The following is a 61,573-nucleotide window of genomic DNA, read 5'->3' on the forward strand; positions in this document are numbered from 1 at the left end:
TGTCATCCTGTGCTGCAGTCATTCCACCCAAATGAGGTCATCTGGGGACATGGGTCATCAGGGGCCAGTCCTCAGGAGTTTCACAGCTGGGCTGGGGTTCATGGAGACCGGAGTCTGGTAGGTTTCCACTACCTACCTACCTACCTACCTGACTGACCCGTTTTCCCCTGACTATTCCCTGTGTCTGGGAGGACAAAGGCTATGACCCATTTCTTGCTACTTACATGCTCAGAGCCTAGCACACAGTAGGCCCCTAGCAGGCGAGGATGACCGCGGCTATAGCCTCTACAGAGAAAAGTGGCAGGATTTGAAGCTCTAAAAATGGAGCCCAAATTTCTGAGCTTGGGAGATGAGGCTGAACCAAAGCAAACCAGGATCAAAGGGGAGAGTGGGCCTAAGTGTTTGCCTTAACTGCCAATCAGATTTTTAAAAAAAGTAACCTGCTCAAAACCACACAGCTGGTAAGTTGTGAAGCCTCAGAGACGGTGCTTGTGTGTGTGTGTGTGTGTGTGTGTGTGTGTGTTTTAATTGTAGTAAAATACACTTAACATTTAACATTTTGACCACTTTTTTTTTTTTTTTTTTTTTTTATTGAGACAGAGTTTCACTCTTGTCACCCAGGCAATGGTATGATCTTGGCTCACTGCAACCTCCACCTCCTGGGTTCAATTGATTCTCCTGCCTCAGCCGCCTGAGTAGCTGGGATTACAGGCGAGCACCACCATGACCAGCAAATTTTTGTATTTTTAGTAGAGACAGGGTTTCGCCATGTTGGCCAGGCTGGTCTTGAACTCCTGACCTCAGGTGATCCATGTGCCTCAGCCTCCCAAAGTGCTGGGATTACAGGAGTAAGCTATCACCCCCGGCCCATTTTGACCACTTCTAAGTGTACAGTTCAGTGGCATTAAGTACATTCCCATTGTTGTACAACCATCACCACCATCCATCTCCAGAACTTTTCCATCATCCCAGACTAAACCTCTGTACCTATTAAACAATATGCCAACTAGATTTTATAGCTTAATTTATGGATCAGTATTGGGGGGCTGGCCAGGTGAGATGGCTCCTATTAAAGGTGGTGAGTGCCCTGTCACTGGAGGTATGCAAGCGTGGGATACGGGTTGGCTGAAACAGCACCATCAGTCTGACTCTAAGTGAGTCTTTATGAGGTTTTTGTTGGAGGGGGAGACGAAAAGCCTTACATATTCTTAACTAAGCTGGGAGGTTTTCCTGTGTATTTATTTATGTGTTTGGTATGTGTGTGTCCCAGAGGTCATGATTTGACCTGCAGTTACCTGTATTAAAAACAAGCTGTCCAGGCCGGGCGCGGTGGCTCAAGCCTGTAATCCCAGCACTTTGGGAGGCCGAGGCGGGCGGATCATGAGGTCAGGAGATCGAGACCATCCTGGCTAACATGGTGAAACCCCGTCTCTACTAAAAATACGAAAAAAACTAGCCGGGCGTGGTGGCGGGCGCCTGTAGTCCCAGCTACTCGGAGGCTGAGGCAGGAGAATGGCCTGAACCTGGGAGGCGGAGCTTGCAGTGAGCCGAGATCGCGCCACTGCACTCCAGCCTGGGTGACACAGCGCGAGACTCCGTCTCAAAAAAAAAAAAAAAAAAAAACAAAAAAAAAAAAACAAGCTGTCCAATAGTGAGGCTTCATCATGTATCACCCAACCTCCCATCTTGTCAGGCCAGTCTGGGACCAGTGCCCAGGCATGGCGACTTCCTTCTCACTCTTGCTCCTGCCATCACCTTCCAGAAACGTCTAATAGCCCCCTTCCTCCTCTGCAAGTGATGGTGGGTTGGGAAGTGCAGCGTATGGCAATGTGGTGGACACTGTCGACTGTCTACACAACAGTCATCTCCTTTTCCCCTCGGGAACAGAACCCCAATTTGTTTGGGATCCAGATGGAATCACAGATTTAGGGAGGGTGTGCCCAGTGCCAGAGGTGAGTCATGGTTACTCTGAGGCAGAGATTCTAAGCCATCTTGTGGTCATCCCATTCCTCTTTGCCAGCGTAATTGTTCAGGTGAATTCCATGATGGATGAATGACCAGCCAGGAAGTTAGAGTAGCTTGTCTGAGGAAGTGACGTTGTAGCTGAGCCCTGAAGGATGAATGAATTAAGTAAGGTCGGGGGGTCTGTTTTAGAGGAAATAGCACTTACAAAGGCCCTGTGGTCAGGGCATGAAACTTTTTTTTTTTTTTGAGATGGAGTCTCACTCTGTCACCCAGCCTGGAATACAGTGGCGTGATCTTGGCTCACTGCAACCTCCACCTCCCAGGTTCAAGTGATTCTCCTGCCTCAGCCTCCCGAGTAACTGGGATTACAGGCATGCACCATCATGCCCTACTAATTTTTGTATTTTTAGTAGAGACAGGATTTCACCATGTTGGCCAGGCTGCTCTCCATCTCCTGACCTCATGATCACCTGCCTCGGCCTCCCAAAATGCTGGAATTACAGGCGTGAGCCACCACACCGGCCCAGCATGAAACTTTTGAGGTGGGAAAGACAGCCTGTCTGGAATGCAGAGAACCTGAAGAATGTGGCAGGGGATAGACTCCAGGGGCCCTGGAGGCCAGGCCAAGAGGTGGATCTTTAGCCTGAGAGTAAGTGAAAGGCTTTAGGTGTGTGTCTTGGGTTTGGGACTGAGGGTATTGTAAAACACGGTTGGATTTGCCCTTTGAAATATATTTTCGGCTGGGTGCAGTGGCTCATGCCTGTAATTCCAGCACTTTGGAAGGCTGAGGTGGGAGGACCACCTGAACCTAGGAGTTGGAGACCAGCCTGGACAACATAGTGAGACCCTACCTCTAAAAAAATATATTAAAAAAAAAAATGATGGCTGGGTGTGGTGGATCACGCCTGTAATCCCAACACTTTGGGAGGCCGAGGCAAGTGGATCACCTGAAGTCAGGAGTTCGAGACTAGCCTGACCCCAATACGGTGAAACCCTGTCTCTACTAAAAATACAAAAATTAGCTGAGTGTGGTGGCGTGCGCCTGTAGTCCCAGCTACTTGGGAGGCTGAGACAGGAGAATTGCTTGAACCCAGGAAGTGGAGGTTGCAGTGAGCCGTGATTGTGCCACTGCACTCCAGCCTGGGTGACAGAGCAAGACTCCCTCTAAAAAAAAAAATAAATAAATAAAAATAAAAATTAGCTGGGCATGATGGTATGCACCTGTAGTCCTAGCTACTCAGGAGGCTGGGTGGGAGGATTGCCTGAGCAAGGGGTGGGGGAAAGAGGGGACAGGGGAAGTCGAGGTTGCAGTGAGCACAATCATATGCCACTGCATTCCAATCTGGGCAACAGAGCAAGATCCCATTTCTTTTTTTTTTTTTTTTGAGACGGAGTCTCGCTCTGTCACCCAGGCTGGAGTGCAGTGGCCGGATCTCAGCTCACTGCAAGCTCCCCCTCCCGGGTTCCCGCCATTCTCCTGCCTCAGCCTCNGGCCTGGCAGTTTCTGCTTCCTGCCCCTTAGAATGCTTGTTCTTAGGATGATCCCCCAGGAGCCTAACAGTCATTCTGTGAGAAGCCAAGTGCAATGAATTTTTATTTATTTATTTATTTTTATTTTTTATTTTTTATTTATTTATTTTTTTGAGATGGAGTCTTACTCTGTCACCCAGGCTGGAGTGCAGTGACACCATCTTGGCTCACTGCAACCTCCGCCCCCCAGGTTCAAGTGATTCTCCTGCCTTAGCCTCCCGGAGTAGCTGGAATTACACACTACACCCAGCTAACTTTTTGTATTTTTTAGTAGAGATGGGGTTTCACCATGTTAGTCAGGCTGGTCTTGAACTCCTGACCTCGTGATCCACCCGCCTCGGCCTCCTAAAGTGCTGGGATTACAGGTGTGAACCACCGCGCCCAGCCAGAAGGTTTTTTTTGTTTTGTTTTTTAATCAGTTATCACTGGAGGATACCAGACAACCAATTTTTTAAAAAACTGTTAAATAAAGGCAAGAGAAATAATCAAGCATTTATCTTGCTTTTCCTGTATAAACTATAGCTTTGAGTAATTGAATAGAAAATGAGGGGAAGTATCTCTTTTCAGAAATACTCAAGCTAATGAACAAAAAATGGGCCGGGCGCGGTGGCTCAAGCCTGTAATCCCAGCACTTTGGGAGGCCGAGACGGGAGGATCACGAGGTCAGGAGATCGAGACCATCCTGGCTAACACAATGAAACCCCGTCTCTACTAAAAAATACAAAAAACTAGCCGGGCGAGGTGGCGGGCGCCTATAGTCCCAGCTACTCAGGAGGCTGAGGCAGGAGAATGGCGTAAACCTGGGAGGTGGAGCTTGCAGTGAGCTGAGATCCGGCCACTGCACTCCAGCCTGGGCGACAGAGCGAGACTCCGTCTCAAAAAAAACCAAAACAAAACAAAAAATGAAATGTATTTGGGCAGCATGTGAAGAAGTCACTGAGGGAAGGGCAGAGTCCTCCCCTAACTTCATGTCCAGTAAAAGCCCAAAGTCCTCCTGAAGATTCCAGCGATCCCTGGTACTTGTGTTTTCACCACTTCCCTCGCCCCGCTGTCCCAGCTTCTTCCTATTTCTGCTCTGAACTGTGCTGACTCAGAAATGAAACTTGCCCCTTCCCCTGTTCCCCAAAACCCTTTTTTTTTTTGAGACGGAGTCTCGTTCTGTTGCCCAGGCGGGAGTGTAATGGTGCCATCTCTGCTCACTGCAACTCCATCTCCTGGGTTTGGACAACTCTCTTGCCTCAGCCTTCCAAATAGCTGGGATTACAGGTGCCCGCCTCCACGTCTGGCTAATTTTTTGTATTTTTAGTAGAGACGAGGTTTCATATGTTGGCCAGGCTGGTCTTGAACTCTTGACCTCAGGTGATCCATCTGCTTCGGCCGCCCAAAGTGCTGGGATTACAGGGGTGAGTCACGGCACCAGGCCCAAAATCCTGCTCTTGACAAATACTTGTGAGCAGAGCATTTACTAAAGATCTCAGGGCCACAGAGAGGGGTGACATTAGACAGAACCTAGAGAACAATTTAACACAGCATCTGTTCTTCTGAATCTTTTTTGGCTACTCCTCTCCCTGCCCTCCCTCCACCCCAGCAGTTCACCTCTGATCCTCCCCCAACTCTTTGCCTGGGGCCCGGTGGCTCACCCTCTCCTGCCTTCTCTCTCTTCCCCTTCCTGGTTCTTGTCTGTGTGCTCTCAGGCCCTCTTCCAGATGGCCCGGTATGATTCACCTCCCTCTTACGAGGAGAGCAGTCCAGCTCTCTCCAGCTCCCTCCCCAAGCCTGCAGATCCAAAGTCACGGTGCACAAACCCGGACATGACAGAGCTTCCTTTTCTCCAACCATTGTCTTCAACCATGGCCAGCCTCCACCAGAGTCCTTTGTGACATCTTGGGTGGTTTTGCTAACTTTCTTCTCACTTTTAAGTATGAAGAAGTCCAGTCTTGGACGGGCGCAGCGGCTCACGCATGTAATCCCAGCAGTTTGGGAGGCTGAGGTGCGTGGATCACTTGAGCTCAGGAGTTTGAGACCAGCCTGGCCGACATGGTGAAACCCTATCTCTGCTACAAACACAAAAATTAGCCAGGCATAGTGGTGCACACCTGTAATCCCAGCTACTTGGGTGGCTGAGGCAGGAGAATCACTTGAACCCAGGAGGCAGAGGCTGCAGTGAGCCGAGATACTGCCACTACACTGCAACCTGGGCGACAGAATGAGATCCCGTCTCAGAAAAAAAAAAAAAAAAATGTCCGGTCTTGAAGTTTAATCTCACATCGAATTTAATATCGCCTTCTTCCTCCCCTTAGCACTACAGAAGGGTATGGCCAGCTCCTTTGCTCCCCTTTCCTTGCCTCTGTCTCCTGGGTCCCTGTGTTGCAGAGTCGCGGTGAGGGGATGGAAGGGCAGGGCTGTGTTTACGTGGGGACGGCGCAGAACCCAGGGTAGCCATTGATGGAGGTGCCCGATGCGTGTGAAGGCCAAGGCTGGCAGGAGCCATGGTGGAGCCCCTGGCTGGAAGTGAGCACAGCCATCTTCAGCTCCTGCCCTTTTGGGTTGGGGTTCTGCTCCAAACAGTGGGTGGGCCTAGAGGGGCTGGGTAAACAGAGGCTGTGCTGTTAGTTCCCTGGGATGAGGCTGCCCAGGCAATTGGAGCACTTTTGGATGGAACGAGATACCGCGTTGGTGTATTCAAAGTCTGATTACCGCCGGGTGCAGTGCCTCACGCCTGTAATCCCAGCACTTTGGGAGGTCGAGGTGGGTGGATCACTTGAGGTCAGGAGCTCGAGACCAGCCTAGCCAATGTGGTGAGACCCCGTCTTTACTAAAAATACAAAAATTAGCTGGGCGTGGTGGCATGTGTCTGTAATCCCAGCTACTTGGGAGGCTGAGGCAGGAGAATCACTTGAACCAGGGAGATGGAGGTTGCAGTAAGCTGAGATCACACCACTACACTCCAGCCTGGGGGACACAGCGGGACTCCGTCTCAAAAAAAAAAAAAAAAAAAAAAAGTCTGATTACTGATGCCCAAAAGGGAAAAATATTAACAACTTAATGCATTCCGGAATGTTTTGTGGCCAAAAATGAAAACAAACAAAACTCTTCTAAATCCAGAGTCTTGAGGAGACCATGATAGAAGAATTCCTTGGGGAGAGAAGGTTTTGGAACCCACTGACTTCGTTGGTCTCTGAGGCTGACTGTTCTGTGGGAGCCCAGAGCAGGGTGCAGGGTGCTGGGGAGGGGCTTCTGAAGACAGATTTCCCAGCATCCTCCATTCACCTCCCTCCTGCGGGGCAGGTGCTGCAGAGGACCGGGTTTCTAGTCTCAGTTCTGATACAAATTTGCTGTGTGGCCTTGGGCAAGTCTCTGCACCAGTCTGGGCCTGAGAAGGGATCCTGAGGGAGGGCCCCACCTCAGCAGCCAGCCCTCTCCCTGCAGGGGTCCAGCGGCCTCTGCAGCCTAAGTGGCCTGCAGGGCTCAGGGCCACTCACACAGATCATGTACACAGTGACTTTTCCAGCCCAAGGCAGCCCTAGGCGCAGCTCCAGGCCCAGAATAAAATGAACTTTACCCTGATCCCCCAGGGACCTTTTCTCCCCAGAAAAGAGGACTCAGTGTTTCCACTTGCCAGCTGTGTGGCCTTGGATTAGTCAGTTGACTTTTCTGATCTCACCCCTCCTTTGTAAAATGAAGATTCATTTTTTTTTTTTTTTTTTTTTGGTGGTGGTTGTTGTTTTAATTTATGTATTTCTTGAGATGGAGTCTCGCTCTTGTTGCCCAGGCTGGAGTACAGTGGGGTGATTTTGGCTCACTGCAGCCCCTGCCTCCCAGGTTCAAGCTATTCTCCTGCCTCAGCCTCCCCGGTGGCTGGGATTTACAGGTGCCCCCAACCACGCCTGGCTAATTTTTGTATTTTTTTTTTTTTTGAGACGGAGTCTCGCTCTGTCGCCCAGGCTGGAGTGCAGTGGCCGGATCTCAGCTCACTGCAAGCTCCGCCTCCCGGGTTTACGCCATTCTCCTGCCTCAGCCTCCTGAGTAGCTGGGACTACAGGCGCCCGCCACCTCGCCTGGCTAGTTTTTTGTATTTTGTAGTAGAGACGGGGTTTCACCGTGCTAGCCAGGATGGTCTCGATCTCCTGACCTCGTGATCCGCCCGTCTCGGCCTCCCAAAGTGCTGGGATTACAGGCTTGAGCCACCGCGCCCGGCCTAATTTTTGTATTTTTAGTAGAGACGGGATTTTGCCATGTTAGCCAGGTTGGTCTCAAACTCCTGACCTCAGGTGATCCACCCACCTCTGCCTCCTAAAGTGCTGTGATTACAGGCGTGAGCCACCACGCCCGGCTGAAGATTCAGTTTTGACAGGGCTTCCAAGGGCTCCAGTGAGGGCAGGGTCCTGTGGGGAGCATGGGCAGCACCCCCACTCCTCAGTTCAGCCACTTCCCATTTCCCAGGGGTACCCTAGGGCAGGTGCAAGGATGTCCCTGGCTTGGGTTTCGGTTCCCTCCTGCCCCTAGGCAGCCAGCTCCCATTCAGGCATTCAGCAGCGGGTGGCCACCTCCTGTGCTGTCCCATTGGTCCCATTGAACCTTGGTAGGGCAGGTGTTCTCCTACCCCTGTTGGTCCTGGAAGGGGAGATGAACCCAGGGGCCTTACTTCCCCCTCTTGTAGATATTTGAGTTTCTGCCCTCGTATTTCTTTCCTTTTTGGAAGAAGGATTATGGAATTTAGGGGTTGTTAGGGCAGAAAAGCAGAGTGCAAAGGGGCATTAGGCTCTCTTAATTCAAGCCTATTAACAGATAGGGAAACTGAGGCCCAGAGAGAGGAAAAGGCTTGTTCCAAATCAAACAGGAAGTCAGTGGCTATGCACGGCTGGAAGCCGGGTTGGCTGACTCCTGGGCAGTGCTTGGGCCTGACACAGGGGACCCAGGAGTCCCCACCCTCTGTCCTGCACTGACTTCCCTGTGCTCGTGGGTGGGTGTGGGCTGCTCCCTCCCCGGGCAGGCTGGGCTGGCACACGGAGCCTCCTGGGCCCCTGCATCAGGTAGGGAGGCAGCACGATGGCCAGGGCATGTCCCTCCCCTCCCTGGCCTCCGTTTCCCTGTCTGTATATTTCTCACTGGCCTCAAGAGGTCCAAGTGCCCTGCCAAGCTGACTCTGACCCACTGGGGATTTGGGGCCCTGGTCAGCTTGGGTTCCTTCCCTCTGCTGGCCAGCCTGGTCCACGGTGCACAGAGGGTGCAGGGCCAGCCTACAGCAGGGGAAGGAAGACATCAGAGGAGTCCTGAGTCAGAGGCAAGGGGTGAGGATGCGGCCTGGCGACACTGCTTCCTCCGGTCTCGCCCTGTACCAGGGTGGGTGGAAGTGAAACCTGCCAGCTCACCCACTTGGGTCTGCTCTGAAACAACAAGCAGCCGTGGGGACCAGGGGAGCAGCCCCTAGCCCGGCTCCCAGCGTCTGTATCTCCCTCCACTCTGCCAACACCCCTGCTCGCGCCTGGTCCCATGGCTAATCCTTGGATCTAAGGCTAGGCTGCCCTAGGATGAATCTAGCCACTCTCAAACTCCCACTAGGGCAGGGGGCAGGGAGTGGAGGCAGGTGTTTCATGTGACAGCCCCTCTGAAGACACTGTGGCCACCTGCCAGAGAACAGTGTGCCTGGGAGAATGGACCCAGGGCCTAGAGGGCAGCAGAGGGCAATACAGGGCTCCTTTGTCCCTTTGAATTCGTATGTTGAATCTCTGACCCCTAGTATATCAGAATGCAATTGTATTTGGTTGTATTTGGAGGTAGGGGCTTTAAAGAGGTGATTAAGGTGCCGGGCGCGGTGGCTCATGCCTGTAATCCCAACACTTGGGGAGGCTGAGGAGGGTGGATCACCTGAGGTCGGGAGTTTGAGACCAGCCTGACCAACATGGAGAAAACCTGTCTGTACTAAAAATACAAAATTAGCTGGGTGTGGTGGCGCATGCCTGTAATCTCAGCTATTCGGGAGGCTGAGGCAGGAGAATCGCTGCCTCAGCCAGAAACTGGGAGGCAGAGGTTGCAGTGAGCTGAGATCGCGCCATTGCACTCCAGCCTGGGCAACAAGAGCGAAACTCCGTCTCAAAAAAACCAAAATAAACAAACAAACAAAGAGGTGATTAAGGTACAATAGATCATTAGGTGGACTCTAATCCTTGATGAATAGTGTCCTTACAAAAATGGGACTTTTGAACATAGAGAGATGCAGAAAGGAGATGACGTGAGGCCCCAGGGAGAAGATGGCCATCTACAGCCAAGGAGGGGCCCGAAGGAACCAACTGAGCAGATGGACTCCGTGTCCTTGATGTTGAACTTTAGCCTCTAGAACTGTGAGAAAGAAGGTTTCTGTGTCTAGGGGCTTGTCTGTGGGACAGGGTGGTGGTGGTCCACCCGGAGAGGGTGGGAGGCACTGGGCAGGACCGGGCAGTGGTGGCAACAGAGATAGGCTACTGCGGGGATGGAGGGAGAGAAGGAATGAAGGACGGCGGGAAGCAGGTTTCTCACTGCTGGAGGGGAAGGGCGGAAAAGAAGGAATCTGTGGTGGAGCTGGAGTTACTAGGCGAGCTCATGATTTGTCTACACGTGCAGACAGAAACGGCAATGCACACGGATGTGTGTCGGCGAGAAGGCGCGGGAGCAGGGGCCCCAGGGACCGCACACCCGGGGCTCTGTTAAGAGAGGAACGGACCAGGCTGGCTTTTGCCCACCCAAAGCTCCCGTGGCTGAGCTCCCAGCTTGTCTCACCAAATCCTCCCCACAACCCTGTGAGTCGGGAGCTCTAAGAAGATCTGAGACTTCCAGAGATGTGTCCGTACCCAGGAGGGGCTGACTTGGCCGCGGCGGACTCCGCCCTAGCGCCCCGGCAAGCCCTGTACATGCAGCGCTGCTGCCATCTCGTGGTCGCCCTGGAACACTGACCCTGAGCCGGGGCGATAGCACGTGCTCAGGGCTCAGAACTGGGCCTACCTCCAGCCACCTTGGAGAGGTCAGAGGCTTCCTAAAGCGCCTACTGAGAGTCAGCAGAGCCCAATCCAGGACCTCCAGAAGGACCCTGCCGCGTTGCCCAGATCAAGTCAGCCCTGACCCTCTTAGGGGTGGCAGCCCAGAACCAGGAGGAAAGACAGACACCGTCCTTTGGTTCTCCCCCAGCGGGGAGTAGGGACAGAGGTTTTTCTGGAGCTGGGAAGGCAATACCAGAGGCAGAGCAGGGGTCCCTAGAATTACTGAGGAGTCTGAGGGGCAGGGCTCTGAGCCAGGTGTCTGGAGCAGAGGCCATTCTGGAAGGGGGGGACCATCCGTGACAATAACAACATGTACAGAGCATTTTCTACATGGCAGGTGCTGGGTTACTTGTTGGCTCAGTCAACCCTAAGAACCGTATGAGGGGGCGACTGTTATTTGCCCATTTTACCAGTGAGAAAACGGAAGCACAGAAAGGTTAAGTAATTTGCCTAAGGTCACACAGCCCAGAAGTGGCCGGTCAGGGGGTGGGTACTGACACTGGGGCAGGAGGTGGAGGGGTCAGTGTCCAGGCCCAGAGTGGGATGGTGGTGGCCCAGGGGAGCCAGGAGGGAGAGGGCTCAGTGGAGGCTCTGCCAAAGGCTTCTTCAAAGGCAGGCCCGGGGTGCCCTCTCCCCTGCCCACCAGCCCCTCCCAGCTCCACTCAACCCCTCCCCCCATGCCCCGGGCCCAGTGCCTTCTGATGCAGCTGGGCCCGGCAGGAGCTGCCGCACCTCATTCATCCCGCCCTGCGGTGCCAGGTGGAGGCCCCGCCGCTGCCCAAGGCCCCCACCAGGCAGCTGGCCCTCATTTTCTTGGGGCCAAGACTTCCTGCAGCTGTAAAGTGATCCGTCCCAGGCCTGCGGCCTCAGACAGCCTGCTGCCAGGAAACCCAGCCTGACTGCGCTGATGAATTTCCGCCAGCGCCCCCCAGCCCCCACGCAGCCCCAGCAGCCTTCTCTCTGAAGGAGGCCCTCAGGCAGCCCAGGACTGTTCCAGCCAGACAAGCTGAGACCTCTGCAGGGGCCGCCTCCTGCCTGGCATTCAAGGCCCTCCATGGCTCGGCTTGCCCCATCTTACCTCTGCAGCCTTGGGCCGTCCTCACAGAGAGCCTCCTGGCCCTGGGCATCCCGTCTCATCTTCTGCATTTCACAGTGCAAAACAATGATTGAGTTTACGCCTGTCTTTCTTGTCCCTTTCCCTCCCACGTGAGCCCACAGGGCTGGCACCTGGCCGCCTCACTTCTGTCTGGCAGGCACCTAGCGCTATGCTGTGCGCAGCTGGCTCCCAGGGGATGCACCCACAGGGATGAATGAACGACCTGGCAGTTTTCACCCTTAGCAGGGCCCTGAGACCCCCGCCCCCAGCCCTGGGAGCCATCTGTGGAAGTTTCCTTGTGTTTCCCAGCTAACACAGGGAGACGAGGCCTCGGCTTTGATCCTTGTAAAATCACAACTCCCCTCTAAGAGGTCCCCAGTTAAGTAGGGAGAGAATGAGGGAAGCAGGCAGTGGGGTGTGGGTGGGGCAGGCGAGGCAGCAGTGAGGAAGGTTGGGGGTCCCGGTCTTCCATTACTTAGTGTATAACCCGGCAACTCCCTTCTTCCCCCAGCCTCAGTTTCCCCAGCTGTAACTGGTGGCCAACATCATTGACCCCATAGGGCTGTTGTGAGGTATGGAAAGGGCTGGGCCAGGGTAGGGCACCTGGCAGGGGCTCACAGATGCCCTGGATGTGGCAGAGAGCGCCTGGCCTGGACCATGAGCATCCTGATGGCGGCAGGGCTTCCCGTTCCCCTGCCTGGTGCCACTGTGCCTGCCCTCAGCTGCTTTCCTTGCCCCAACTCCATCTTGATGGCTGGGCTGGGCCTGGTCTCCTGTATGCCCAGCTCCAGACCATACCTCAGATGGCAGGTGCTGCCTGCCCACTGCCCATGGGAACCAATGGCTGCTCACACAGACCCGGGCCCTCTCCCAGGAGCCCAGGACCCTGTGGACTCAATTGCTTCGGCCCCACACCAGCCCCCTCCATTCCGCAACCGTGTCCTGGGCCAGGAGGCTCCAACATGCCTCGGCAGTGATTCCCGGGGAGTTTGGCCTAGAGATCCCACACCTGAAAAGGTGGCACCCCAAGACCTGGGGCTCTTGAGCTGCCATGGAGGTAAGAGCTGACCCCCAGCACCTGACCTGGGGCCCAGCGTCTGGAAATGTGTGCCATGTCTTCCCAACTTAGCCTCGGTGCCTGGAAAATGGGCAGGATGCGCTTCTGCACGAGGAAGTGCTGGCACATGACAAACAACTGCAAGAGCTTCCTCCTGTGAGCTGGGCGGTTTGAGTGGCTCATGGAGTCGTCGACTTCACGTGTATACATCGAGGATGCTCACTTTGCTTCTCCCAGGCTGTTGTGATGATACGAGCCAGTGTGTAGCCCCAGGCAGCGCCTGGCACCTGGCCTCGGAAGGCCAGCTTCCTCCTGTGGCCTGTGTACCCCACATGCCCACGCAGTCCACACAGGCCCCAGCCCTTGTGATTTGTGTGCTCTGTGCAGGGCAGAAGCTGGCCTCACGGGACAGCAGCGTGAAGTGCCTCGAGGAGGGAGGGATGTCAGCTGGGGAGGGCATGCATCCTCCGGGCAGGGGCGGTGGCTGGAGCCTGCCATGTGAGGTGGGAGGTGCGGCACCTGTGTAGTGTAGCTGGGTGCTTGCTCCTGTCCTTCCACCTGCACCATCTACAGATGCTCACCTCTCGGGTGGCCCCCAGCCCAGCCCAAAGTAGTCGCTGCCTCTGTGAGGCCAAGAAGTCATTTCTCACCGGGAGACTCGACAGTGCTGCTAGCAGGGTGGTTTTCTACCTTTAATTGGGGACACAAAAGGCACCCCTCCCAGTACAAGAGGATCAACCAAGAGGTGAGCCCCAGTGCTGTGGTGCCCGGCCAGAAGGAACAGAGGAAGGATGGAGGACAAGGCAGTGGAGGGGCAGTGGGGCCCCAGCGGCCCCTGAAGCCTCACCTGCAGCCTGGGGCTGGTGAGATCTTGCCCACTGCGTGCAGAGTTGCAGCTTCGTACCTGGGCCACCGCAGCTCCTCAGAGGGTCTCCACACCTCCACACCCTGCCCTTGATGGCCAGCCAAAGCCATGGGGCCCCACGCAGCAGAGCGGGGAATGGACAGCAGGCTCGGCATAATTTCCACTGTGGCCAGCTTCCAGCCAGGCCTCGACTGTGGGCTCTGAAGGGCTCCATGGGGCATGGGCCTGGAGCAGGGTATCACTCAGTGAAGGAGAGTCACACTGGGTCAGCCAGCCAGCCAGCCTGTCCTGGGGCCTCCACTTCTCAGCAAAGTCTCATGGTCAGCTGGGGTGGGATAGGAAGCGGAGCAGCCAGATCCCACGGCAGTGCAGACCTGTCCCCAGTTCATCCCACTGCCTCCACACCCCCAGCCGCAGCTGAGGCAGCTCCATCTTCAAAGAGGAGAAAAAGGGGGTAACGAGCCACCCCCAAAGCAGCCTTGACACCAGAGGAGGGAGAGAGGTCCCAGCCTAAGGGTGTGAGAGCAGTGGGGACCTGGGCTGCAGGGTGCCAGACCCCACACTCATAAGGCAAACAGCATGTCATCATCTTTCTCCTGGGTCTTCTTCCGGGGTGCTGGGCCAGGTGGGGGACCCGGGGGCCCCTCAGCTGAGGGGCTGGAGAGGTTGGGCAATCGATCCGCGGCTTTGGCCCGTTCTTCCAGGAATTTGTCAAATTCTAGAGGAAGGGGTGAGGGTGAGGGTGAGGGTGGGCTCTGAGGCCAGAGCCCTGGGGAAAGGAACGGGCGGGCAGGGGCGGGGACTACTACCTTCGCTGGTGACCCCCTTAGGCTCTTCCGCATCATTCCCCTGGGAAGGCAGAAGAAAGGAGGCAGAGGTTAGCGGGGCCCCCAGCACAGTCAGCCTGGGGCAGTGGGGCCACAGCTCCGGCCCTGCTGAACCTGAGCATTGGGTCCCAGCAGTCTCTGCACGCCCCCGCCACCCAGGTCCCAGGACCTGGACCTGGGCTCCTCCCTGAGCCGTGGGCCCTCCTTGGGTGGCACCTGACTTCCTGAGACTTGTTTTTCCTTCTGTAAAATGGGGGCGGGGTGGGGGCTGAAGCTAACTTGGAGGGTTGCTGGGAAGCTGAAATGATATAATATGCCACACGCCAAGCCCAGCACCTGGTGCCCAGCGGGTCCTTGATGAGTGCTGATTCCTTTCCTTGAGAGGGTCACAAGGGGTGGATGGTCCTCACCCCCGGGGGCAAAGGCTAACACCCAGAGGCTGAGGGCCATTCATGCTAACACTGCAAACGAGGGAGGGGTGAGGCTTCTGCCACCAGACAGAAAGCCTTAGTCCGTGCCCTGTGGCTTAGTCCTGGGCAGAAACGGTCTGTTCACCTGCAGAAGGCGGCTTCTGGGCCTGAAGTGCCCAGGCGCCCATGTGGGCCTTGGTGCCCAGAGAGGGGATGGCAGATGCTGGGGTAGGAGCCCTGGATGGAGAAGCTGGGTCTGGCCCTAACTCTTCTGCACCCTGAGAGGGTGGCAGGGCTTGGGGTCCCCATGACTGGCACCCGCCCTCCTCCTCCCGGGTACTTCCCTTTAGAGGACAGCTGCTTATCAGTCTTCTGATCTGTAAACAGGGTGGGGATGGGTTCTCTCTGCAAGTGGCTGGAGTCTCCTGAGCTACTGCAGGTAAGAGCCTGGCGCCGTTAAGCTTCCTCAGTTAGCCTCTCTAGCCTGCCCCGACATCCCTAAGGTGGGCTGACACCCACTGGCACCTCACCTTGGGAGCAGGCTCTGGGAAGCAGCTGAGAGGCTACTGTGCCCAGGCCTTCTCTGGGGGAGGGGGCGTGCCAAACACAAGGTGGGCAGGTGGCAGGAGATGGGGACTTTAAGTGTGCCCCTCTGCTCTCAGGGTGCTATATGCTATACAAGAATACCCTGGCCCCGTGGGTCATTTCTTGGTGAGAACAACGGGTCCTCCTGCTGTGTGGGTGAGGAGTGGGCCTGAGCCTTTGCGTCCAGCTGACTGGGCCCCAACGTACCACGTCAGTGGACAGCCACTGCTCGATGTCCTCCATGAGGCAGGCCTGGGTGACTGGGATCTGGAAGGAAGGTCAGAGGGTGAGGCAGGGAGGGCAGTGCCCTGGGTGACAAGGTGGAAGATGTGCTAGCTCAGTGCCCGGCAGCTGGGTGGCCCTGGGCAGCCTCCCAGCCCAGCCTCAGCTGCCTAGCTGCCCGGACCCACCACTGGGCCCGTTGTGCCAGGCTGTGGGCAAGGGAGGTGCAGAGCCAGGAGACTAAGCAGGGGACAGGGCTCCCAGCAGCTGGAGCAGGGCCAGGGGTCAGAGGGAGCTCCCTCCCCTTGAGGAGAGGAACCCCAGTTCCGACACACCCTGCGGGTAAGCGTTCTAGGCTGGAGGAGGGGCTTTGGGCAACGGCCTGGGGCAGGGGCTATGCCGAAGGTTCTCAGGAGCATCTGACAAAAGACACACCAAGCCCAGGGACGGACCCCAGGCGTTTTCTCCAGCCATGAAGGCTGGGGTGGGGACATGGTTAGTGGGCCAGGGGTCCCCAGGTTCCATTCCCTGCTGCCTCTGCAGACGCAGACTTCACGATAGAAGGGGGTATAGCAGGGCCTGAGAGCAGAGGTGCCACGCTGACCAGGCAAGGCCAGGTGGGTAGACCCAGAGAGGCGGCATTACAGATGGGGACATTTCACTTTGGGCCACAAAGACATGGGCTGTGCCACGATGGCTCCCACACAGGGGCAGGAGTTGGAGGCTTTCTCCTCTAACGGCTTCTGCGGTGGCAGACTCCAGTTGGAGGTCATGGGCACAGGCTTCAGAGTCAGAAAAAACTGGATCTGGCTCACCCCTTAACACAGTGTGACTCTGGGCGGGTTACTTAACTCTCTGCGCCTGATTTCCCTCGTCCTTAGGGTGAGGCTAGCAGCAGTACTTACCGTCCAGGTGGCTGTGAGGATGAAATGGGATGTCAAAAGCTTAGCACAGGGCCTAGCATGGAGGAGATGCTCAAGAAACCAATAGGCCAGTTCCTATTTACAATTAATCAGTGATGGCACTAATAGCACTAGTTACTAGTTAGCTACTTTAGAAAAGACAGTCTTTCCTCAACCAGGCCAGTTTGGTTTCCAAGCTCCGTCACCCAGCACCTGAGGACCCCCTAGGCAGGAGCAGAGCCCAGAGAGAAGGCAGGAGACGACTTCCCAGCAGCAGCGGCAGCAGCCAGCGCCCAGCTGCCCACACCGGCTCCCTCTCCCGCTCCGCTATCCCCATCGCCTCTTAGCTGCCAGAGGGGCTACCTTGCCCTTGCCCGAGACTCAAGAGTGGGAACTGGGCACAGAGGAGCTGCGGAAGCTGGGCTGGCCGGGCCAACCCGGGAACAGCCTGAGCCCTGGGGCGCCGCAGGGCCCTCAGCTGCCCCTCTTCGCTCCTCTGGGTCTTCTCCTGGGTCCCACTCCCTTGGACAGCAGCACAGTGCCCCACGCCCACGCCTCGCAGGAGCCCTGCGAGCAACCCCAGCTTTCCGGGCGGCCAGGCCTGGCCCCTGCTCACCATGCCTTGTCTCACCATCCAGTCACTGAGGCTCTTCTCACAGCCGCCTCCCATCTGGGTGAGAGAGAGTCACGCTGATGGTGGAGGGCCGGCAACGCCAGGGCCACTGGAGGGCGCAGCTTCTTTTTTTTTTTTTTTTTTTTTTTTGAGGCGGAGTCTCGCTCTGTCGCCCAGGCTGGAGTGCAGTGGCCGGATCTCAGCTCACTGCAAGCTCCGCCTCCTGGGTTTACGCCATTCTCCTGCCTCAGCCTCCCGAGTAGCTGGGACTACAGGCGCCCGCCACCTCGCCCGGCTAGTTTTTTGTATTTTTAGTAGAGACGGGGTTTCACCGTGTTAGCCAGGATGGTCTTGATCTCCTGACCTCGTGATCCGCCCGTCTCGGCCTCCCAAAGTGCTGGGATTACAGGCTTGAGCCACCGCGCCCGGCCCGAGGGCGCAGCTTCTAACAGGGGTGCGCCTTTCTGGTCAGGAGGCCTGCTGCCACTTTGGGAGACGTGTGTAGGGGTGTGTGTTTAGGTGTGTCGGTGTATGTGTGTAGGTGTGTGTAGGGGGGTGTGTAGGTGTGTCAGTGTATCAGTGTGTAGGTGTGTGTGTAGGGGGTGTGTAGGTGTGTCAGTGTATGACTGTGTAGGTATGTCTATGTGTAGGTGTGCGTAGGGGTGTGTATGTAGGTGTATGAGTGTAGGTGTGGTGTGTGTAGGTGTATGAGTGTAGGTGTGTATGTGTAGGTGGAGGTTGTGTAGGTGTAGATGTGTGTGGTGTGTGTAGCTGTATGTATAGGTGTGTATGTGTTTATGTGTAGGTGTAAGTGTAGATGTGTGTGGTGTGTGTGCAGGTGTGTGTGGTCGGTATAGATGTGTGTGTAGGGGTGTAGGTGTATGAGTGTGTAGGTGTGTGTAGGGGTGTGTATGTAGGTGTATGTAGGTGCGTATGTGTAGGTGTGTGTGGTGGGTGTAGATGTGTGTGGTGTAGGTGTATGTGTAGGTGTGTATGTTTATGTGTAGGTGTTGGTGTGTGTGCAGGTGTGTGTGGTGGGTATAGATGTGTGTGGTGTGTGTGGTGGGTATAGATGTGTGTATGGTGGGTATAGATGTGTGTGTAGGGGTGTAGCTGTATGAGTATGTAGGTGTGGTGTGTAGGGGTGTGTATGTAGGTGTATGAATGTAGGTGTGTATGTGTAGGTGTGTGTAGGTGTAGATGTGTGTGGTGTGTGTAGGTGTGTATGTGTTTATGTGTAGGTGTAGGGGTATGTGTGTAGGTGATGTGTGTGGTGTGTAGGTGTAGATGTGTGTGGTGTGTGTGTAGGTGTGTGGTGGGTATAGATGTGTGTGGTGTGTGTGTAGGTGTGGTGTGTGTAGGGGTGTGTGTGTAGGTGTATGAGTGGAGGTGTGGTGTGTGTAGGTGTGTGGTGGGTATAGATGTGTGTGTGATTGTGTGTGTGGTGGGTATAGATGTGTGTGGTGTTAGGGGTGTGTGGTGGGTATAGATGTGTGTGGTGTGTGTGTAGGCGTGTGTAGGTGTATGAGTGTGTAGGGGTGTGTGTGTGGAGGTGTGGTGTGTGGAGGTCTGTGTGGTGGATGTGGCGGCCGGTGCAGAGGGATAAGGCAGGCATTGCGGTACCCACCGGGGGGGGTGAACCACAACAGCTCTGGGATGCCAGCACCCTGGGTAGGCTGGGGCAGAGCTGACGGCAAACTAAACAAAGCTTCTCAACTCTCTCCACAAAGATCCCAGAGGCTGGGCCTCAGCGACCCCAGGACAGCAGGGCAGGCGGCTGTCAGATGGTCTGGAGGCTCCCAGTGGGGTCTGATGGGCACTCAGGTTTTATAAACATCAGTTTATCCAATCTTCTCACATTCATCCATGGCACACAAGCAGTTTCCTAGGGCCCCAGAGTGGAGGGAGACGAGAGTCCTGCTCCCAGCCCATCGCCCTGTGCCTGGCTGGCCCAACCTACTCAGACCAGCATGGGGCCTGGCACATGGCACACGGCACACAGCGGGCACGTCAGGGAGTGAGGAACTAAAACCTGGCACACAGCATGCACCACCACCTCGTCACACGACTTGAGTCCTGCTCGGAATCCCAGGGCGCGAACATGGGCTGCCCACAATTGGCACTTGATTCTGTTTCTTTTTTTTGAAATAGAGTCTCACTATGTTGCCCAGGCTGGAGTGCAGTGGTACAATCACAGCTCATGATAACTTCGAACTCCTGGCTTAAGTGATCCTCCCGCTTCAGCCTCCCGAGTAGCTGGGACTACAGGTACAGGCCACCACGCCTGGTTTTGATGCCGTTTTGTACTTTGCTGTTGGGAATCATGTTCTCACGGTTTAGTGGGTGAAGGCCTTACCACCAGCCAGACTCTAGCACCCCAGGAGCAGACATTTGCTCAGTTTTAAGAAATCATACCCTGATTTGGCAGAAATGGCTTAAATCTCCCAGGTTATCAGAGAGAAGTGAGTGCTAACCGGTTTCTTAGCTTCTCTTTGCTGCCAGTGGAGTTACGTGGTGTGTCTTCTCTCTGTGGGCGGGTTGCAAGGTGGTGTGGGAGCCAGGACACCTGGGCGCTAGTTCTAGTCATGCCTGAATTGCTGTGCACCCCTGGGGAAGTGAACCCTGTCTCTGGGCTACAGCGGGGGCGGACTGGCTGGGATTGCTGCCCACTGGGCGGTGAAGTCAACCTCTGACCACAAGAGGCCAGGTGGCCTGAGAGGAGAGCTCCTACGGCAGGCTCCCAGCATGTCAGTTCTGATGAATCCTGACACACTGGAAGCCTGAGGCTGAGGAGGGAGACACACACGTCCACTCACTCTCCTTTGCACTTAGGGCTTTTCACAGCTCTAAGGTTACCAGTGTGGCTTAGAAGCCAGGCAGAACAACACCTGTACTCTGGGCAGGGTATCTCCCAGTCCTCAGCCTCAGTTTTCTCATCTGTAAAGGGACCAGGACATGGCGGTACTGTAAAGCTTAAGTGCCATAATACTATACTGTGTGCCAGGCACCATGCTGAGGACATCACACTTGTGGTTTCACTTAACCTCTCCCTGGAACTCAGTTTTCTCATCTGTAAAATGGGATAATAACATACCCTAAGGGTTTGACTCGCTAAGACAGGGGATGCAAAGTGCTTAGTGCAGGCCTGGCCCGGAGCACAGGCTCAGCAAATGATGGCTCACATCCAAAAAAGGACGAGGCTCTGACTGGTGTGTGCAGTGGATGTGACACGGGTGTGCAACGTGCTCTGCTTGGTGGCAGGTCACACACCACACATAGAAGGTACCGGATTCTCTTGCTGCCCACTGGGTGGTAGAGTCAACCTCTGTACGAGAGGCCCAGGTGGCCAACCCGTGTCCCCTACCTTGCCCTGTTCTGACTTGGGAATGGTTCCTGAGATGCTGGGAGACCCAGGAGTGGAGACAGAGTGCCCTTGGGAGTCACGAGGACTTTACCCACAGTGGACTGGCCTGGATGGTTACCACAACTCCTCCCTCCCTGCTTTCCTTCTTTTCCTTTTTTTTTTTTTTTTTTTTTTTGAGACGGAGTCTCGCTGTGTTGCCCAGGCTGGAGTGCAGTGGCAGGATCTCAGCTCATTGCAAGCTCCGCCTCCCGGGTTTTTACGCCATTCTCCTGCCTCAGCCTCCCGAGCAGCTGGGACTACAGGCGCCCACCACCTCGCCCAGCTAGTTTTTTGTATTTTTTAGTAGAGACGGGGTTTCACCGTGTTAGCCAGGATGGTCTCGAACTCCTGACCTCGTAATCCGCCCGTCTCGGCCTCCCAAAGTGCTGGGATTACAGGCTTGAGCCACCGCGCCCGGCCTCCTTCTTTTCTTGATACAGGGTCTCACTCCATTGCCCAGGCTGGAGTGCAGTAGTGCAGTCTCAGCTCACCGTAACCTCCACCTCCTGGGCTCAAGAGATCCTGCCACCTCAGCCTCCTGAGTAGCTGGGACTAAAGGTGTGCGCCACCATGCCTGGCTAATTTTTAAATATTTTGTAAAGATGGGGTTTCACTATGTTGCTCAGGCTGGTCTTGAACTCCTGACCTCAAGTGATCTGCCCACCTCGGCCTCCCAAAGTGCTGGGATTCCAGGTGTGAGCCACTGCGCTCGGCTCTCCCTGCTTTCCGAGCTTCCATCCTGATCTTTTAGATTGCAAGTCAAGTCCCTCCTGTGCTCAAGACTTCCCTGTGGCCTGCACCTCACTTAGGATGCTATCCACAGGACTCCTAGCTGCCCTGAGGTCCCCTGGTCCCTGATATACCCCTAGAGCTTCATTTCCTACCCACAACCCCACACTGGCCTCAGAAGTCCCCATGCTGCCTTGAGCCTCCTCAGCCCCAGGTCTGCCACCCTCATTCCCCGGGACACCCAGGTCCTGCTGTTTCTAACTGTTTCCCATAGGACCTGCTCTGTCTGCTCACTTGCTGGAGCAGAAATTCTCACACGGCCTGAAAGGCATCCAGATACACGTTGAAATGCATAAGAGAATGGTTCTTGGAGGTCTTGCTAAAGGGTGTGGGGGTCACCCACAAAGTGTGTTTGGTGCTGGACAAGTGGCTGTCACTCAACACACAGTCAAGGAACTAAACGGAATTCAAACAGCACCCTTGCATTTCTCCCCGCCGCTTTAGGGTCTGCTCTTCTATTCCTCTCTGCCCACACTCCTGCAAATCAAGTCTCCTGAGAGGCAGAGAGGAGTACTATGGAATGGGCTCTAACTCCACATAAAGCTCCCTACATGCATCCTCTCACACTTCTATTATAAACATGTAGAGGTGCTAGGATAAGCCCCAATGTACAGATTAAGAGACTGAGGGTCAGAAAGGCCAATCATTTGCTTAAGGACACATAGCTGGTAAGTGGCAGAGCTGGAACGTGGAGCCCGGGCCACTGGTCTCCAGTTTCAAGTCAGGCTTAGGTCTGAATCCTTGCTTGCGAGCTGGGGCAAATGGCCTGGCCTCTCTAGCGGTTTCCTCTGCTGTAAACTGGGAATAACCACATTAGCCAAAAAGAACTGACTTGAGGGCCAAACGAGGAAAGGCCTGCGGATGTGCTGGGCCAGTGCTTGGCCAACAACAGCACCCAGTGGGTGAGCATTCCCTCACCTCCTTCAGGAGGGCCCCTCTGCTTACCGCGCCAGTGCTCTGCTGCCGGGCGTCCAGGGCTCCAGCCAGGCCGTCTGTTGCTTGGGGGGCTTCATATTTTACCCTGAAACAGAGACCACCCAGCCATCGGATACTGCCCTTACTGATGGCTGATGCAAGAACGGAGCAGGTTGGGGCACAGGTTGAGGGCTCCCAGCCTCCAGGCCTCCCCGCAAATGGTAGAAAGGGTCTCATTTCCTGCCTCTGGAAATTAGGATCTGATAAGTGACGAGGATCGGGATTGGCCAAACTCAGGAGACTGGGAAATAGCTCCAGTGCCGCTCGGCTCATGGAGAATCCCTGCAGACCCTTTCTTGAGCAGTCTTGTTTCCTATTTGATAGACTGTGGTTCTGTATGAGGTTGTATTTGAACAGGGGATTCCATTCTGCTGCTGAAACACATCTGTAGAATGCTGGGTGCAGTGCCATCTTATCTGGCACTGGCTCACCAGCACAAAGACGACCACCCATACTCTGCCCCCACCCGTCTCAGTAGCATGGGAGGTGGCTTCGTTACAGCTCTTCTAAATGTCCCCTGGGGGACGCCAGCCAGCCAGCCAGGCAGGGTGGGGAGGCAGGAACTGGGACGGCACGCAAGGCTGATGGGCTGGGAGCGGCAGAGGCTGACCCTGCAGCTGCTGGGCAGATGAGGAGAGGCAAGGAGGGGCATGTTGTGTGTGAGGTTACGTCTTCTGGGGAGCAAGAGAAGAGCCCAAGTGAGAGGAGAAGCTGGCTGAGGAGGAGAGGCGGCTGTGGTGTCTTTCCCAGCTGCTGCAGTGGGGGTGTCCAGGGCAGGTGTTGGGGACCCAGCCCTGTTGCAGGGAAAGAGCCCCGTTATTCTCGCCTTGAACTGCCGGCAGAGAGGACTTCAGCACCGGCTCAGTCCAGCTTTGAGGCGAAGAAGCCACAGAATTCTGGTCACAAAGGGGAAGGCCTGCGATTCCTGTTATGGACAAGGCCACCTGACACGCTAGTGAAGCTAGTGAAGCCTAGTGAAGCGGGGGCTGGTCTCACCGAAGGCTTCAGGAACTGGGACTGCATCACATTTAACTCTTGCAGTACCAACTTGCTTTCCAGGAATGGAGTAGGCTGCCACTGAAAGGGGCTTACTGAATATGACCCCCAGTTCCTACGCAGTCATTTTGAAGAGTGCTGCTGTCTGTTCCGTCCCACCAGGGGCAGAGTTTGCTGGTGGAGTGTGACCACTAGCTGGGGCTTCCATCCATGGCAAGTGAGCCAGTGACTACGGCAGGGCCCTGCTGGAGCCAACCTTAAAGCCAGTGGTGGGCGAGGTGGGGCGTCAGGTCGCTCAGTTCTGACCCAGAGAAGACCTGCTAACTGAGGGTCTGGCGGTGGCATGTTGCGGTCTCTAAGACATGCTTGGCACATTGTGGGTAAGGCTGAAGAAGGCACGCCCAGCCCCAGGAACACGCAGAAACCGATGCTTTCCCTTCACTCAAAAAAACTATCAGCCCTTCCTAAGTGCTCCTTGCCAGCTCTTTCTTTCTTTCCTGCCCACACATGGCCCTGAAGCCTGGCTGTCCCTGAGGGCCACACCTGTGGCAGTGGAGGGCCAAGCACTCCCCTGGAGGAAGCCTGCGCTTCCTGCACTGGGTGGTGGCCCCTGGGCCTGGGCCTGCTGCCCCCCGCCCAGGTCACTCCTTAGGTGGTCCCAGTGAGGCTGTGGGCAGGGGCTGGACCTGGGCCACTGGGGTGACACTTGTCTAAGTGCTCCTTGTAGAGAAGGCCTCCGTGTACAGCAGCACTGGCGAAGAGGGTGGAAGGACACCCCTGCCTCTGTGAAGGCCTGGCCAAGGCATCCCTGCTGTGGCTCGCCTGGAAGCCCTACTGCTCCTTGGCACTGAGTGGACGGGACTGGCTGCAGGAAAGGCTGACGGTGCCAGCTGTGGTCAAGGCTGGAGCAGAAACAGCGGCTGATAAGGAGCCGGTTTCCCTGCAAGCCAAGGCAGAGCCGATTGCAGGCTGGTGTGACGTGGGGAGCCAGGCAGGTACAGGGAGGGGCAGGCTGGACACCAGGCAGGCAGAAAAGGCCAGTCAGGTGACCAGAGCTGGAAGATCCACCAGAAACATAAAGGGGTCAGCCAGGCAGGAGAACAAAGGGAAGAGGAAATGGATGCTCAGGTCCATGCCTGAGCCTGCGGGATGTTTTCTGCCAGGGTGGAAACCAAGCCCTGGGGAGCGCCTGCAGGAGAACCAATGGCCTGAGAAGGTGCGTGATGTCATTTCAGCTGTGCCTAACTGAAGGCAGTTTCAAAGATGAAAATCTGATAAGAAAAAAATCCCTCTTGTGCTCCCTCCTGCTCATGTTCCCTCCTGCTCATGTTACAATAAAATCAATTGCTTCTTTGTAGCCCAGTGGGCCCCATCAGCATCCTGCCCCCTTCCCTGTGTGAAGGGCGTCTTTCCCAGCTGCTGTGCGGAAGCCAGGGCACCTCTCTCCCACCCTGCCTCTGAGCCTTTGCACATGCTGTTCCTAGTGCCTGAAATGGCCTTCCTATCACCCAGCACCTGGTCCAGCCCTGAGTGCCCTCTGCAGAGTTGCATGCCCCCTTCTCTGTGTCCACAGAGCCTGGCGCCCCCTCCAGGACAGCCCTTTGCCTTCGCAGCGGTGGTCCCGGTGCACGTCACACTCCCGTGAGACTGTATGCTCTAGAGGACAAGCTCCTGGTGTGCTTTTCCCTGTCCCCCAGGGCCTGCTCCCCAGAGGAATGATGGTGCAACAGCAAACCTCAGCCAGGCTGGTGACCAGGGCAGGCGCCAGGACTCTCCAGTGTGGCCAGCAGTGTCGCCTGCTGGGGCCTCTGTGGACGGGCCACCTGCCTGGCTGCAAGTCGCACCACATTCATTAGCTTGCCTCTGCAGGGTAGCCTTGGCAGCAACCCTAACACCATGGCAACCGTGAGCTGCTGGTCCCAGGGTACCTGGGCTTAAAAGTATGGACTCTGCCCAGACTAAAGACGACATAGCTAACAGCTGGGGCAGCCCTAATGACCCAGCAGGCTGCAGCCTGTCAGATTTGACCTGGATTTGTGGGTTTGGAGAGGTTATCCCTGGGCTCTCTGGAGGCCCATTGACAAAGTTCCAAAAGACACCAGAATGATCTCTAAGGAGCTGAGTGGGGTCAGTGGGAGGATCCCATAATCTAGACCTTTCCTTAGCTAAAAGAATCCTGGCGGCCAGGCGCGGTGGCTCACGCCTGTAATCCCAGCACTTTGGGAGGCCGAGGTGGGTGGATCACGAGGTCAGGAGATCGAGACCATCCTGGCTAACACGGTGAAACCCCGTGTCTACTAAATATACAAAAAAAAAAAAAAAAAAAAAAAAATTAGCTGGGTGTGGTGGCGGCGCCTGTGGTCCCAGCTACTCGGGAGGCTGAGGCAGGAGAATGGCGTGAACCTGGGAGGCGGAGCCTGCAGTGAGGGGAGATCGTGCCACTGTACTCCAGCCTGGGCAACAGAGTGAGACTCCGTCTCAAAAAAAAAAAAAAAGGATCCTGGCTGCCCAGAGCTCAGCCCTGGGGGTCACAAGCAAAGGGCTGAAGAAAATATCAAGCAGACTGTTCCTCTTACAAGCCTGTATGGGGCCAGCTCTCCCACAGGTCCTGGCAAGGGGCTGGACCCTAGTGGACACACTCAGGCCACGTGCCTATGCTGCTGAAAGCACCCCCTGAAAACGCATGGTGCACAGGGAAGGGCAGAGCCCCAGTTCTGGGGCAAGGCCGACAGAACCTGCTTAATCTTCTCTGGAAATTAATGGTGGCTATGGAACAACAGAAAAAGACTTGACTTGAAAGTCCCTGAGGATTTATCAGGAAACTTCCCTGCTCCTGGAGGGCTTACTATGCAATACACAGTGCAGGGAAGAGGGGGCTGGGTGGAGACACTGTGTTTTGAAACCAGACAGCCCTAGGCTCCTAACCTAGTGCTGCCAAATATTAGCTGCTTGACCTGGGGCAAACGACCCTGCCCCTCTCTGTGCCTCAGTTTCCCCCTCTGATCAGACTGTGTAAGACTCTGGCATACAGTGGGTCATTAGGTACCCATCCCCCACCTAGCACGGCCTGTGAGGAACGCAGTCTGTCAGCTGACCACAGGGCTCCCAGGCCATGCTGCACTGACTTAGGGGATCCTAAGGGGAGTGCAGCAGGGACCGTATACCCTTTCTCATGGTGTGCCCACCATCAAGCTGGGTTCAAGGACCCCAAGAGAGGCTTTCCCCAGCAGAGAGCCACCTAAACTGCAGGGGACCAAGGCAGGGCCAGGACACTCACTCTTTCCGTTGGTCAGCCAGTGAGCTGCCCCGTGTCAGCGCAAACATGTCAAACTCATCTTCCAGTCGACCAGAGGCCTCCAGAGACTGCAGGCCAGCTCTCACACTGCTGGAGCCCAGGTCTGCAGGGACAAAAAGGCCACCTGAAGGACCCATCCACATGCCGTCCTTGCGTGCTGAGCTGCTGCTGAGCTGCCTGCTGCCAGGCCCAGGGCTTGGTGCTGGGGAAGCGGCATGTGGGTGGGGGAATGTGCGAGGCAGGCCACCTGCTGGCTGTGGGGCCTTGGGCAAGCGGCTTCCTCTTTCCAGCTTTAGTTTACTCACCCCTCCTGGGGCTGCTGTGAGCATCAGAGAACAGGCAAAATGCTAACCACTGATTCTGCTAGGGGAAGTGGCTGGGCAGGAGGACAGTAATCAGATGGGTAGTCCAATGTTTCCAAAAGTATAGCATTAGTGATTCAAAATGGGATGCTAATGATTTCCTAGGGCTTGGCATGAAGCAGACAGTAAATTATATTAAAACCTATCACAGTGATAACAGTGACAATGGCCAGCTACTCAACCTGGGCCTGGCACGGTCTAAGCGCTTCTCATACACGAGCTCCCTACTCCTGCTTCAGAGAAGGAAAGGGAGGCTCAGGAGGTTTAAGGAACCTGCCCAGGCTCACGTGGATGATGGAAGCCATGGAGCATTCAGTGTCGAGGGCCAGTCCTAGGATGGTGGGATTCTGAGACCCAAGGCGGCCCAGGACTTGTGCGGCTGCCAGGGGCAGTTACCCTGAGTGTCCCATCTTGCAGCAAGATTCAGCCTGGGACCCCAGCAAGGTGGGGTCTAGACTGACATTCTGCCGTGGGTGTATAACAAGGGCACACCCAAAAACTGCAGGGGTGCCAACAGTACCATAATGTACCCTCAGCTGGAGCCCTCCAAACCACACTTACTCATTCCTGCCAGCTGGGATGAGAGGTTGCCGGTGGCTGCTGGCTCAGGGCCCATGTCGATCAGGTCAGCTGCCGGCTCAGCCTCACTTGGGGCCTAGTGGGAAGGGAGATGCCCTGATCATCCCCTCTGTCTGCAGCTTCGTTCCTTTCTGTCCCAAGCATTGGGGCCTGCAGGCTTTGCCCAAGGATCTGTCACCAGGGCTCCAGTAGCTAGGACTGGGCATCAGGGGATTTCCTTCCTCCCCTCTGGCTCCAGCTTAACTGGACTCCCTGGGAGGCTGGGGAGACTCTTGGGCATCAGGTGGTGGCGGAGCCTTATTTACCTTAAAGGGACAGGGGCGTAAAAAGTTAAAAGGGGATTTCTCTCTAGGCCTGGATAAAACAGCACCACCCTGTCTGGTTTACTGGGGGAGGGAGTTGAGAACGACACTCCTTCTTCCCATGAACGTGGCTTGATCTAGTCACAGAAAAGAAGCCTTTTACCTTGGTGGTCTGGCCTGTTCGGAACCGTTCAAACCTACAAGACAGAAAAGACACGAGTTATGGAGACAGACTGAGACAGGCCCCTGCTGCATGGCCAGGAAGAGCTCTTCAAACTGTGGGTCTCAACATCAACACACTGGGTTATGATCAGGGTGATGATACATCTGGTGTGTCCTGGATAGATCCAGTTCATGCCTGCTGTCCCTGGATAGCTAGCAGTGCTCCTCTTTCACTTGCAAAAGTGTCCCAATTTGGATGACCAATTATAAGGCAACCTTAGTCGTGAGTAGCATGAAACAAATAAATAGGAATAGGGACAGCAAAGAAAGCAAATAGAACAGCAAAGAAAATAGGAATGTATGGCACACAGTAAAGGTAAGGGCTGTTTCATGAAACTTGTTTCAATTACATATTTGTGTGTGTGTGGGTTAGTGGCTCTCTTCAGGGGTGTAAGAAAGATACATGTATCTCTAATCTTGCTTTCTGGAGCTACTTAGGGGTCAGTGAGGTAGATCGAGAAGACTTTATTCCGGGGTCTGTTCGAGTTGTGGCCTTGTCACTTATCACATGACCCTGGGTAAATTATGTTCCTTCTGAACTTTAGTCTTCTTGTCTAGAATCTGCAGGCACCTGCCTCCCAGAAGTGGTGAGGCCCAAATTAGGACATAGGTATAAGTGACTGCGAACTTGAAAGCACCGGCAGACATTAAGCCTAACGACTGTGGGTATCTGAGAGTACCAGCTGCTACCAGATGGGGCCCCTCAGTCACCTCACAGCCCAAACCCCAAAATGGCAGGGAAGAGGCCTTTCATTCCACTGGGCCAATGAGCAGGAGAAGCTAGGCAGATGTGACCTGCAGGGTACCCCCTACTCTCCACTGTTTTAGAATCAATCAGTGAGTGTCTTTTGATGGAGAATGACACAAAAAATGAACAAGGGGCTGGAGGAGGCTGGAGTAACTTGTGTCATTTATTGGACACCCTGGACTGCTAAGTGCTTTATAGGCACTGTTTCACGGACTCTCCGTTATGCCACAAGCCTCATTTTATAGACACAGAGGAGGTGTGATGGGCACGCAGTTTCTGCAGACCCAGCAGTCCTTCTTCTCTTTCCTTTTTTCTTTTGAGAAGGAGTCTTGCTCTGTCACCTAGGCTGGAGTGCAGTGGTGCAATCTCGGCTCACTGCAACCTCTGCTTCCTGGGTTCAAGCAATTCTCCTGCCTCAGCCTCCCAAGTAGCTGGGATTACAGGTGCCCGCCACCACCCCTGGCTAATTTTTTTTGTATTTTTAGTAGAGATGGGGTTTCACCATGTTGGCCTGGCTGGTTGCAAACTCCTGACCTCAAGTGATCCTCCCGCCTCGGCCTCCCAGAGTGCTAGGATTACAGGTGTGAGCCGCTGTGCCCAGCCCTTCTCCTTCTTTTGTAATAGCACCCAAGTGCTCTTTAGAGGAACTGCTCCCCCCCCATTTCACATCATCCCGGTGGGGCTGCCATCAAAGGGCCCTCTCCCCCACCCCAGCTGGTAGACACAATGAAGCTAAGCCAATCCAACTCGCTCTTGGGGATGTGACTTTTGAACAGAATGATACAAGGTGGGCAGGCAGGTGTGGTGGCTGATGCCTGTAATACCAATGCTTTGGGAGGCCAAGGAGGGAGAATTGCTTGAGGCCAAGAGCTGGAGACCAGCCTGGGCAACACAGTGAGACCCCTGTCTCTGCAAAACAACAAAAAAAAGAAGAAAAAAAATTTAGCTGGGTGTGGTGGTGCATGCCTGTAGTCCCAGCTACCTGGGAGACTGAGGTGGGAGGACTGCTTGAGCCCAGGAGGTTGAGGCTGCAGTGAGCTGTGATCATGCCACTGCACTCTAGCCTGGGTGACAGAGCAAGATCGTGCCTCAAAAAAAAAAAAAAAAAAAGTGGGCAGATGTTTGTGAACAGGTGTTTGTGCTGATCCATTTATTGATGGCAGCACCCTGGGGACATGGTCCAGAAGTTTCTGCTCCTGAGATATTTGAGCTGCTCTGGGATCTGTCTTTCTTGCTCTGTTGGGAGATGTCAGTTTCACTTTTCTCTGGATTCTGAAAGCTACCCATTTAATAAAGATTATTATCCTAACAAATTCTTTTTCTGCCTAAGTTAGCCAGAAATGTTTTGTGTAGCTTGCAGCAGTGAAGTCACTTGTCTAAGGCCCCAGACCCAGGAAGTGGTGGAGTAAGGACACACCAGGCCGGTCTGGCTGCAGGGCCACACTCTCAGCTGTGACCTGTGACCATCCCCCAGGGCTGGACTTGGGCACAGGCAGCAGGGCTGACCCTTGCGGGGGATGCAGGGTGGGTATAAGGACGGGCCCTCAAAAACATCCTGGAAGAAGAGAGCTGAGGCCACACGCCCCTAGGAGCCTGCCTTGTGTTTGAGAGGAGGACGAGAGAAGGCTCAGACGGTATGAGACCAGGAGAACAAGGCAGAAGGGAAGGGAGAAGGTTGGGGCAGTTGGCCAGAGGCCAGGGGAGGTGCTGGGGCTACCGTTCATGGCGCAGGAACACGTTGTTGAGATTGTCATTGACGATGAGCAGCTCCTCTGTCAGCTGCTCATTGGCGATCTGAGGGATGAGCTCCAGGACCCGCTGCTGCATGGCTCGGCACGTGCGGTTGAGCTCCTGCCAGGAAAGGAAGTGAGGCAACCACAGTCACATGACTCAGAGTGAGGCCATCTCTCATGCACGGGCCTCCAGCCCCTGCACAAGCCTTGGAGGAGGGAGAGGTGTCCAAACTGGACTTCAAGTTTCCACGGAACAGCTTTTTGATCAGGCACACATGAACTTGAACTTCACTTCCAAGTGTTAGATGCTAAAATTTAATCCACAGGAAACCATCAACATGTCTAACTGTACTGCCGGTTTAACTTGGCTTCGTGCAGATTCCAGAATAAAGGTTGTGCCACCTTCTTTCCTTAGTCGGAAAAAACTGAGTCTGCAAAGGCTGACGTTGAACAAACTGCAACTTCTGGAAGTACGCTGTGATTTTTGCAACCAAAGCATACAAAATGAATTAGATGACTGCGACCATTAGCCACAAACCTCGATTTCGAATTTTTGCCTCACTTTTCTCACTGGCTGATTTTTTTGTCTTTTTAAATAAACTTTTAGCTTCAGAATAATTTCAGATTTTTCAGAAGAGATGCAAAGATAGTACCACAAGTTCCCATACACCCTTGACCCTGGCTTCCCCTTAGTCTGGCATTTGTCAAAACTGAGACATTAAAACTGATAAAATAGTATTAACTAAACTGCAGACTTTATTCAGATTTCACTAGGTCCTTTGTTCTAGGATCCCACAGTGCATTTAGATATCACGTCACTGACTTTTTTTTTTTTTTTTTTTTTTTTTTTTTTTTTGAGACGGAGTCTTCACTTTGTCGCCCAGGTTGGAGTGCAGTGGCACCATCTCGGCTCACTGCAAGCTCCGCCTCCCGGGTTCGCGCCATTCTCCTGCCTCAGCCTCCCGAGTAGCTGGGACTACAGGCGCCCGCCACCGCGCCCGGCTAATTTTTTTTTGTATTTTTTAGTAGAGACGGGGTTTCACCGTGTTAGCCAGGATGGTCTCGATCTCCTGACCTCGTGATCCGCCCGCCTCAGCCTCCCAAAGTGCAGGGATTACAGGCGTGAGCCACCGCGCCCGGCACGTCACTGACTTTTAACCAGTAAGCATCATATTTAAACTTATGAAAAAGAAAAATATTGGCCAGGCCCAGTGGCTTATGCCTATAATCCCAGCACTTTGGGAGGCCGAGGCGGGTGGATCACCTGAGGTCAGGCGTTCAAGACCAGCCTGGCCAACAAGGTGAAACCCTGTGCCTACTAATAATACAAAAATCAGCCAGGTGTGGTCATGTATGCCTGTATCCCAGCTGCTTGGGAGGCTGAGGCAGGAGAATAGCTTGACCAAGAGGCAGAGGCTGCAGTGAGCCAAGATCGCACCCACTGCACTCCAGCCTGGGTGACAGAGCGAGACTTCGTCTCAAAAAAAAATAAAAAATAAAAAATAAAAAACCATAGACATATGGGTTTTCATTTTTAAGATTGCTCAATTGTTTCTTCAGGTACCTGTCACCAGGTGAAGGTGCCTGGGTCAGGGCAGGTGCTTGGGTCCTGAGGTCCAGGGAGCTGCCCGGCATTGCCGACTGCGGCCTCACGCCAGCATGCCTTTCTCCTGGAGGCAACACTGAGGCTAGGCACTGCCCAGTGTTTATTTTGGCTGTCATGTGGACCCTGTCCCCCGCCCCCTCCAAGGTCAGGCCTCTGGGATTTCCTCATTGCCCTTAGCACGGGGGCAGGGCGGGTCCTTTCAACATCCTGTGGGCTCCCCTCCTGCTCTCATGACTAAGCACAGGGTGGCTCTGCTTCTGCTTCCCTGCTGGCTCCTCTCAAGAGCAGAAGAGCAGCACTTGGAGCCAGGTTCAAATCGCAGCTCTGCTATTTACCAGCCATATAACCCTTGACGTGTTATCTGATCTCCCTATGCCTGTTTCCTGACCTGGAAAATGGGGGTGGTGAGGATTACGTGAGTGATGTGAACCAAGTGTCCACATACAGCTTGGGGCAGGGGAAGTGCCCAATGCATGGGAGCTGTCTCTGCGTCCACCTTGCTCAGCCTTCTGAGTCCCCAAACTGCTCACACCTCACGGCCTTGGCTTGGGGCGTACGAAGCTGCCTGCGCAGTCTTCTCTCTTCCGGAGCCCTTACTGGGTTTCAAGTTTGCGTATTCATTCGACTCTGAGGCTGCTCCTTTTCTCCCCACCCTGCACCACCAAGTGAGGACCCCTGCACAGTCGGCTCGGTCAGGCACACAGACACGGTGGCGAGGAAGACACAGCGCTGCCCTCAAGGAGTCTGAGGCCTGGTGGACGAGCAGCAGGAACTCGCACAGTTACACAAAGCACTATGTCCCCTCATGAATTCTGGTGACTCCTGGGCCTTGGGGGATTCCTAGCTTTCTTGGTGCCTCTATGACCGACCTCCACACGGAGGGTGCTTTTAGCCAAATTCAGTGCCCCTTCTGCTCCAGTGACCCCCAATCTGGGCTGGGGCCATGGCAATACCACGTGACACACGGGAGCAGGCACCACTAGCTCCACCTGCCTCGGCTCCCCAAGACCAGTGGCTGGCGCATCTCAAGGCTGGCACCAGCCTCTCAAACCTGCCTGCTGAGTCTCGGATTGTGGATGGTGGAAATCTCACCTTCCAGCTTTTTCTCAGGACCCCGTACTGGGTGCTTTACTCTGCACCAGGGACAAGCCTGGGTGTTTTCCATGCAATGCCTTATTTAACTCTCACGTCAAACTTGTGCCATAAAGGCTATTGTTAGAGCAACCTTACAGATGAGGAAACTGAGGCAAGGGGGGCTACTTTGTTCAAACCAGAAAGTGGTAGAGCTGCGGTCTGATTCCAATCTGATGGCGTCCAAAGTCCCTGGTGGTAACATGGCCCCAACTGTGACCAAGGAGTATGGAGTAAGCCATGAAGACCGTCATGAGGACTGGGAAAGAACGCACGTGGGCAACTGGGCAGGAGTCATCTGAGCCCCAGGGGGTGGTGCCATCTGCTCACCTGCAGCAGCTCCAGGTCTGCAGGCTCGACCTGGGTGGGGACCAGCTCCGTCAGCATCTCCGACATCACCCTCACGTTCCCACTCACCATCTCCAGCTCACTGCGCAGCTTCCCAATCTGAAACACACAGTTGGTCGTGATGAGAGAAGCCAGGGGTCTGGAGCCCATGTCACTCACAGGGACAGAACCCAGTACCACCAATCCTAGGTGCAGCACCAGGGAGCCCACCTCCTAGCAGACTCTCTAGGCAGCCTCCCTCCTGGCTCCCACAGTGACAGCCCTGCACTAGAGGCCTGCCCCACCCCTCCTGCAGACCCCTCACAGAGGCGCTACCAACCGTGACCATCTCCACACCGGGGAGCCTGGTGCAGGGAGAAGCTGAAAGGAAATGAGCTGAGGGGGAATGAGCCACCAAGTGTGGCTGGAAGATTCCAGCATCTCCTGGGTCTAACACGGGAGCTAACAAGGCCCTGGAGGGTGGCTCCCCACAGGAGGAGGAGGGAGGCTGCAGGCCCTCTCACTCTCTCCCCCTAGAGGACTGGGCTTCTGCCCTCTCTCCTCCTCGGAGGACTGGGATTCCGCCCTCTCTCTATCTCTTAGGAGGACTGGGCTTCTGCCCTCTTTCTCCTCCTAAAGGATTGGGATTTTGCCTTGTTTCTGTCTGTTTTGGTGTCTCAGGCTCTTCTAAGGATAGTCCTTGCCGTGTCCCTCACCTTGAATATGAAACTCAGATTCAGCACTTGTTCCAAGGGATGTGGGCAGGTTTTCAATGGTCAAAGGGTTCCAAGGAGTTGGGCTTGGGGAAACATTTTCAACAAAGCTGTAGTCTCCTCAAAGAGGTTAGGTTGGGGAAGGCCATTGGATAAGGATCTTATGCTGTGGGACCTTGTAGGGTGTTTAATACCCTCATGCATACTGGGGATGCCCCGGAAAAGATCGATATGAAAACTTCCAAGATTTATTTGACTGAAGAACCTTTTTACGTTTTGAGAAATGCTGGTATATTGTAAATCATGTGGCTGAGTTATAGTTGATTTCAGAGTGTCACTATATACATTCATGATTGTGACAGCAGCTACCATTTATAGACTACCTAATAAGTGCCAAGCATTGAACATATATTGCTAACTTAATTTTTTGCCATAGGTAGACATCAATATCCCTGCTTTTACAGATGAAGAAATGGAATGTAGAGACAAGTAGTATATCCACTATGGTTCACTGACACCTTCCAAAACCTGCAAAATGTTTGATCTATTTGGCTGACTTAATGAATACTCTTGGTATGAGTGAGTGGAAAAACTACTGATCACAAACCTCCTGCATCCAAATCAGACTTAATTACAAAGGAGCCTGGGAGTAACATCACTGCACACCTGATGTCTTCACATGTCCCAAGAGACAAAAGGGGACTCTTGAATTAAACAAAGATTAGTTTCGTTTAGCAAGCACCTTCTTGCATTAGGAGTAATTAGCGTCTTAATCCACACAGATGCTAGACTTCAGGCAACTGGTTAAAATCGTAACCGAATGAGACAATTTTTTGGATCACAAGGTGCTTTTACAATTTTTTACACACTTTTAACCCATGCAGAAAAAAAAAAGTGCAGCTCACTGTCAGCACTCATTTAATTTTACATAAACATGCTCTTTGAGGCTGAAGTAAACCTGACTATTTTCAACATGAAAATAAAACATAAAAACTGTTCTTGGAGTTATTTCTAAACAGAACTCGTCTCCAATCCTAATGTAACAGAAATGTATATGATGTTACATTAGGATTAGAGACAAGAGTATCCTTGGGGTAAACAGGCACTGTGTTAATAATTTTGTCCAGTTAGCAACATTTTCTAGTAATATTTGTAACTCTGGGGGGTGATTTCACCACTTGCTAAGAGAAAACAAGTCACGGAAGTTTCTCTTCAAATAGGCTAGGGTTAGAATGAGTTCAAATGATACATAAAGCGGGTCCTGAGGACGCTTATTGGGAAAGTTAAGCTTCACTTTTTTCTCCATCATGCATCCGTGTCTTCCTCACCAGCACATTCAGCAGCTCCGCCTTTAAGCTGCACTGATGTGATGGGTCTGATGTGTATACAACACCTCTAATGTGGGTGCTCCCACAGTGTGCAGGACTCTGTCCCCACCCCAGCAGCCAAAAGTCTAGAATGACAAGCCCCCAGCTCTACGAGTTGGTCATGGCTGTAGAAGTCACTCAGCAGATACAGCAGCCATGGCACTCCACAAGCAGCTCATGGCCCAGTGGGCAAATCGTCCCACCTCCAGCCACAGAAGGAAGGGAGATGCCCAGATTGCCTCAGTCAGGATGCCACCTGCTCTGAGGTGGGTAATCCTTCAAAGCTAGTCACAAGGCTGGGAGAATCTGTCCCTTAGAATCTCATACTAAGCCTCAAACCTTCTTGGCTGGGCGTGGTGGCTCATGCCTGTAATCCCAGGACTTTAGGAGGCCGAGATGAGTAGATCACTTGAGCTCAGGAATTCGAGACTAGCCTGGCCAACATGGTGAAACTCCATCTCTACTAAAAATAAAAAAATTAGCCAGGCATGATGGCTCATGCCTGTAGTCCCACCTACTCAGGAGGCTGAGGCAGAATTGCTTGAACTTGGGAGGCAGAGATTGCAGTGAGCCTAGATCGTGCCACTGCACTCCAGCCTGGGTGGCAGAACAAGATTGTCTCAAAACAAACAAGAAAGTTTCAAACCTTCTTGAGACTTCATGGGAAGCAGCACAGTACAATGTTCATGTGTTTTTTATTTTTTGCACAGATGTTTTAAAACTTTTCAGGCAGAACCTCTGTTCAAATGAAGTCTTTTTTTTGTTTTTTTTAAACAGGTCTATGTTGTCCAGCCTGGTCCCGAACTCCTGGGCTCAAGCCATCCTCCCGCCTGAACCTTTGAGAAGCTGAGATCACAGACGCATGTGACTATGCTCAGCTCAAATGAAAGCTGTGAGTGTGTAAGAAACCACACAGGTGGAGCTGGCCTGTTTGAAGGGGCCGCCTACAGGACACCTCCTCTCCATGGTGCTGTCAGAGGGCCCCGCAGAAAACACAGGTTGGAAAATGGCCAAGGTACAGGGCAGTGCCTGCCAGGAGTCAGACAGGCGTGAGCTTGAATCCCAACTGTCTCCGATGACTGTGTGCTCCGGGCAAGTGAATGGACCTGTCTGAGCCTCATCGCTCAAACAGGAAGAATCACACATACCCTGTGGGCTGCTGTGAGGAAGAAGTGGAGGCTCTGTGGACGGTAAATTCTGACAGGGGCCCTCCCTGACGTGTGTGGCCCACCTGCCTGGACCTGACGGTTCTGACCTCAGGCTTGCGTACCTGCTCCGGCGTTGGTGCTATGGGTGTGTCGCCGGAGAGCATGGGCGGGGTGGGCAGAGGGGCAGTGTGCTGGCCAGAGTCCTCTTGCTGGCTGGCGTCAGAGCCCACAGAATCCTGTCCTGATTGTGTCTCTGAGTTGAACACGGTCTAGTGGGAGGAAAACAGAATCAGTGAGGGGTCCTGGGAACGTTAAGAGCCCAGGAAGTCAGGGGCCGGCCCGGTGATGTCTCTGGGGATGAGTCCTGCCTGCCTTCCCTCGGTTCCCGGTGCGGCAATTCTCTCACCCTCTGGGGTGTGTGGATGGGCGACAGCATGTCCAGGTCAGTCATGGGGAACTCCAGGCCTTTCCTCCGCAGGTCCTCATAGATGGTGACCACACCTGTCAGGTCGGGCGAGCTGCGGAACGCGTCAGCCCAGGACTGAGGGGGAACAAGGGGACACAGCCGGTAACCACAGCTCACCTGTGAGCCTTCCCACCTGGCTCCCAGAGAACAGACATTCTTTCCCTGATTTTTTCCTTTCTTGTTTTTTTCTTTACTACATCTGCCCTGCCCACTCCACAGCAAAGCACACAGTTGGCAAGCCTCCCTCCCCACAGAACATCCCACCAGCAGACAACCGAGACACCCCGAAATGAGAAGTGGAGCCTGGGACAAACACGATGGCCTCGAGCTCTCCACTGGGCAGGAAGCTCCCGCGCTGACAGCTTTTCCTGGCGCTGCCCGGTCCTGGCACTCACCTGGATGAGGTTGAGCACCTTGTCATGCACGATGGTGGGTGGGTTGTTCTTGGGCAGGATGGTCCTCACCAGCACACTCTCCACGAAGTCCTGGCTGGCCACCAGCACGTGGAAGCGGTGCCCGCAGTTCTTGACACAGGTTTCTAAGACCTGGAGGGCGGAGAGGTGCCGTCAAGCACCTTGGTCAGAGGAGAGGCGGTGCCCAGGACCCCCACCCTTGTGGCTCCTCCTGTGTCCCAGAGGGGAGGTCCGGAAGAGGAGATGGGACTTCCTGGAGTGAGACCCTTCAATGTGGAGGGCTGGGACAATGCCAGGACTGGGGGCCTTGTTTACTGGAGGGCACAGCCTAGGGTGGGCAGCGGTGTGGTGTGTGGGCTGGACTTCCCTCCCTGACTGGTGTCAGTGCACACAGAATCCCAGTGCTGGCTCTGAGCTGAGCATGGTCTAGACAGAAGGGGCTCTCCAAGAGGAAATCAAGAATCTGAGATGTCAATTGACCGGTAAGCCTGTGGCCCAGGGAAAAGACACTGAACTTCCCTCCCCACTCTCCACTTCCCACTGCAGGAACTGCCTTTGCTTTTCGCTTAAGCCAATTCACCTGGATATAAATGCTCCTTGTGGAGGAGGGTGGGACAGCGTTTATAGCTTCCCCAGCCAAACCCATGCGGACAGCTAGGAGGCCCACGCGTGTCTGGCCGTCCTGAGATCTGGGCTGGTTCAGTGGTGGGGGCAAGACTGTTCTCAGCCACTGGTATTTATTTTACATTCATTTTCCAGAGCACCAAAGTGCCGGGCAGCACCCAACTCAGTCTGCCAGCCTCCCTGCCCCCACGGAGGCCTGGGTTTACTGAGCTTCAATGTCACCCGCAGGTCCTTTGGCCCAGGCTCTCCCTGCCAGTGGTTCTGGAGTGATGTAAGCATCTGTTCCCATGCTGGGGGATCGGGGAGAACCTTTCCAAATGGCTTCTTGCCATTCTGCATCCGCCTGCGGTGTAGACAGGACAGTGTGTTGCCCACAGACCTTTCCTTTCCAGCACTCAAATGAGGAGCTCAGGGGAGGCTGGGAGTCCTGCTGGGTCTCAGGGGAGGTGACTTTCAGTGGACTGCAGTCCTGCCACGGGACGGACAGATGGGGCACTCACTGTGAGAGCCAGCATCACCTCGTGGAAGTTCTTATTTCCCACGATTCTCTTCTTTACTGCTCGGAGGGCATCTTTGGGACTAAGAAGAAGGACAAGAAAAAGGGTGGGCTTAGGAATAGAGCCCTCTTACCCAACAGCAGAGGCCCTGGAGAGTTGGAACAGCTCTTATTGGCCCATCCTCCCTGTGCCCCACCTGTTTGGTGTATCCAGTCAGGTTCTGATCACATCAGAATCTTCCTAGCCCATTGCTCAGCAGGGACTCACAACCTGTGGCCCCTGGACCTCCTGCAGCAGAGTCACTTTGAGAAAAGGTGAGAGTGTTTTGTTAAAAGTGCAGAACCTGGCCGGGCGCAGTGGCTCACGCCTATAATCCCAGGACTTTGGGAGGCTGAGGCAGGTGGATCACTTGAGGCCAGGAGTTTAAGACCAGCCTGGCCAACATGGCGAAACACTGTCCCTACTAAAAATACAAAAATTAGCTGGGCGTGGTGGTATGAGCCTGTAATCCCAGCTACTTGGGAGGTTGAGGCGGGAGAATCGCTTGAACCCAGGAGGCAGAGGTTGCAGTGAGCTGAGATTGCGCCACTGTACTCTAGCCTGGGCGACAGAGTGAGAGCCGAGATTACACCACTGTACTCCAGCCTGGGCGACAGAGTGAGACGCTGTCTCAAAAAAACAAAAGACATTAAAAAAAAAAAAAAAAAAAAAGCAGAACCCCAGGTCACCACACTATATACCACCTGAACCAAATTCTCAGGCAGTGGGGCCTCTGAATCTGAATGCTCTCATGCTCCCCAGGGGTTTCTTATGCATGCTCAAGTTTAAGAACAAAGAACCTGGAGGCATAGTGTTTTCATCACAAAAATAGAGACGGGGTCTTGCTATGTTGCCCAGGCTGGTCTCGAACTCCTGGGCTCAAATGATCCACCCATCTCGGCCTCCCAATGTGTTGGGATTACAGGCATGAGTCCCTGAGCCCAGCCAGCATAGTGTTCTGATGCCCTGTCCTGGCCAGCTGCTCTATCTGCCCATTTATCCTTCCATTCAAGTCTTTTTTTTTTTTTTTTTTCTTCTGAGACAGAGTCTCACTCCGTCGCCCAGGCTGGAGTGCAGTGGTGCAATCACAGCTCACTGCAGCCCGGAACTCCTGGGCTCAAGTGATCCTCTTGCCTCAGCCTCCTAAAATGCTGAGACTACCAGTGTGAGCCACCATGTCTGGCCCATTCAAGTCTTATTAAGCACCAATGTGTGTGTGGCACCATGCTAGGTGCTGGGGAGACAGTGGCAAACGAGACCATATGGCCCTGCCTCCTCCCCACCTTGCGGGGAGACCCAAAGAAGAGCAGGGAATGAGCAGGTCCTGGAAAAAGAGCAGAGGTGAGGATGGGGGTGGTCAGAAAAGACCTCCGAGTTGGGCCTTGAAAGATGGGAAGGACCAGCTGTGGGGAGTGGGGGCAGAGCAGTTTGGGTCAAGGTCAGAGGCTGGACCTCCTGTGGTGCCTGGAACACACAAGGTGCTCAAATAAACAGCAATGCACCTGAACGACGCTGAGCCCATCCCCCCATGTTTACAAGGGACATGGGGGCTTGCTGTCCCCAAGGATACTGCAGTGACTTGCAGCTGTGACGCCCATGAAGCTCCCAGGCCTGTCTAGAAGCTTGGTGAAGTTTTCTGCCTCCTGCTTCCTTTCTCCTGACCTCTGCCCACCACTCCTTCCCTCATGCTCACTCTCATGAGTCCTTGGCAAGACCAGGGAGCAGGGCTGAGGAAGACACCGGCAAGTTCCTGGCAGCCAATGCCCTCTCGTAACTGGGCCTTGACTGTGTGACTCAGATGCCCACAGCCTCCCTCCTGCTCAGAGCTGAGCATTCCCTGCCCTCCACCTGCGTCCGGCCTGCCCCTCTCCATGCAAAGCCCTCCCGGGCTGAGGAACCCTGCGCTGGCCACAGGACAGCTGGATGATCCCAGTGAGAACTGGAGAGGGAAAGGAGGGTCCACACCGATTTCTCAGGATGGAGGCCTCGCCTGGCAGCACTTCCTGCTGCCCATGGGCCCCACACCTCTCCCCATCCTTCACTGGGTTTTCCTGAGAGGACAGGGACCCTCACATCCCCTTTCTGTTCCCTCCAGGGACTCGGGCTTATTGCTGGAAGGATCCAACAGAGCACCTTTGAGGACAAAGACCTAGAGAGAGAGGTAAAGTGACTTCTGAAGGTCACATGTCAGGTCAGTGACAACAAGTCAGACATCGGAGGCCAAGACCCCAATCCCTCCCCCACACCACGTGCCTTGGCAGGGCTCCTTGGCACTGAGCAAGAGGATACCATGACCCCAACACCAGAAATGCCTGGCAAATGCCAGTGCTGTTCAGGCTCACGGTTCAGCTTCACTTTCCCTGCCATCCTTGTGATCTCCCCTACACTCAAGGCTGGTTTCTTTTTTTTTTTTTTTTTTGAGACGGAGTCTCGCTCTGTCACCCAGGCTGGAGTGCAGTGGCCGGATCTCAGCTCACTGCAAGCTCCGCCTCCCGGGTTTACGCCATTCTCCTGCCTCAGCCTCCCGAGTAGCTGGGACTACAGGCGCCCGCCACCTCGCCCGGCTAAGTTTTTTTGTATTTTTAGTAGAGACGGGGTTTCACTGTGTTAGCCAGGATGGTCTCGATCTCCTGACCTCGTGATCCGCCCGTCTCGGCCTCCCAAAGTGCTGGGATTACAGGCTTGAGCCACCGCGCCCGGCCAAGGCTGGTTTCAAATCTTAAGGAAATGGAAGTCTGTTTTTGCTCACAGAAAAGCCGGAGTCTCTCTAGCGCATACTCCCGCCTGCAGAATGCAGATGGCGCTTGGGGTCAGCTCTGATTGTAAGAGTCTCCAGCTTGCCTCATCCTAGGGAGATGCTGCACACAAGGCTGGGCTTCCAGATCCGTGTGGAATCTGTACTGCCACTAAGAGAGGTGGGATGGGGAGGCAGCCCTCGGGGGCCAGCTGTACTCCTGCTGTGAATGCCTACCTTGGATGGCGCTCAGGTACTAGGGGCTCAGATGGCCTCTGCAGCCAAGCGGGGTGGGTCAGACTTGGCTATGGCAGCAATGGGGCTGGGGCAGGGGCTCCCTGGCAGGGTGCAGGTGTGTGCTGCGTGGTGGATGGCCGTCTCTGCCTGTGCCCCGCAACCTCTCCTTGGGGGGCCCTTACCCTTCCTCCGTCTCGTTGATGATGTCACAGATCTCCATGTTGAGAGCCCAGTCCTCGCTCTGCAGGGAGCCATCTGTAGCTTTCTCTGAGAAGAAACCATGAGTCATAAAGGCATGTGGGGGTCCTGAATGGGTAAACCCAAACCCTGGGTGGGAGGGGAGTGGGGTGCAGGGCCAGATGAGATGGGGAGGAGGAAGATGACAGACGCTTCGGGCACAGGGCCTGGCGCTGTGCGAGACTGCTCTACACACATCATCCCATCCTCACTAGATTTTTGTAGCCACTGAGGCTAGGAGTACCTATCTTTTGAGTTGGTAACCATTCACAGGATACAAAATCTAAAAGTTCTCAAGTGGTATACAATGCAGCTACGTAAATCTATCTCTGCCCCTGCCCCAGCGCCCTCTTCCTAGAGGCATCCCCTGTAACCAGTTTCCTCTAGAATCTCACAGAGACCTTCTTTACCTAGGAAGCAAAGGCTCCATTACTAATAGGTCACCCTGCCCTCCAGTACCCTTCTGAGGCACCCACAGAAGGGACCGATGCCAAGCCACCCGGCAGAACTGCCCCAAAGAGAGGCGATGATTCATGCAAGGTATCAGCACGGTATGGGCCCAAAATAAACACTCAGCAAGTGGCGGTGGTTCTTTTTTAAAAAAGTTGAGGCGAAAGTCACATAAAATAAAACTAACCATTTTCCCGTGTATAATTCAGTGGCATTTGGTACATTTGTAATACTAAATACAACCACCACCACCTCTATTCAGTTCCAGAAAATTTTCACTTTGTGGCAGTTCTGAGGGTAAGATTTCCAGGCCGGGAGTCGGCTGCAGGGTTCTGGAAGCCCGTCAGGGCCACAGCCTGGACCACTGGCTGCAGGTCCGCACGGTGGCAAGTATCAGGCTGGCAGCCTTTTGTAAACTGTAGCGTGGGAGACACCGATTGGTATGACATGAATGATGAACGCGGGAACTGGCAATGCCAGCACCTTTGTAAATGGTCTTCAGGAAAGGGAGGTGCTGCATGGCCTGTTTTTTTGTTCTCTGCGCCTTCCTAGATGCCATCTTCATGCAGACCAGTTCAACCACGTGCACACAGGAAATGTGCCCTGTTTCTTGCAGGTAACGTTCTATTACGCACATCACTCTGGCTGGTATGTATTGTGACTACATGGAGGACTGTGTGATGAGACAGGCCTTGCTCAGCATTTTAAGGGTGAGACCCTGTTCTGACGCAGGGACTACCCAAGGCTCTCTCCCCGGCAAGGGTCACATGCGGAGTACTCATCTGCCTGCTGTCCTCTGCAGCCATCCTGCCGGCCTCGGCACACCTGCTGGCACAGTGGTGCTGGCTATTATCTATCAGGAGTGTGCGCCTGGGTAGGCATGTAGAACTTGTTATTCCACGTGATGTGATGTCATGCTGTCCTGCAAGGGAGGCTCTCCCCTCACGGCTGTGCCCCAGCTCGGAGAGGGTGGGTGACTCCTTGCTTGCTACACAGCTATTTGTAAGCCAGGCCGGTTCCAGGCACTGGGATACCATGGTGGACACGGTGGGCATGGTCCCTGCCTTAGGGTGCCCAAAAAAAGCTACAGGGCATGCCAAACCCAGTCTGCCAGAGGACAGAGGAGGGCAGTTTCCACGGGACTGGACAGGGCCCTCTTCTAGCCACGCTGGCTCACCCAACTCTAAAACTGTGGCTCTGAGACCTTGGTTTTGCAACTGGCCCAACTTCAGTTCCACCCTTAGGTCCTGAGCCAGAAGGATGCCAGGGTGGCCCAGGACACATGCCAGGCGGCTGAGGCAGAGGGCGGTTGCTTTACCCCCAGACCAGGCCTGGAGGAGGGGATGAGGAAGGCTCCTCTGACAGGGCTGAAAGACAGAGTCGTCCATCCTGCGAAGGTTTACTGGGTGTGGCTTCTTTATACCACACCCCTGCCCTTGGGGGTTCCACACTTAAAGAGCCACATGGGAAGAACAGAGCGGGCTGAACAAGTGTCCCTCTGAGCAGAGGGCCATGTCCTGCTTTGGAGGGTTTGGGGGCAGGGGTTAGTCATGTCAGCGTTAACCTATAGAACCTGCTCCCCTGCCACAGGCCACATCTCATTGAGCCCCAGTCACACGGGCCAGAGGGTTAGTGTCATCTCCCTCCCCGCCCACATCTAAAGGCCACGAAGTCCTGCCAAGTCAGCTCCCAAATCTCTGTCCATCACACCATCCCCTTCTCACCACCCCTCTGCCACGGTCCCTGCCCCAGCCCGGCCACCATCTGCCCGCTAGACCACCGCCTCAGCTTCTTCCTTCCTCCTGCCTCCCTCCTCCCACCCATTCTCCACGCTGCCCAGAGGGAACTTTCTGAAACCTGAAAATGACAGTGTCCTTCCTGCCCAAATCCTTCCGCGTCTCCCTAGTCTTCGGCCTGGCCTGCATGCCCTTCCACGATAATATTTTAACTTTCCAAGTTACATGCCGTAGAATATCAAGCAGCATTAGCTGTTCACATGAAGAATGAGATTCAATTTTCACACGCTGTAAGGTGTGCATTATTGCCCTCATCTCATGAGGAAACTGAAGCACAGAGAGGTCACCAACTTGCAAAGGGTACACAGAGGTAAGGGCGGGGCGGCCGCTGAGGCTGTGGCGCAGGTGCCTGAGGCGTCTGTGCCATCTGCATCTCTCGGCGGGGGCGGGGAGCTCTGCTTTCCCAGAAGTGTCCTTCCCGACCACGCAGGCAGTCGGCGCTCTCCTCCCTGAGCTCCACTGGCAGGCCTCTCAGTGGTCCCCTCCGTCAGATCCCCTTCTGTCCCTAGCACCCCCTGAAAACGATGGGCACCTCTCATCTCCTGGAGGAGAGAACATCGGTGTTTCAGGAGAGGCTGTGGGTGTTTTGGAAAGGCAAGCAAGTGGCTTTTAAAGGGAAGCGGGGACATTGATAAATAAGAGAACTCCCATACCCGGGAATAAGGTGGGTGCAGAAAGACCGCCTCCCCTCCGCCCTGCCCTGGTGCGTGAGTCTGATGTGACCCAAGCAGCACGGGCAAGCTCCTTAGCCCTGAGTGGTAGCAGGCAGCAGCGGGCAGAGCCAATCAGAAGATGGAGGTTTTCTGCGGGGTGGGAGGGGACATGTGGCCTAAAAGAGAAAGGGGAGAGAAAGAGGAGGAGGAGACAAAATTGGGACAAGGCCGATCTGTGCGCAGTACAAGACAGCTGTTGGCAGGCTGTGGGACACATCTGCCCAGACCATCACTTGCCAACCCCTTCTAGATTCCTCCAGGTTCCTCCAGGTCCAGGTATGGACTACAGAACCGGGGAGAATCATGGATTTCCTTCAGATGCCCAAAGGGTAGGCATATTCCATCAGGGCAGAATTTTAAACCCACAGGAACCTGGCAATATTTGCTTTGTTTTTGTTCTTAACCACAGAAGTAATTCAGCTTGCTATTTTAAGAAGGGGGAATAAAAATACTGACAGTGGTTACCAGTTACCAAGAGAATGACAACTGATTCCCTGACCTCGGAGCTGTTGGCAATAAACTTCAAGGGCCTCTGGGTAGCAGCCGTGCTCTTGTCTTCCAGCTCCTGTCAGAGCCGGGCCCTGCAATCCTCCACCTTTCATCAGGCGGCTTTGTGGTTGTCTATGGCTGGCAAGTCTGTGGCTTCGGATCACTGGGCACCTGTGCATCTGTACGGCAGTCTGTCCTCTCCCTGTTGGGCCTGGTGCAGATACCACCTCCCTGGAGGGCTCCAGATAACCTGCCTGGCACGATGGCAAGACCCACTTGTCCCTCATGGAGATGAGGATAGAGTGGGATGAGTCTGGCCTGACCTAACTCAGAGACCATGGGCAAAGATCCAGCCCTTGAGTCTGTTTTTGCACCCATAAAATCAGGGTAAGACTGCCTGCTTCACAGGATGTTGTGACCTTACAGCCAGACAATGTCAGTATGACATCAGGAAAGGCTAGCAATGAGTAACCGAGCTACAATGACTATGATTTGGGCCAAGAGAAAGAATGAGCTCACAGACTCCTGGGGGAGAGAGAGAGATGTGGAAACAAAGAAATCGCCCAACGGACCAAAGACACGCCACACCACGGGCAGCATCAGAGATGGGGGCCATGATATGGTATCACCCCTTTCTTTCTTTCTTCTTTTTGGGAGACAGTCGTGTTCTGTCACCCAGGTTGGAGAACAGCAGCATGATCTTGGCTCAGTGCAACCTCTGCCTCCCGGGTTTAAGCGATTCTCCTGCCTCAGCCTCCCGAGTAGCTGGATTACAGGTACCTGCCAACACACCTGGCTAAGTTTTGTATTTTTTGTAGAGATGGGGTTTCACCATGCTGGCCATGCTGGTCTCGAACTCCTGACCTCAAGGGATCCGCCCGCCTCGGCCTCCCAAAGTGCTGGGATTACAGGCATGAGCCACCACGCCCGGCTCTTTCTTTTTTTGGGAGATAGTCTTGTTCTGTTACCCAGGTTGGAGTACAGTGGCACGATCTTGGCTCACTGCAACCTCTGCCTTCTGGGTTTAAGCGATTCTCCTGCCTCAGCCTCCCGAGTAGCTGGATTACAGGTACCTGCCAACACACCTGGCTAAGTTTTGTATTTTTTGTAGAGATGGGGTTTCACCATGCTGGCCATGCTAGTCTCGAACTCCTGACCTCAAGGGATCCGCCCGCCTCGGCCTCCCAAAGTGCTGGGATTACAGGTGTGAGCCACCGCCCACTGTGTCTGGCCAGTATCACCCCTTTCCACGCCAGCCTTCTGGGAAGCAGCCTGGAGCCCTCTTGCTCCCACCCTGCACATTCCAACAGTCTCATGATCACTGAGACAGCTCTGGCTCAGGCTGCCACCTCCCTAGGCCTGGACTGTCACCTCCACACTTTACTCAAACATAACTCCAAGCACGACTTCCTTTGTTTAAACATTGTCCATCACCCCCACTGCCTGAAGATCGAAAGCCTGAACTCTCCAGGGACTGGTGTCAGCCACAGTCAGCTGTACCCCCTCCCTCTATGTGGCTTGTCTTCTCACGCCTCTGAGCTCCTGTCTGCAATGCCACTCCTCATTCAGTCAGGCTCATCCCATTCACATGCTCATCTGGCACTTAGCACGCACCAGGCATGGGACTTAATAAGCACGTCACACCCTCAGCACAGTACCCGTCACCACAACCTTTAAGACAGAGGATGAACTAAGGGGCATGGAGAAGTCAGCAATTTGCCTGCAGTCACACAGTCTGTGAGATGCAGAGCAGATTCAAAGCCAGAGAAGTATGGTTCTCAAGTCCATATTCGTAACCACTACGCTATGTGCTTCTCAGGCATTCTCCACACTTGTCTTCCAGGCTACAGGGAGATGTCAGTGAGCAAATCCAGCAAGGTCCTGCCTCAGCGATGGTTTACAGTCCAGTGGGAGGCCACAACTGACAATTCCAAAAGGTCAAGGTTCCATGGCAGGAAAGACCAGGTGCTGAGACAGTGCCAGGCGTGCTGATGAAGAGGAGGCATGAGTCAGCTGAACTCCTGAACTCTCCTCATCTTTTTTTTTTTTTTGAGACTATGTCTCACTCTGTCGCCCAGGCTGGAGTGCAGTGCATGATCTTGGCTCACTGCAACCTCTGCCTCCTGGGTTCAAGCAATTCTCTGCCTCGGCCCCCCAAGTGGCTGGGATTACAAGTGCCTGCCTAAGTTTTTTGTATTTTTAGTAGAGACGAGGTTTCACCACCTTGGCCAGGCTGGTCTTGATCTCCTGACCTCGTGATCCACCTGCCTCGGCCTCCCAAAGTGCTGGGATTACAGGCGTGAGCCACCGCGCCTGGCTGACGCCCCTCATCTTCTAAGCCCCACCCAGGGCTGGCTCCTCAGTGGTGCCTCCTTCTGGGCAGACCATGTCACTCCTCATCCTGCACCATGACAATATCATCATGGAGAACAATGACAAACAGCATCATTCAGTGAACAAGTGTCAGCCTGTGCGGGATGCTTGGGGGCCCACCTTTTGTGTCACCTCCCCACATCCCCGACTGTCGTGGGGGCAGCCAATGTGCGGAGGTTTGTGACTTGCTCGATGCAAAGCCAGGCCTGCGTGCTCCAAACTCGTGTGCTCTCCACTCTGCTCTGTCCCCGTGAAGACTGCCTCTGCCTGCCTGGGGCAGACACTTTGGGGGCCCACCTTCTGGTGGGACAGAGCAGAGGGGGGCATTACATACCTCTGGAATGACGGACTGAGGCTCCAGACTGCCCAGGTGCTCAGTTTGAAGCTGACCGCCCCTGCCTACCCCGCCTTCCCAGAACAATATTCACTGTATTTCACTGATGAGCCACCAGGCTAAGGACAGAACAAGAAAGAGCCTGCGTGTTTTGAGACATTGTGGAGCTGTCAAACCCACCCTGAAACTGCAGACCTTCAGGCTTCTCGCTAGGTAAACAAAGTGCGTTGTGGTGGTGGTTTCAGACTCTGGTGGGTGGGTTTCCTGTTACCTGCAGCTCAGAGTATTCATGATTAATTTTCCTCTTTAAGGAGTGAGGCCCAGCTGCCCTGGCCTTCCCACGGGACTGCTCCGCAGTGGACAACCACGGCACAGACCTGAAGGCACTGGGCTCCACGGAAGCCCTCGGGAGCCGGCGCTGAGACCTGGCCCAGCCCTTCCTCCCATTCCTTCTCATCACCAGCTCAGCTGACCACCTGCACCCGCCCCATCACCCTCCTCAGGCTTCTGTGCTTCTGAACATGCTGCCCTTCTTCCAGGAAGAAATGTACTCCTCACCACCTCAACTCACGCTCCTAAGCCCAGACCAAAGGTCAGGTCTCCTGGTGGAGTCCGCCCTGACACCCCTCAGGGCCTATTCCTTCCAGCCAGCAGCCAAGAGCATTTTCCACAGACCACAACTCTAAGCACTGCTTCGTGGAGTGATTATAGTAACTCTGTTGGGTGATTTCTTTGTTTCTACATCTCTCTTTCCCAGGAGTCTGTGAGCCCTTTAAGGGTGGAGGTTATAGCTCACGAATGGTCCAACTGTCTACCCCAGAGGGACCTGGCCCATGATAAACCTGCAGTACCTGTTTGCTGAATGATGGAATGAAGGATGAGGCCATATTCACCAGCACAATAAACCTTTATAACAATGTAAATGAAATAAAATACCTCCACACTTTGGCACTCATTGATCCTTTAGAAACTATTGTGTGGAAATCCTAATCTTTCTTCCAACTTGCAGTCCTTTGAATACCTTTTTTTTTTTTTTTTTTTGACGGTGTCTCACTCTGTTGCCCAGGTTGGAGTGCAGTGGCGCCATCTTGGCTCACTGCAACCTCTGCCTCCTGGGTTCAAGTGATCCTCCTGCCTCAGCCTCCCAAGTAGCTGGGACTACAGGTATGCACTACCACACCCGGCTAATTTTTGTATTTTTAGTAGAGACGGGGTTTCACCACATTGGCCAGGATGGTCTCGATCTCTTGATCCGCCCGCCTTGTCCTCTCAAAGTGCTGGGATTACAGGCGTGAGCCGCCGTGCCCCTTTGAATACTTTTTTTTTTGAGACAGAGTCTTGCTCTATCGCCCAGGCTGGAGTGCAGTGGCTCGATCTTGGCTCACTGCAAGCTCTGCCTCCCGGGTTCACGCCATTCTCCTGGCTCAGCCTCCTGAGCAGCTGGGACTACAGGCACCTGCTACCACACCTGGCTAATTTTTTTTTTTTTGTATTTTTTAGTAGAGACGGGGTTTCACCATGTTGGCTAGGATGGTCTCGATCTCCTGACCTCGTGATCCACCTGCCTCAGCCTCCCAAAGTGCTGGGATTACAGGCATGAGCCACCATGCCCCTTTGAATACTTTTAAAAAGTACCGCGTCCCTCCTTAATCTGTCCTCCAACCTAACATCCTCAGGACCTGTGACCACTCTACTCTGGTAATGATCTCCAGAGCCTTCACTATTCAGACCGACCCCTCTGGATATAGGCCAGCTGTGCTGTCCATCTGGAAATGCAGCGTGGGAACCCACACGCCACACTTATCTGTCCTTGTTAGATACTGTATTTCTATTACTGCATCCAGTGACTATGTGAAATTTTTATTAACCCCACCATATGGAGCTGACTCCACTAGTTGTGAAAGATGATCCCCCTGGACCCGCAGCATTTAGCTCTTCTAGACACTCTTGCAGCCAGAAGTGGCCGTGGGACTTACGGCCACTGAGATGGAAGCGGATGTCTCTTGCGTGGCACCTGGGGAAAGTTTTGCTTTCTTGGTAACAGAGACACAGACAGTTGGTTCCTTCACCTGTGCTTCCTACCATGAGAATGCAAGCACGAGGATGAAACCAATGTGGTCAAGAAGGTTAGGCAAAAATACAGAAGGAGTCATTACTGAACGAATTCATTCTAGATGGACACAGATGTTTTCACTCAAAGGGAAACCCAGCACGTCTCTTTTAGTTCTTTTTTTTTGTTTGTTTTTTTGAGACGCAGTCTCTGTTGCCCAGGCTGGAGTGCTGTGGTGCGATCTCGGCTCACTGCAACCTCTGCCTCACCAGTTCAAGCGATTCTCCTGCCTCAGCCTCCAGAGTAGCTGGGATTACAGACACTCACCATCATGTCCAGCTAATTTTTATATTTTTAGTAAAGATGGGGTTTCACCATGTTGGCCAGGCTGGTCTCGAACTCCTGACCTCAGGCGATCTATTTGCCTTGGCCTCCCAAAGTGCTGGGATTACAGGCGTGAGCCACCATGCCTGGCCTCTTTCAGTTCCAAGGGAGAATCAGTGAGATGGAAGAGTTGGGAGGATGGGATGCAGACACAGACAAATCCTGCCCAGACTCAAGCACCTACGAGCTGTGTGACCCTGGGTGACTCCTCGGCCTCTCTGTGCCTCAGTTCCTCCTCTACAGAATAAAGATGACCAAAGGACTCACCTTCCAGGGATGTGTGAGGAGGAGAGTATACATTTCAAGCACCAAAATAAATGCTATCCTCTACAAACATATCAACCACAACATGATTGAGAATTTCAAGCACTCCCATAAGAGATTTTTAAATCACAAATATGCAGAAGCCATTTTTTTTCCAGCCAGAAACTTGTCTTGAAAACTATTTTCCAAAGGAGTAACTCTTTCCAGACCCAGCCTGGAAAGTTCCATCCACCTCCTAATTTGCTGAGCCGCCCTTCCTCAAAACCCTGGCTGCCTCTCCCCTGTTATTTTTTTTTAACCACAAACCACAGGAGAAACCCTAAAATACCTCACAGAGGGTATTGCTTCGGCAGCCTACAATCTTAAAGTTGATGTAACTAACTATAGTACCTAACAAAAGGAAATGTCAGTGAGATAAAGGTTTTCTAAAACTCCCCAGGTAAGAAGAAGAGAGGCTGTGAAGGCAGAGGCTTGAAGTGGCTGGCTGAGGTATAGACGGCAACTGTTTTCACTCCCCACTTGGGAGCGTAAAAGGTGTTGCTGACAATCTGGATGGTTAGGGGTGGAGTGGGGTTTGTATTAGTCAAGGTTCTCCAGAAAAAGGAACTAGGCTGGGCGTGGTGGCTCATGCCTGTAATCCCAGCACTTTGGGAGGCCAAAGCGGGCGGATCACGAGGTCAGGAGTTCAAGACCAGCCTGGCCAACATGGTGAAACCCTGTCTCTACAAAACATATAACAATTAGTCAGGTGTGGTGGCATGTGCCTGTACTTCCAGCTACTCGGGAGGCTGAGGCAGGAGAATTGCTTGAACCTGGGAGGTGGAGGTTGCAGTGAGCCAAGACTGCCCCATTGCACTCTAGCCTGGGAATAGAGTGAGACTCCGTCTCAAATAAATAAATAACAGAAAAGGAAGTAACAGAAAGAAAAAGAGAGAGACAGACACACACACATATACACACTCACACACACACGAGAAAGAGAGAGCAAGCGAGCACTTAAGGAATTGGCTTATGCAGTTGTGAAGGCTTAACAAGTTGAAAATCTGTAGGGTGAGCTGACAGGCTGGAGATCCAGGGAACAGACGCTGTCCGAGTGCAAGGGCAAGGGGAGCCTGCTGGCCAAATTTCCTCTTGTTCTGGGGAGGTCCATCTTTTTCTATTCAGGCCTTCAACTGATTGGATGAAGCCCACCCACATTATGGAGGGCAATACGCTTTACGTGAGTCTAGCGATTTCAGTGTTAATCTCATCTAAGACATACGTTCACAGAAACATCTAAAATAATGTTTGACCAAATATCTGTCTCCCCTGGCCTAGCCAAGTTGACACATAAAGTTAACCACTACAGGGTTTATACTGCACCAACACAAACAAGTTCAAACAGTAGACCCCTCTGTCTGTCCCTAAATTCTCTGTCTGTTTCAGCCCCTGCGGTCTGGCTGGCTCTTCTCTCCTGCTCCCTCCTCCCCTGGCTCCGTCCTTCCCTTCTCTACCTTCCCCAGCAGGAGCGAGGCCTAGTTCCCCTCCTCAGGTCTTGCACTGTGCTTCCCCACTGCACTTTGCAGTGCTTGATCAGCTTCTAAGTTGCCCATGTCCCTTGAGGTGGAGACCTGGGGGACACAGCCAGGAAGGGGTGGAGCTGGCACCTGAACCAGCTCTTCTGATGCGGAGACTAAGCTGTGACCCCATTTCAGGCTGCTTATGTCCCAGCGATCAAAATGAGCTACCTGGGATCACGCCAGGTGGGCTCATGGGTAAACTTAAAGACATTTTTAGAGGGACATATTTACTTTAATGCAGGATAGGAAAAAAACACGAACATCAAAGCCATGATTTCACGGATATAATTACATAGGATGAGGTCAAATTTTAACAGATAAGCTAATGAAAAGAAAACCCTATGAAAATAATAACGAAGATGGCGTGGGGGTAGACACAAATCATAAAGGAGCTACATGAAAGACAGAAGTTTGGAGGGCACCGGCCTAGATCAAGATCTCCTTAGTAAGGGAGTAAAGAGTTAACCTGTCCTGAATCCCCCTGCTTCTCGCAGGGTAATGGCCTCAAGCTAATTAGGAGACACTGAGGGTTTGGGTTTTTTTTTTCTAAAACCAGAAGAGAGGAAGTCTGGGACTTTACTCTTATTTCTTTGAGCTCACTAAGGTTAAGAATAAAACCTATTCGCCAGTTCTATCCACAGGGGCAGGCAAAGGCCTTAATTTCCAAGTAAGAATCCGCTCCTCCCCACAGCCTGAAACCTGACCTGTCTGTGAATGTGGCGGCCACCCAGCCAGTGACTGCTCATTTGCCAGGGACACAAAGACCATCACAAAGGCTGCACTGGAGCCAGAATCCTGGGCTGGCACTTAGCTTGGCTACTAACTTAGACTGTGTCCCAGGAATGATAACATCAGTGAAAAATCACATCAGCTAATAATTACAGACATTTCCTGTCTGGCAGGAAGTGCTTTACAACACAACACAACAGCCCTATTTGATAGGTGCTCTTATTAGTCTCATTGCACAGATGAGGAAATTGAAGAACAGAGAGGTTAAGTAACTTGCTCCAGGTAACAAAGCTGGTGAGGACTGAACCAGGACTCAGATCATTCAGTCTGACTCAAGCTCACCCTGGGCTCTACTAATACGTGTACACCTGATACAAAGCCTTTTCTAGACAAAGCTCTGTCATCCTCAAGACAGAAACTTCGGGCTCTAATGTGGGTCCTGTACTTACGGATCAGCAACCAGAAACTTCAAGGTATTAGGGCTCCCGCAGGCACACTGTGGGGATAAGCACCCTCAAGCATCCCCAGTGTGGGTGCTCTGGTACCCCACTTTGAGGAACAGTGTGCTTCATCATTCTGCCTCTGGCCAGCTGCTCTGATTCAGAAGTCAGCAAACTATGAACTCACATGCCAAGTTCAGACCCACCTGTATGGTCCTTGAGCTACAGGTGGTCTTTATATTTCTATATAGTTGGAAAAAAAAAAAGCTAAATAATAATACTATTTCATGATATGTGAAAATTACGTGAAATTCAAATTCCATTGCCCATAAATAGTTGTATTGGAGCACAGTCACTCTCATTCATTTACCTATGGCCTATGGCTGCTTTTGTGCTATAATGGCAGAGCTGGGTAGTTGCAGCAGAGACCATCTGGTTCACGAAGCCACAAGTATTTACTTAATGGCCCTTTATAGAAAAAGCTCACTGACCCTGGTCTAGTCCACTCTGCTAACTGACGCAGGAATCCTCTTTCTAGTTCGCCCTCCCCACCCCAGCTTCTGCCTTCACAGCTCCAGTGGTGGGGAGCTCACTACTGAGCAAGGCAGCCAGTTCCATCTTTGCAAGGCTCTAGGGATAGCTATTTATACTGAAACCGAATTGCTTATTCCTGTAACCACACACTCTGCCCTTGGGGCCTTGCACAATCAGTTCTACCAGTCCTCCCCAGCAGCCATCAGTTTTGTTTTGTTTTGTTTTTGAGATTGAGTTTTTGAGATTGTGTCACCAGGCTAGCATGCACTGGCATGATCTTGGCTCACTGCAACCTTTGCCTCCTGGGTTCCAGCAATTTTCCTGCCTCAGCCTCCCAAGTTGCTGGGACTACAGGCGCATGCCACCACATCCAGCTAACTTTTGTATTTTTAGTAGAGACGGGGTTTCACCATGTTGGTCAGGATGGTCTCGATCTCTTGACCTCGTGATCCACCCGCCTCAGCCTCCTAAAGTGCTGGGATTACAGGCGTGAGCCACCGCACCCGGCCCGCCATCCGGCCATCCGTTTCTTTCTTCCCTCTGGCATCAACCCTTCCCTGTCCCTATATATGCCCTCTGTTGTTCATTACCAATCCTCTGGAAAGCAGAGGGAGAATGACAGCACCTCTGCGTTGCCAATAGGGGAGATGGGCAATGGAGAGGGACCGTGACATAGTGAGGAGCAGAACCAGAGCTGGAACCAGGTGTCCCACCTCCCAGCCTGGTGTCTCCTTGACATCGCTTAAGTGTCCACTTTCCAGCCCATCATTCCCCAACTGGTCCCCCAAGGGCCTGAACTGGTCTCTTGCTTCTGTGATTCCTTCCTGTGGCTCCCCTGGCTTGGCTTTTGTGGAATCAAAGACAGCTCTCTTTGACTTTTTCACTTTTCCCCTCCAGGGCTCAGTCTTCAGGCTCTGGGCTCTTCTCCCCTCACACCCAGCTCCCACCACCCCAACCACTGAGGCTCATCCCCAGGGACTGCTCACATTTACCATCTCTGTTGTTTGCAACTTGCTCTCGGCAATCAGCTAGGATTTGGACTCCAAGTGCTTAGGGGGTGAGCTGATAGCCAGAAATGGAAACTGGGATTCTTGACATCTGTCTATAAAACAGAGCCAGTAAGATCTGTCTGCAGAGAATACCTGGAAAGGGTTTGAAATCCTTGAAAGAAGAGGGCTGCGACAACACCAGCTGGTACAAAGGATCTGGAATCCTCTCAGCTACGGGTGCTGCCCTTGGGAAGCTCCCCTACTCATCGGTAAGGGAGAGGGACCTGCAAGTGTGGGACCCACGTGCATGTCCTTATCTGGGACAAGGGGTAGAACAAGAGTTGTGGATCCTGGAAGGCTGGATGGACATCAATTCAAAAGAGGCACTGGGCAGCTCGAGGCAGTGTGGTAAGGTCCTCTCTGGACCTCAGTCTCTGCCAGTGTGAAATGAAGGGGATGGGCTGGAACAGCATTAGCATTACCTGGGAACTCGCCAGAAATTCACATTCTAGGCCAGACGCGGTGGCTCATGCCTGTAATTCCAGCACTTTGGGAGGCCGAGGTAGGTGGATCACCTGAGGTCAGGAGTTTGAGACCAGCCTGGCCAACATGGAGAAACCCCGTCTCTATTAAAAATACAAAAGAAGGCCTGGGTCTGGATTCTGACCTTTAGTAGCTGTGGAACCCTGGAAAGCGATGCTTTCCCTTACACTGACTTTTGGTGAAATGGGAAAAAAATAGCAAAACTGCACAGGGTCACCATGAGATTAATACCCAGGACGCTAGCAGAATACCTGGCAGAGTTATTACGGTGTTTGCTCACAAAATGTTACTTTCCTTTTCTCCCTTCTTCCTTCCTGCTATGTGCCAGGCACCGTGCTAGGTGCTGAGGGTCTGGAGAAATAAGGCACAGCTCCTGCTCTCAAGAAGTTCAGCCTAGCTGTGGAGACACACATGCACAACTACTAAGAGAGTGGGATGGTGGCATATTAGTATGATGAGGGTAGAGATAATAAAAACAGGCCGGGCGCGGTGGCTCACACCTGTAATCCCAGCACTTTGGAAGGCTGAGGCGGGCGGATCACTTGAGGTCAGGAGTTCAAGACCAGCTTGGCTAACATGGTGAAACCCCGTCTCTACTAAAAATACAAAAATTAGCTGGGCGTGGTGGCACGCACCTCTAATCCCAGCTACTTGGGAGGCTGAGGCAGGAGAATTGCTTGATCCCGGGGCGCAGGGGTTGCAGTGAGCTGAAGCTGTGCCACTGCACTCCAGCCTTTTTTAAGACTCTGTCTCAAAAAAAAAAAAAAAAAGAAATAATAAAAATGATGATGGTGGTGATGATGACAGGAAGAGCTAACGTTTCCATACACTCACATTGTGCCAGGCACTCTCAGAGGACTATCTTGTTTCATTCTAGCAACTACCCTGTGAGGCAGATGCTGTTTACAACACTTTACCAAGGAGGAAGCTGAGAGTCAGAGCCCAAAGTCATACGGTAAGGGGGTCCGAGGACCTGGGATAATGGGAGAGTAAAAGAGCAATGTTGGGCTTGGGGCAGGCCTCAGGGAGGAGGTGATGATATCCTGTACTTTGAAAGGTGATCTGGAGCTCCTCAGTGGGGGCACAGGAGGAAGCAACCCAGGCAGAGGGACCAGCAAGCACAAAGGGGTGTGTGTGTGTGTTGGGAGGGGAGGTGAATAAGAACTTTGTGATTTAAGTGCCTGATACTCATTCCTGATTGGCAGCATTAGAACCGGCCAGCTGAGGGATGTCAATTCCATATGGCTCTACAGATCTCCTTTCAACAAGGGCATGGGAGTCGGCAGGCTTGAGAAGAGACGGTACTCCTGCAGCAAGGAGGGGCCTGGTTTACAGAAGTATAAGCAGCTATACTATGTCATCAGTAATCACAGCCAGTGAGCAGTACTTCCTCCGCCTCTTTATCTAAAAGAACATGGGATACTGAGGGGATTAACTCAAACTCTTAATTCTACTTTTGGAGCCTCTTCAGCTTTGGTTTAAATTTCAATGGCTCAGTTTCGCTGTCAGTTCACGGGGGTCTTGGGTGAGTCACAGTCTCCACTTTCCCCTCTCTGGATCTCAGTCTCTGCCAGTGTGAAATGAAGGCGATGGGCTGGAACAGCATTAGCATTACCTGGGAACTCGCCAGAAATTCACATTCTAGGCTGGACGCGGTGGCTCATGCCTGTAATTCCAGCACTTTGGGAGGCTAAGGTGGGTGGATCACCTGAGGTCAGGAGTTTCAGACCAGCCTGGCCAACATGGAGAAACCCCATCTCTATTAAAAATACAAAATTAGCTGGGTGTGGTGGTGCGTGCCTGTAATCCCAGCTACTTGGGAAGCTGAGGCAGGAGAATCGCTTGAACCCGGGAGGCGGAGGTTGCAGTGAACCAAGACTGTACCATTGCACTCCAGCCTGGGCAACGAGAGCGAAACTCCGTCTCAAAAAAAAAAAAAAAAAAAAAAGATTTTCACATGCTAGAGTCCCACTGCAGACCTAGAGGGTCAGAAACTCCGGAGTTGGGGCCCAGATATCATTTGCTTTAACACGCCTTCCTAGGAATGCTGCTGAGAACCACTGGGTTAGAAAATTCCAAAGGTAAAGCTCTTTTAGCTGTAAAATTCTATTTGTGCTCTAAGGTATGATGATTTAGTAGCATTCTCTTTGCACGGAAGTATTTCTTGCCCAAGAAAGGCAACCCTTCAGGGTAAGAAGAGAAGCTCGCTTTGACTAGCTGAAATCCAGAACCCAGGTGAGCTTTCCAGAAAGCCTTAAGACTATGCGGCTGACTTTCAAGCCGGGTCTTTTATTTACTTGTTTATTTTTAAGTAGTAAGTCTTAAACTTGGCATGTGATAAAAGCAGTGGTTTCTGTAGTCAGAGAAATAAAGATGAGAGGAGAGCTGCTTTCTTTTCTCAGCTCCAAAAAACCATGACTCACTGTGGGGTGGGTGTGTCTAGGGGAGGTCGGGGGTCCTTTGAGAGGGCAGTTCCTCTCCCTGGTTCAGGAGCTTCCTGGTGTGTAAATCCTGGACTGTCACCTCCCCCTTGGAGAGCACTGATTACAAAACCCTCGGAAGAGCCACCAACAGCCACGGTGGCGATTACAACACAGAGCCGGGTCGACAAGCTTTCGTGAGGTTTGGCAAGACAGTAAGAATGGAAAGAATGTCTCGTCTTAAAGTTTTCCCAGTATGGACTTAAGACCAAAAGTCATCATCAAAAAAGATAAAGAGTGATTTCACGGAAATGCGATGGTTTCTTCATGCAAGAATGGGGAACACCCAGACCACCCTCTGGAGCAGTGTGGCTGTTGGGTCAAGGCATGTCGGTTCTCACGGTGTTGGTGTCCAAGAACGAGCGCTTATGAGACCTACTGCCCAGCGATTTCCAGGGATTCCTAACCTTCGCTTGGTGGTATCTCAGGAACAATGTGGGTGTGTAAATATATACATGTATGTATGTGTATATTTATATATGTATGTGGGTGTGTGTACGTATGTATTTCAAGAGATGGGATCTCCCTGCGTCGTCCAGGATGGAGTACAGTGGCGCCATCAGTGCTCACACAGCCCTGACCTCCCAGATGCAACCAATCCTCCCAGCTCTGCCTACCGAGTGGCTGGGAGCACAGGCACCACCACGCCCGGCTAATTTCTGTATTTTTTTTTTTGTAGAGACGGGGGTCTCGCCATGTTGCCCAGGCTGGTCTCGAACTCCTGGGCTCAAGCGATCTGCCCGCCTTGGCTTCCCAAAGTGCTGGGATTACAGTCGGGAGCCATTGCGCCCAGCCCAATGCTAATAAATATTACAACTGTTTTTTTATATGGCGCTGGCCACGTACCAGGCATTGTTCTAAGTATTTCACATTTATTAAGGAATTTAATCTTCACAACAAGCCCACGGAGGTAAGGACCATTATTACCCGCCAATTACAGGTGAGGAAACCTCCGCCCAGGGAGGCTGCGTCGTAGAACTGTAAGTATCCTGTCACCAGGGTGCAAAGAACCACGGACCAGCACTCAGGCGCCAGGTGCCCTGGGCTCGGCTTGGCTCGAGCGCCAGGCTGCCCCACCTACGGAGCACCGCGGTGGGCTGACCCGGAGGGTTTCTCCGACCACTTTCTGCTCAGGTTCTCAGAGTCTGTGCGGGTCCATTTGAGGTTGGGTCGAGATAAGAGCCCAGGCGGACACGTCCTGAGATCCGGGTCTGTGAGGCCTGGCCGCGGGCTGTCTGGCGCTGGGTCCCCTCTGGCCACTCGCCCCCAAGACGCCAAGCCCCGGGCTTCGCGGTCCTGGGAGAAGGGACTTCTAGCCCTTCTCAGGTGTCCATGTCCGGAGAGCCCGGTGAGCCAGAAAGGAGCTGGCCAAAGCCCAGGCGGCGGGACCCAGCACAGCGGCCCAGCCACTGCCAACCACGCAGTCCCTTTAACCCCGAAAACTTTCTCCCTCGATTCGGGACCCCAGCAGACACACATTGGCTGCGCGGTGGGAATCCGGACCCGCTCTCTCTCCTTATCTACTGGCTGTCGTATACATCTATCACAAGCCAAGGCTTCCTAATGGCCCAAGTTCTTGTCAATCAAGAGTGGGAGGAAAGCTGGGCGGGGCCAAGTCGGAGAGCTACACGCCAGCCTCATTGCCCTCCCTGCCTCAGTGACTAGGCACCCGGAGGCTTCCCAGGGGACCGAAGCTGGGTGCGGAGCACCGGGGCGGAGCTGTGGGGGGCTCCAGGGACTCACCGATGCGCTGTCCCACTGGAGAGCTGAACGGGTTCCCCAGGAGAAAGTCCATCGCTGCTACCGCCGCTGCCACCAACCCCGGGAATCAGCTGACAGCAACCGCCAGCGCCGCCAACCCGTCACGTGACGCACCCGAAGGCCGGCGAGGAGGCGTGGGCGGAGCGGTGGCAGAGCGGAGCTGGACCACAGGCCCCGCCCTGACGCGCAAGGGTCCCGCCCCCGAGGCGGAGGGCGATGACCTCATCGTCGCTTCCTAGGCGGCGGCGGGCGTCACGCACGACGTAGAGCCTGGGGGCGGGGCCCGGGAAGCGCGGTCCTCTTTAAGCCACGCCCCTGACCTTTTAGGGCGAGGTCTAAAGGACCCTTTACACATTTGGGAAACTGGGTCGTAGACCAGGGAAGTGACTTGGGTGAGATTACACAGAAGCCGAGACTCTTAGTGTCACAGCCCTTAGTCCTTGGGACCTCACTGTGACTGCACACCTACCCTGGGTGACAGCCTTTCTGGGCTGTCTCCTTGCCCCGATAGGACTCTTCCTGTTTGATGTCAAGGTCTCCCCGCTCCAAGATGCACCCTGCTTGCAGCCCAAATTATCTTACCTTAAATCAGAGGTAAGGGCAAGGGGTTTGTCATCTATTGAGACTGAGAAATAATTGAATGAATTGCAGCGCAATTCCCTCTAGCGCCCAGGATGGCAGAAAGCACAGATGTAGTCACGAGTGGGGCTTTGATACCCGTCTCTGCCATAAATTTACTGTGTGAGCCAAACACAGCTCCCATTTTCTCTAGATACTGGAATTAGATCAAGGACTCGTAAGCATTTAAAAAAAATATTTTATTTAGGTCACAGTCTCCTTGGAGAATTTGACAAAAGCCATGAGGCTTTCTGAAGAAAAAAGGCAGCGATAGAATTTTGCTTATAACCTCAGGGAGTTTCTGGGGTCCCTGAAGTACAACCGTGGACCCCAAGCTAAGAATCTCAAAGGCCTTTTCCAGCGTTGAGACTTTAACCTCTTCAGCCTTCCTGGCTGTGTGTGGTGTGTCTGCTGACCCCACACACTAGATACCTATCTATGGGTTATGACCTTTCCTTCTGACCTTTTCTTCTGACACTCCAAAAATACAATAACCATGGCCTTAGTAGTCTGGCTACTGTGGGTGCTTTAGTATTTATTGTAATGTTTGTGGTTTTTAAATCTGAAAGACTAGTAAAATGACTGCACAAATTTTGGATGATAGAAAACCTAAATTAAGCAAGGCGCAGTGGCTCACGCCTGTAATCCCAGTACTCTGGGAGGCCGAGGCGGGCAGATCACGAGGTCAGGAGATTGAGACTATCCTGGCTAACACGGTGAAACCCCGTCTCTACTAAAAAATAGAAAAAATTAGCCAGGCGTGGTGGCGGGCGTCTGTAGTCCCAGTTACTCCGGAGGCAGAGGCAGGAGAATGGCCTGAACCGGGGAGGCGGAGCTTGCAGTGAGCTGAGATCATGCCACTGCACTCCAGCCTGGGCCACAGAGCGAGACTCCGTCTCAAAAAAACAAAAAACAAAAACAACTCCATGCAAAATGTTTACTATATAGCTATTCAAACAGAAATGGGACTATATGGATTTATTTATTTATTTTTAAAGACATACTCTCTGTCACCCAGGCTGGAGTACAGCAGTGCAAT

The 61,573-nt window shown here is 53.5% G+C and overlaps 1 protein-coding gene across 4 annotated transcripts; it reads right to left on the reverse strand.

Annotated features, from left to right (window-relative positions):
* Positions 1 to 13,329: 13,329 nt before the first annotated feature.
* On the reverse strand, positions 13,330 to 60,602 carry TOM1 (target of myb1 membrane trafficking protein). Of its 4 annotated transcripts, none has more exons than XM_025398645.1 (15): positions 60,499 to 60,602; positions 41,974 to 42,058; positions 38,785 to 38,863; positions 37,643 to 37,792; positions 37,188 to 37,322; positions 36,904 to 37,050; positions 33,557 to 33,673; positions 30,474 to 30,607; positions 27,950 to 27,983; positions 27,467 to 27,560; positions 26,526 to 26,646; positions 22,223 to 22,298; positions 15,556 to 15,615; positions 14,333 to 14,375; positions 13,330 to 14,244 (listed from the first exon to the last, which is right to left on the reverse strand). In XM_025398645.1, the coding sequence occupies exons 2-15, from the start codon at positions 42,009 to 42,011 to the stop codon at positions 14,090 to 14,092; spliced, it is 1,383 nt and encodes a 460-aa protein (XP_025254430.1). In that variant the 5' UTR covers positions 42,012 to 42,058; positions 60,499 to 60,602; the 3' UTR covers positions 13,330 to 14,089. The 4 variants fall into 4 exon arrangements, with proteins under 4 accessions (XP_025254430.1, XP_025254429.1, XP_025254428.1 ...); XM_025398644.1 differs by lacking the exon at positions 60,499 to 60,602 and adding an exon at positions 59,899 to 60,073 and having other exon boundaries at positions 14,336 to 14,375; XM_025398643.1 differs by lacking the exon at positions 60,499 to 60,602 and adding an exon at positions 59,899 to 60,073.
* Between the last annotated feature and the right edge of the window lie 971 nt (positions 60,603 to 61,573).

The sequence above is a fragment of the Theropithecus gelada genome, chromosome 10, assembly GCF_003255815.1.
Source record: "Theropithecus gelada isolate Dixy chromosome 10, Tgel_1.0, whole genome shotgun sequence".
In the NCBI taxonomy this organism is placed as follows: domain Eukaryota; kingdom Metazoa; phylum Chordata; class Mammalia; order Primates; family Cercopithecidae; genus Theropithecus; species Theropithecus gelada.

Excerpts from the sequence above, each read along its gene's own strand:
- TOM1 (XM_025398643.1), bottom strand. The coding sequence starts at position 59,950 with ATGGACTTTCTCCTGGGGAACCCGTTCAGCTCTCCAGTGGGACAGCGC. Across the intron at positions 37,323-37,642 it reads AGGTGCTCAACCTCATCCAG|TCCTGGGCTGACGCGTTCCG; the intron begins GTGAGTGCCAGG and ends GTTCCCCCTCAG. Across the intron at positions 33,674-36,903 it reads TAGCACCAACGCCGGAGCAG|ATTGGGAAGCTGCGCAGTGA; the intron begins GTACGCAAGCCT and ends TGTGTGTTTCAG.